We start from the raw sequence: 72,089 nt of genomic DNA, 5'->3' as shown, positions 1-72,089 counted from the left end.
GATTGGCTGCCCTGTATCGTGTCTCATTCAAAAAACAGTTCAGAAAGAAATACTCTTTATAAATTTAGCATCAATGGCCAGAGCTAAACAACTGTAGGCTGAATAGGCTGATATATTAAAATGTGATATCACAAAAACAATTATTTCAATTGTCTCCATATATGGACTGTATGGACTGGGGGGGTTAGCAGGTTAGCAGTTTTTTACAAACTACACCAAACTCATAAAAGTGAGAAAATGTTGGTTTTCCAGGATATGGGCTCTTTAATATGAATTTACAAGCCATAAAATTTACCACAATATATTAACTCTAACTGCATGGGTACTTTTATTCCTAGTTTTACAGTGAATACAGTGAATTGTATGTATGTAGACCTTAGTCACTCAACTTGAACTTAGTCTCTCAACTCAAACATTCTGAACAAACTGTGGATATTTGATATTTTCAATCAATGCCACCTTGTTTGAAGAGGTAAACTTGTATTATAATTTAAATTTGTTCATGAAGTTATTTTTGTATTTGCAGTCTTGTCTTGCCATCTTTTAGATCTTGGCTATTTTTGTTTTTGCCACTGTTATTATAGCACATGGATAAAAATGCTACAAGTGTAAACTCAAACATCTAAATACCGACTGTAAATTGAATATAAAAGTAAAATGTCTGTGATAACTAAACTTCTAAAGTATAACCCCAATTCCAAAAAAGTTGGGACGCTGTGTAAAATGTAAATAAATGTAAATAAAAACAGAATGTGATGATTTGCAAATCTCATAGACCCATATTTTATTCACAATAGAACATAGACCACATATCAGATGTTGAAAGTGAGACATTTTACCATTTCATGAAAAATATTAACTCTTTTAGAAAATTATGGCAGCAACGCATCTCAAAAAGGTTGGGACAGGGTCGTGTCTACCATTGTGTAGCATCCCCTCTTTCTTTTAACAACAGTCTGTAAATGTTTGGGAAGTGAGGAGACCAATTGCTGGAGTTTTGGGAGAGGAATGCTGTCCCATTCTTGTCTGATGTAGGATTCTAGCTGCTCAACAGTCCTGCGTCTTCTTTGATGGATTTTTCATTTCATGATGCGCCAAATGTTTTCTATTGTTGAAATGTCTGGACTGCAGGCAGACCAGTTCAGCACCTGGACTCTTCTTCTGCAAAGCCATGCTGTTGTGATGGATGCAGTATGTGGTTTAGCATCATCTTGTTGAAATATGCAAGGCCTTCCCTGAAAGACTGAATGAATGGAAGCATTTGTTGCCAAAAGCTGTATATCTCATTCAGCATTAATGGTGCCTTGACAGGTGTGCAAGACACCTATGTCATGTGCACTTATGCTCCCCATACCATCATGGATGCTGGCTTTTGAACTGTGTGCTAATAACAAGCTGGGAGGTCTTTACTCTGGAGGATGTAGTTTCCATTATTTCCAAAAAGAATTTCAAATTTTGATTCAACTGACCACAGGGCACTTTTCCACTTCGCCTCGATCCATCTTAAATGAGCTTAGGCCCAGAGAAGTTGGCGGCGTTTCTGGATCCTGTTTATATATGGTTTCCTCTTTGCATGATATAGCTTTCACTTGCATTTATGGATTGCACAGCAAACTGTGTCCATAGACAATGATTTCTGGAAGTGCTCCTGAGCCCATGCAGTGATTTCTAGTACAGAATCATGCCTGTTCTCAATGCAATGCTGCCTGAGGGCCTGATGATCACGAGCATCCAATATTGATTGTTGGCCTTGTTCCTTGTGTACAGGGATTTCTTCAGATTCTCTGAATCTTTTGATGATATTATGTACTGTAGATGGTGGGATATCCAAAGTCTTCGCAGTTTGGTGAACCTCTGCCTATCTTTGCTTCTGAGAGACTCCGCCTCTCTAAAATGCTCTTTTTATACCCAGTCATGGGAGTTAGTCAGAAATTGCTCTTCCAGCTGTTTTTTTATTACTTTTCCAGCCTTTTGCTGCCCCTGTCCCAACTTTTTTGAGATGCATTGCTGTCATCAAGTTCTAAATGAGTTAATATTTTCCATGAAATGATAAAATGTCTTACTTTCAACATCTGATATGTGTTCTATGTTGTATCGTGAATAAAATATGGGTCTATGATATTTGCAAATCATTACATTCTGTTTTTATTTACATTTATTTACATTTTACACAGCGTCCCAACTTTTTTTGGAATTGGGGTTGTATAATATTACATACACAACATTCTAAAGCAGATTATCTTTAGGTACTCCCTAAAACTTACACAGTGGAAGTTAATCATAGTTTTCCATATCTTTAGTCTTTTATAATTTCAGAAAGAAATCAGGAGGAAAAAAAATAGAAACTGAAACGCAGAACCAACAGCAGTGATAGAGCTTCTGAAGACCTGACTGTCCTCTAAACAGAGAACATTGCCCCCTCTTCCACACACACGTACACACACACATACACACACACTGTAAATTATTCACTTACATTCCTCCTCACTTGGTTATGCACCCTCTGTCCACCCCATCCCACACAAAGCTGCTGTAAAGCTTACCAGTGCTGCTCATGTACACAGAGAATTACTGTAACAATTCATTGCAAGTTATCAGCAAAGTTAGCTACGGTGCAAAATCAGTATGTGAATAAACAGTATGCTCCTATTTTTCTAGAGTAACACTAGACATGACAGCTACGTGTAAAATAAGTATGAAACAACAGTAAAATAGAAGTACAATCCAGAAGACATCGATTTATAGACAGTAATGACAGAAGTAGTGACAGACAGACGGTGCTATGAAGTATGAAACTCACTGCATTTGCAGCACCCAGAGAGCAGGGGGGCAACACAGCCCTGACCCATGAGGGTGTAGATTACTACCATGCTACACATCACTGTAATGCTACATAGAACAACATAGAATTCACCTCTTATACACACTACTGTGAAAAAATCTATTTTAGTTTACTTCATTTTCAGTAAAAACAAGACTGAAAGGATGGAAGCGTTAACATGACAGTACAGTGCACAAAAGTAAAGAGCTTGATAATATACTTACTTAAATGTTGAAACTTTCATATCATTTTAAATATGTTTCCTGCTTACTTTCTGACACTAAAAAATAAATAACTTGTACTTAATAGCTGTTTTGATTGGAAATTAAAGAAACAATAGGGCGGTCTCTTGACTTTTGCACAGTGTCACAGACACACCACCAAAGCCAGTCAACACTGCTTCATGGCTAATACCTGATGCATTTCAACTCAATTGTTTTTTTCAATAAATATTTTATATTTTGCGTTAATATTGTAGAAAATGAAACAATGTCCAATGTTTTCCCATTTTACTTTCTGGCATTTGTAGGAATTCTTAAATAGTTTATTTATACCTGAGCTTACTGTAAAACATACAGCAAACTGTTAAGAATGGACATCAATTCCCAGAGTTCAATTCATCAGTAATTTTAGAAAACAAGGTTATTGTAAATATTTACTGTAAAAATTATACTGTTGTTTATAGTATGTCATTGTGAATAGCACAGACAGTGAGAGTCAACAAAAAAAAACATTACGCAATGTTACTTGCATAGCACTGAGGTGTTTCCCTACAACAATGCCATTTACGCTTGAGTATGATTGTCATGTATAGTAAAAATAATCCTTTTTTGGGGGGATAAAGTAGGACACATCTTTAGAAATGGGGCTAGTACAAACAGTGAAGCTTCTATGGTTTGAAATAGCCTTGCCATACGCCAAATTGGCCCAGGGCAGAACAAATGCGAGTGTTGATTGACAGCATGGGCCTCAACCCTTGCCTCATCTGACATGCTGCCATTGAAAGTGCTGATGGATGCCCTTTCACTAACATATTGGAGTCTTTTTGCACTTGATTATTATCCTTGGCCTTACCTGCCGTATAAGTCTACTGAACTTCAGTAAGTGAAGTTAATAAGGGGTCAGAGCGTGACACTAGGGAACGCCATTTTATAGGTTAACGGAACGATGTAATTAATCAAGTGATTGCGCATAATGTTCCCTCTCACATAGCTCTTTAGCATTTGACTCCTCCATTACCATGTGAATGATTAAATACATCATAGACGCTCCATAGCCGTATGAGTTTCCACAGTTTCAGAGCAAGATTTCTTTTGAAACCACTGGTGTACTGTAATCTAGATTATGAACTTTTGCTATAATGGATTTCATCTAAAACATCAGAAAAGTACAGTGTTTATGAGATGGACAAAACATGGCTCAAACATTCTTAAAACCGGAGAGACATTAGGGCCAGGCCATTTATAATTCACAAAAAACCCACATGATTAACAACACCTCCTCTCTTTATTTCTCTTGAACCATGCGACGGTACAGCTCCACCTTGACCACTCTATTAAAACGAAGAGCCAAAGTTATCCATCGAGGCGGAGACAGAAGGCAGGGGGACTGTTTCCACAATGCCATGCCTTCGCTCTCCCCTAATGGATCTCAATACACAGCAAAGCCAGAGAGAGATGTCGCGTCTACATTTTTGACTGATTATGCATTTCTCTCTCTCTCTCTCTCTCTCTCTCTGTCACTTTCTGTCTCTCTCTCTCTCTCTCTCTCTCTCTCTGTCACTTTCTCTATCTCTCTCTCTCTCACTTGCTCTCTCGCTCTCTCTCTCCTTTAAGCTATTCATAGAAGATAGATTCATCATTCCAATTTGTCAAGGCGGCGAAGTTTTCAATTAATTATGTTGCTGGGGAAAAGAGGCAGTGGGTGTATTAGGCTTCTCTGTCAGGCCTCGTCCGAGTCCCCATTTACAGGCCTCAAAATAAAGAGGTATCAGAGAGGTGCTCGGGCGCACCAGTAATTAATTTGATGAATGCCTTGGCGGCGCAAATAGTGGCAACCGCGCGTCTCTTCATCAGGCCTCAGCACGCCAGCGAGTCACCCGCGCCAGCGCTAATTCGAGAGGGGGCCGTCTCATCTGGGTAGTGGATGTCCTCTCGCTCAGGCCTATTCTTCATAGGGCTGCGCGATGGGGGGGCTCCTTATGTTTCCCGTCAGCTTTGTCCTTGGTGCCAAGAGCTCGCTCCACTTGGTGCCCGGTTCTTTGACTTTGTGGCCTGAACTGGGTAATGGGATATCGGTGGGATTTATAGGGAGGGGGGGTGGGGGTTGGGGCAGCTGAGAAGTAGAACTTTAACCCCTTAAAAAATCTGGTCTTTTTATTCATTTATTAATTGTAAGGGGTGGTAAACAATAATAACTAATCTGGTAACTACTAAGTAACTACTGTGTAATGTACTGATTTTTGATAGTGAGGAAGAGAAGTCTGGACCCATCCTTAGAGTTTAAGGGGTATAATTATCTGTAAAATATTCTTGAAGCTTTTTTTCTAATACTGAAAAATGAATCAGCTGTTCTTAATGGCCGTTTTGACTGGTCTCTGACTTTTGCACAGTACTGTACACACACCAACAAAGACAAAAAAATCTGCTTCATGGTTATTAACTTACTCACTTTATTAGTATTATGCCTTATGCACATACACTTTTGTTTTTTTGTCATTAAGTATTTAATATTTCACACTAATGTGGTGAAAGTTGAAACAATTTCTATAGTTTTGCCATTTTAATTTTGTAGAGAATTCTTGTGGAATTTGTGGGAATGTTTGAATATATTTATACAGGACCTTCCTCTAAAATGCAGCAAACTGTTATCAATGTTATCAATTTCTAGAATCCATAGCAAAATATAATAATCTACAGTACCTTAAGAAAACAATGTTATTGTGAATATTGACCATTATGAATATTGAATAATTGCCATTATGAATAGCACAATGTGAGTCACAAAAGCAGCTATGCACAATGATACTAGCAGGAGGTTTTAAGGTGTTTCTCAAAAATGCTATTATATTTGTGTAACTACTATGTAATTACTATGTAATGTTATTACATGTTATTTATGACAGTGAGGAAGAGAAATCTGGATCAGATACATCAAAAGAGCTTTACAGTTTAAGGAGTTAATTAGGCCTGAACTTTGAACAGACATAAATATATAGCCCAAGAGCACTGTGCTCAAGTTTCAAGTTTCAAATCTCAACCCAAGCCTACAAAATTCTGTCTGTCATGAAGAGGGTAAATATGATCCAATATCCATTAACCCCTAATACCACTGGCTTATTATTTGACTATCAATATTAAGGCTTATCATTCCAAAAACTGCTGTAAATTATTCAGGAACTATGAAGCTAATACATGTGTAGTTCTGAAAATCAGAACAGGAAGTCTGAAAAAACCAATGACTACTTTGACTTTTAGGGGTTTAAGATGGGATTCAGGCTATGAAATTCATGAATGTGACACCTGAACCTGACCTAAACCGAACAAATATTTGAATGATGAACAACATAGAACAAACAGAATAGTCAGGTCTCTGAGGTTCGAACAAATATTTCAAGCTCTAGTAGGGAGTGGTGCCCCATCCTACCCACCTGCCTCCTTCTCCCAGCAGACAGATTAAGGAGACAAGCAGTCACCGCCACCTCCAGTCTGGCAGGTAGAACCACGGAGGAGAAGGGCAGGGGTGTGGTGGAGGGGGCCAGCCACTTCAACGTAGCAGTGAGGAAGAATTCACAAATCACCTTTAAAAGACGACCAATGAAGTGACACCGTCCTGCCTGGGTGTGAACGCTGATTGAGTCGGCAGGCTGGAAGGGCAGCGAGCCGCGAGGAGGCAGGAAGGGAGGTAGGAGGGAGGGTCTGATCTAAAATGATGGATCATATTATTGTGATTAGGCAAAAGCAGGCTTGGCAGCTGTTTGCGAAGGCACACCGACAGTGTCGACAGGAGCCAAGGCCTCAGTGAGAAATAATTGGGCCGGTGCCACATAATTCAGGTTCCGATTTTCGCAAGTGGGGGGACCTCATTATAAATCAGGTCATCCTTTGATACAACACCATAAATCAAAGACAGGCATGGCTCAAACAATTAGATAATTACTAGACCCCCATGTCAGCGCTGTTTTACCGCACCGCTTTGGAAGGCTAGGAAAGGAGGGAGGTGGGGAGAGAAAAAAAATGCTCCGTAAACTCCACCATAATTAGTCGAGAGCCAAATGGGGTGAGTAGGGAGGCGAGTGGGTGGTAAGAGTAAGACAGGAGTAATTGGGAGGAAAGCCCTGGTGGGTTGACAGGTACACTGGAGCACTGGAATCTTATGCGGGTCTTTGCAACTGATAACAACATCATGAATGAGAAGCAGGAGGATAAATACAACAGTAGTTAGCCTACTTATTGTCTAACAGTGATTATGTTGAATAAGACAGAAGATATTTTTTCTTAAAGAAGATCATGCAGTAGCCTATTTGAATTCTAACAGTTATTATACTAACAATGACACAAAATAATAGTATATCTGAAGGACAGGGATGGAGCAATAGCCCACTTGTGGTCCAGTAGTGATTAGAGTTATGCTAATAATGCCATTAACAAAGTTTTTGAGGGACCATAATGAAGCTAAGGACTATAGCTGCACATCACTGAACTCTGAATGTGACTTGCTTTGCCTTGTTTTACCCCTTAAACACTAGACCTACTATTCAAGTACCAAAGTCTATTAAAGCTGATTATTCAGTAACATTAAGGATGTAGTAACTATAAGGTATTTTATTTTGTTTCATTTTAAACTCTTCTCTAAGCTGCTATGTGAACTGCAGAGGTATTTTATGACAACACGAAGCTGCTGAAGTCACCTTTTCATCTACCAGCTTCATCTAGCTCTGCAATGACACACTGATGTGTAGTTTTCATGGGGCCTGACCATTGCTAGTTTGCCTTCTGTGGACTTCCACTGACCCCTAGCGTTTTGCAGCCCTCTCTCCCTCCCTCCCTCTCTGTTTCTCACTGCCTGGCCAGCCTATTCCTCTAGAAAGCCAATTATTTCCTCATCCCGTGATTACCCGTAGGCAGGGCTGCCGCCTCGAATCCAGAGGCAGGAGTCCAATTGACCCCAATTGAAAGTGTCATTTTTCAGCACCGCCAAGTTAGCAGAGACGCTCCTTCAGTCCGGGACACAGAGGCCGAGAGAGCAAAAAACTCTGCTGCACTCTTCAGCCAGCTCCACAGGCTGTCCTTCTCTTCTCTCTCACACAATACACACTCATACACTCACGCTGCCCTCCTGCCCAGGGTGGCTTGGTGGCGAGACAGGCAGTGCCATGCTTGTGTCAAGTAAAGAAGCTCCCGACAACGGTCGAAAAATCGAGGTCACGGCGCGGGAGTGAACCAAGTGGAACAGATTGTTGTGGAACCTCCAGGCTTTCGTGGACACGTGTTGATCCCAGCACAGTGTGTCCTGCTTTTTACCCTGCACACACACCACCCCAACCCACCTACAAAGACACACACACTTAAACATGCTATTGTTTTTATATGATGTCAGGACATAGGTACATACAAACTGTACTGTAAAAAGTCAGAGACCACCCTTTGTTTACAGAAATCCCAGCCAAAACTGTCATTAAGTACAAGTTATCTGTTTTTCAGGAGATATTTCTGAGGAGATTAGATGGTGGGATAACAAACATGCAAGACCTGGTATCCAATCAAAACTGTCATCATCAGAACTGTCATCAAACAGCTCTTATAGTTTTCATCTTTGAGAGAGAAGAGAAAATTGGCTCCACACACTGAAAAAGGATGGTTCTTAAGGGGTTCTTTAGTAAAGCAAATGGTTCTATTTAGATCCATGAGTTCTATAAAGAATCATTTCATGTTTAGATGATTCTTTGTATAATGTAATTGCTCTTCAGATTGATGGAGACTGTGCTGTATCTGGTTCTATAGCACTTAACTTAAATGTAACTTTGGTCAGATGAAATGGTTTTGTTCTTTTAGTTTTAATAAATGAAACAGCTTTTGTAAAAAGCACTTTACACAGTCAGGACCATTTTGTTGGTACTTATATTTTGAGGTCATTTTTGTCCTGAAAATGTATGAACACAAACACACACACTTACTCTCCCTCTCCCGCCCATCCCACTTCCCCTCAGTCAACTCCCCTGACACAGGCTTTATAGAATATGAGGCAAATAAGTCCCTCAACCGTGGCAGTGCCCCTTGAATATCCGCGCCTGCCTGCACTCAGCATGGCCCTCCCAGGAGCCCTAAGTGCCCACCCCCAACACTCTGCACCACTCGCTCCATTAGTGTCATCCAGTCTTCCAAAGGGCTCTAAAATCTACACGTTCATTTAATTCTGAACTAAAACACACAAAAACTACACCATCCATATGTGACAGATGACTAATAATTTCTAATTAATTAACAGTTAATTAATTGTGGAGAAAATCAAGCTCCACTCTTGCTTCAGATCTGAAAAAATCCACAGGTGTTTCTGTCCATCCTTCCACTGTAAAAAAAACAGCTCAGAGCTATGAGTCTGAAAGGATGTGTAGCTGTTAAGAAATCATTACTGAGAAAAGGAAACAGACAAAAAGAAGAAACTCAAACAAAGAAGCTGATGGTGTTCTCAGAATAATGGACTGACCACACCAGTGTCCAGACCTCAACATCACTGAGTGTGTTTGTCATTACTTGGATCATGTAAAGCAGAAAAATCAAATAACTGTTAAGACTGAATTTTGGTGGTGTGGGAAAACATCCTTGCAGATTTCATTGAAAAACTGAAAGCAAGACTCCTGAAAAGAATGAAAGCTGTAATAAAGACAGAGTGGACACACAGAATTCTGAAAACGTCTATAGTACATTTCATTTTTAAAGCTTTTGTGTCATTTTCTGCTAAATATAGATTTCCTCACACCGAAAAATGAAGAAATTGCACTGAATAATTGTTTTAACTAGATGTTAAATATTAAATGGTCTCTAACTTCTGCACAAGATATACACAAAATCTCTTTTTCATCAGTTTCCCAGAGAAAGTGACATCATCCACAGCCATCTGTATGTCAAAAATTTCAACTAAGAATTAGTGCAGGTACAAAATGTAAATGTTTCATTAGATTGTTGTCAGCAAACCCCTTTAAATAGATATTAAAGCCGCTTGGGCATAAGCTCCATCTGTCGTGGCCGTGTCCTTACAGCACAGAGGCGATGTTTTAAGGCACGATTGATCTTTTAATAATGCCGTGACCATAGCATGACCCATAGCAGGGGTTGGGTTTGCTTTAAAAAAAAAGGGGGTTGGAGGTTGGATGTCCTATGGCGAGAAGAGCTGATGACGTACAGTCAGGTGACAGCAAGCAGAGAAATGGACAGAAGGGGACAGATACAAGCAACATGTATACAATATGAAGTATACAGAAAAAATAACACCAAACACTTACGACATCTGATATTGCTCCTGACATTCTGTCATTATTGTCATTTTGCATGAGGGATGTGCAGAGCGCTCTGACAGCAGATTGACCCCAGCTGCTGTTCATTTGATCACTATTTGTAGTGACAACGATGGGTCGGAGATTTTTTATTTTTTCAGTTCCCTGTTTGTTTCTTTTCCTCCTCCTCCTCCTTCGTGCTCTTGGTTGGTTAGATGGGAAAGCGCAGGGAGTGGGAAGGGTGGGGGTGACATGGCTGGGGTGAGGTGGGTGGTGGTTTGGGGAGGGGGGTAAATGCAGGAGAAAATGTCACACCAGGAAAGTCAGCGAGGCGTAAAGCCCTGCCCGGGCGAGTGCGAGGTCAGTGGCTCCTCTCTGCCCCCTCTGTGCCCTGGGTAAAATGATCTAAGTGATTCTGGAGCTCCGCCATGGAGCTGCTGGGGCGAGAGAGAGAGAGAGAGAGAGAGAGAAATAGAGGGGGAAAGAAAAGGAGAGAGTGAGAGAGAGGGAAAGAAAAGCATAATACCTAATGAACTCCATCAGTACTAGCATTAGCAATTAGCTGTACTCAACAGCATAGACATACTCAAACCTCTAATCACAATTCAATGGCCAAGCTATTGCCAGCACAGTCAATGTGAATATATAATTCCATAAGTACTTTCTTTCAAATAAAGCTTCCCTGAGCAACACAAGGTCGATCTTACATTTATCTCGCACTACAGTACAGATGAGATTAATTCTGAGAGAAAACCTTTTTTTGTTTTTTTTAAACCAAAGCGCTTTGCTTTCATGGTGTGTCTTCTGCCGTAAAAAGACACAGATGGGTTTCTTCATTTCCAGCGTAATGACTTGAAGTCCCTGATGATGAAGTGAGAGGGAAAGGTTAAAATTACATTGTTCTGGTAAATTACACTCAGAGAAATGGCTGCGAGGCAGAAGATATATCAGAGAATAGTGCCAAATGCAGGCGGCGGTCCTGGGTGGCTTAGCTTTGGCTGCTGGATGCGAGCTGTCTGCGGGTTGATGATTGTGATCAGCCTTAATGAAATGTGCTAATATTGTCCTCGCTTTGCGTGTTTGTCTTCTCTCGTTTTTGGCCGATGTGGGGCTGAAATGCGCCTCTTTTCTTTTCTCCTCTGATTCTTCAAGGCACTGTGTGTAAATAATGGTAAAGACTGGATTGTGCACATTGTGATTTAGCTCTACTGTCTAAAATAAGAGCGTGACACTTATTATGTTGGAGGGAGGGAGACAGAAAGAGGGAGAGATGACACAGAGAGAGAGAGAGAGGGAGAGAGAGAGAGAGAGAGAGAGAGAGAGAGAGAGAGAGAGAGAGAGAGATGGCAAGTTCAGTGGCAGGCTCGTCACAGTGCAGGGTAATAAGGTCAATGCGAAAAACAACCCAGGGGCACATTTCCCAGTAAATGCACAGAGTGCGCACACACACACACACACACACACACACACAGTCCCAGCCTTATGCTGCAGAATCCAAACCCATCGAGTCAATTGCCAGAAAACATGACATGACCTTTCAGATTCACTGAACATCAAGCGTGAGTAGGACTGGCGTGCTTTCCATCTCTCAACCCCCCCCTCCCCTCCCCTCTCTCCCACCCTGCTGCCCCCCAGGGCCCTCAGCTCACCACAAATAATTACTCCCCATCAAGTCTGGGCTGTGCAAGACTACAGCCCCCCCAAAAAACTTGACTTCCAACTTGATCTTTCACTGAACGCACAGTCCACAGTCAAATTACGCCATATAGATCAAAATATTTTCAAATACAGTCATATGCAAACGTCAAATTACATTTGTTGTTGATTATCTAACTGAAAATAAGTTAACACGTCCCCTACAAGAACTTAAATGTGGCATCTTTCTACTAATTTTAGTGCACAATTTCTTATTTGCTGGGTTTAATATATTGGAAATAAATATATAAAATGTCCCATAACATTTGCACAGGCCACATCTTATATTTAAATTGTTCCCCAATATGTTAAATTCCGCAAGTAACTGTGCATGAATATGTGTAGAAGTGTTTTCTCTGTAGAGGACATGTTAACATATGTTTACTTAGAAAATCAACCAATGTAATGACCAGGGGTGCTCAAATATTTGCATACAAATGTAGATCAGAGCTGTGCTGTAAATGGATAAACACATGGCAGTGAAGGAGGGAAGATCTTCAGTCTCTTAAAGCATCTAAGCAAACATATAGAGAGATTTCAGCTCTTCTAAAAGATTGACTGAGACTGCCTGGTATTAAAACATTCACTTGCATGAGATGTACTCTAATAAACAGGCTAGAATTATTATTTTTAGATTATTATTAAAACAAGTAGGACAAAGAGTCGTATTTATCAGTTACCCCATAGCACGTTATTATTCCTCAGACAATCAAATTGTTCGTCATGTTTCATTAATATGGGAAAAAAACATGCTAATCCTGAAGTACAAAAAAAGTTCCTGTAGTGGCTTCTGTGGCCTGTGAACATTCTCTCTCAGCATTGTCAAAAAGCATAATTTCAACAGCCCCCATTTGCCCTGTGTTTAACCCAGCAGCTGATCACTTTCAGGAAGATAGTGGTGCAGTGCTTCAGGGTTAAACCATATTTGGGGTGGGGGGTGGGGGGGGTGTCATTTCCACCCCATGAGCACCTTTCCTCTCTGTGCCTCGTTCCCAAGCACAGCACACTGATGTAATGTGACTACCACCTACTGGTGGAAAAAACAGACCCTAGTCTCATCGTCCCCTGTCCTCCATGCTCTCGTGAGCCGCACCGTTAATTATTCAGGACGCGGCCGTCGTGGTGGGGCCCGGGAGGAAGCTGTAACGAAGCCGAAGAAAAGCGTGTTTGTTTGTTTCCCCCACTCAGGCTAAGTAAAGTGGAAAGCTGCTGGTATGAGATCGCTCGTGTCACACTCTTTATAAAACCACGCTGTGCCTTCTCCTGCCCTCTAATTACAACAGCCAGTCATACACATCTCAGTGGCTATCCCGGTGCCAGCAATACTCAACTGAATGATTTACAGAAGAACCCAAAAAGCTAAAGACTAATTGAGCCTGGTTTTAATGGACGGCCACCAGCTGAATGGTATTTGTCACACAAGTGTGTATGTTACAGGACATAAGACAGGATACTATAGCAAGATATTGCTATTTTTTAGAATTATCACTTTATAATTAAGTTGCATTTATATGCTATCCATACATTAGTTTGATAATTTATTTCTTAATTCTGACATGGTGTGTCTACTGCTATGTCACTGAAATGTGTAGAAAACAGAATTATGTTTCCAGGGACTAATGTCCCCTAGGCCTAGCGTTCCCTCTATGTAATTTGGAAACAGTCCTACATTCCCAGGGACCTATGTTACCACACTGAAATTGTCATGGAAACAAGACTATGTTCCCATGGCTCCATGTATCAGCCCCAAGTCGCCTGAATCATGTTTCTTCAATTTCTTCAGGAGCAGAACCTTCCCAGATATCACTGTGATCTGATGTGACATGCATTTTGTCTATTGGTTAATATTTCAAAACAATATGATGAAAAAATGATATTTGATTTGGTACATTCAAACTGGGCTTTGTACAGTAAACTACTCCATCTGTTATTTACAAACCCAATTCCAAAAAAGTTGTGAGGCTGTGTAAAATGTCAATAAATGTAAATAAAAACAGAGTGCAATGATTTGCAAATCTCATAGACCCATATTTTATTCACAATACAACCTAGAACACATATAAGATGTTGACAGTGAGACATTTTACCGTTTCATGAAAAATATCAACTCATTTAGAACTTGATGACAGCAACGCATCTCAAAAAAGTTGGGACAGGGGCAGCAAAAGGATGGAAAAGTAAGTGGTACTAATAAAAAAACAGCTGGCGGAGCAATTTGCAACTAACTCATAACTGGGTATAAAAAGAGCATTTTAGAGAGGCGGAGTCTCTCAGAAGCAAAGATGGGCAGAGGTTCACCAATCTTCGAAAAACTGTGTGTAAAAATTGTGGAACAATTTCAGAAAAATGTTCCTCAGCATAAAATTGTGAAGACTTTGGATATCCCACCATCTACGGTACATAATTTCATCAAAAGATTCTGAGAATCTGGAGGACACAAGGAACAAGGCAAAAGGTCAATTTTGGATGCTTGTGATGTTCAGGCCGTCAGGCGCGACTGCCTTAAAACAGGCATGATTCTGTTCTAGAAATCACTGCATGGGCTCAGGAACACTTCCAGAAATCATTGTCTGTGAACGCAGTTCGCCGTGCAATCCACAAATGCAAGTTGAAGCTGTATCATGCAAAGAAGAAGCCATATGTCAACATGATCCAGAAATGCCACCGTCTTCTCTGGGCCAAAGCTCATTTAAAATGGACTGAGACAAAATGAAAAACTGTTCTGTGGTCAGATGAATCAAAATTTTGAAATTCTTTTTGGAAACCACGGACGCCATGTCCTGTGGATTCAAGAGAAGAGGGGCCATCCAGCTTGTTATCAGCGCACAGTTTAAAAGCCTGCATCTCTGATGGTATGGGGTTGCATTAATGCCTATGGTGTGGGCAGCTTACATATCTGGAAAGGCACTATCAATGCTGAACAGTATATAGAGGTTTTACAACAACATATGCTGTATCCAGACAACGTCGCTTTCAGGGAAAGCCTTGCATATTTCAGCAAGACAATGCTAAACCACATACTGCATCCATTACAACAGTATGGCTTTGCAGAAAAGAGTCTGAGTGCTGAACTGGTCTGCCTGCAGTCCAGACCTTTCACCAACTGAAAACATTTGGTGCATCATGAAACAAAAATTTCGGCAAAGAAGACGCAGGACTGTTAGGCAGCCAAAATCCAACATCAGACAAGAATGGGACAATATTCCTCTCCCAAAACTCCAGCAACTGGTCTCTCACTTCCCAGACGTTTACAGACTGTTGTTAAAAGAAGAAGGGATGCTACACAATGGTATACACGGCCCTGTCCCAACTTTTTTGAGATGCGTTGCTGCCATCAAGTTCTAAATGAGTTAATATTTTTTATGAAATAGTAAAATGTCTCACTTTCAACATCTGATATGTGTTCTATGTTGTACTGTGAACAAAATATAGGTCTATGAGATTCATTCACACAAATCGTTGTCACAAATCAATGACAAATCATTGCATTCTGTTTTTATTTACATTTATTTACATTTTAAACAGGGTACCAATTTTTTTTGGAATTGGGGTTGTACATCTGCTAATGTACCTTTGTTATTTTACTATGCTAACTGGCTAGTTAGCGAAGAACTGCAAAACTAGCAAAAAATAAACAAGTGCAATGTACCACACTGAAGTATGATGTATCCTTTAAAGAGCTGAATAAATATATATGATCCTGGGAGCATATGACCCTAGGATGTAGGTACGCTCTTGATTATAATTACAGACCGTTCTTAGCATAGTAATATCTCTATCAAACTCTAAGATGATTTCTACTGGTACACATACACAAACATTTACAGTTGCTCAGAATGTGTAGAGTCAAGCAAAATGTATGTTTTCTCTTGAGAATGTAAAAACACAAACAAAAAACTCATGTTTTGTAGCTGCTAGCATACTTGCTAATGGCATGATAATTTTAGCCTCTGATCTAGCTGACGTCAACAAAGTCATAATTCATACACATGTCTACAGTTAATCAGAATCAAGTGCAGAGATGAATATTTTATCTTGAAAGTGTAAAAATAAAAGTAAAAACAACTCTTCTAGATGCTAACATATATGCTAATCAGCTATTTGTAAGCCTTATATTGGTAGCACTGGGAGGGTATGAGGGTGACATTTAATGATGTATAGCGCCATTGACATATACACATAGACCCCATATTGACCACTGGATCATGCATCAACATTACCGCCATACTGGTCCAGGCAGCTTATCAACTTGTCATAACACTGAACTGAAAAAAGATGCCTGAGTCATTTACAGCTCAGGGCTGTACAAACCGTTGCACGATCCAAACCAGATATCTGGGAATAACCTTTCACAGGTCAGACTGAACAGCCATTTTTGGTTGTTTTTGGTCGCTATAACATTATGCTGAGAGCTAACTAGTTGGCCACCAGAGTCAGACTATTAATAGGTAACGTTAGCGATTAATGCTATCTAGCTATGAAAGTTGGGACTTAAGAAATCATATAAACATAACTGCCCATAATCAAGACTTCATCTATATTGGCATTTTTCTCCAAACCATTTTTTATGACAAGCTACTCGTGTTGGCTCAGCAACTGACATATTATGAATCTGGCTGGCTAACTTTTCTCACAATTTGTATTTCCCAAAAGGAAAGATGTACACATACACAAAAAATGATGCTGAAGTTGACTTCATATTTGCAAGCTTCTTATTTACATTTTTTGTTCCATCTTAAATGGCATTCTGGTGCCGGTGCACCAATAAGGTAACTGCTGCATCATTTAAGGTGGAATGGAAAAGTCCAAAAAGAAGCTAACTTCAGCCTCATTCCACAAGTATTAACCAAGGAAAATAAACCAAATCCATGCTTGACAAACATGAATTTTTATAATTCCTTATGACAATGAATTATTTTTCACCACTTTAGTAATTCAATTCATGTGAGTGTATCGCTGATACACACTCCTCTGCTCAGTGTCCAACAGCAATTATAACTATCAAGATTCAAAGTAACTGCAGACAAAACTTTTTTTTGTACTCCATGTAGATCATAAACCCTTGAATACAAAAACAACTCATTGAAGTCGTTGAGAAATGCAAACGCTGTAGTGCTTTTTATCCAGAAAAACTGCAGCTCCCTCATTTACTTGCATTTGTTTACAGGCCAGTCTTGCCTGTACCAATATGGCAGATGCATTGACGTATCATAGCAATGGGCCGAAGCAGCCGAAGCAGCCAATGTGGCGTCTATGCATATATATGTCTATGGATAGCAACATCTGCTACTTGCGCTTGCATGCTTCAACAATGGACATCAGTCAGTGACTCAGTAAGTCATTGACTCTCAATAGCTGGACCTCCACTTTCATTGTGAAAGCTAATGGTTCTGTGCTACTAATCTGTATCTGTATCGAACCAATATCAACAGAGGAAAAATAAAGAATGAATTTGACCTAATCTTGTAACAAATCTAGCCAGAAATGTCATGTTGTTACCTGTGTATTTCTTTCTGTGCAGTGTTGGGGTGATTACTCAAAAACAGTAATCTATTACAAATCAATAATTACTTCTGTCAAATTGTAATGGGATTACTCTACTTTTTACTTTCTTAGGAAAAAGGTAGTCTCATTACTCATTATTTTAAGTGGAAAATACAAAAGAAAGCCCAGCGGTCAGTTTTAGAAAGAAAATAAGTCAAATAAGAGTAAACATCATTAAAAAGGCCTGTCGCTATCCCTGCCTTTGAGTGAGACACAACCAGTATGCTTAATTAAAATTATGAACAGCTGATGCAGTTCACAAATATCTGCCTTGAAATAAAAAACTTTTACAGAGCTGCTTCTAATGTAAATTAGATTTACAGGATTTGTACTGTAATGTGTTATACAACTTTAATATACACACACACACACACACATCTTCTAAACCGCTTATCCTTCTGGGTCACGGGGACAACTTTAATACAGGTAAACGTAATGACATTACTGGAATGTGTTACTTTGTACAGCATTACTCCAAACATTGTTCCTGTGGGGAGTACTTGGGAGTACAGTGTTTGAGTAATTTAAGCATCATAGCTTGTTTTAGTAGTTTAGTAGCTTTTAAAGAAAAAAAATACTCAATCAGTATTGGTCAATACCCAAAATTTCGATATCAGTATTGGTATGAGAAAAAAGCAGTGTTGTGTCATGTGTAAAAATGTATGAAGTAATGGTCACTTGATCATGTTATTGTCCTGTTGAGTCTAGTTCCAACCAGGGATGATGCCTGACTTGGGCTTCCAGAGCAAAAGGCCCAAATATTTTTAAACCTGCCCCAAACCACCACACATGTCACATCAGCTTATGAGCAAATCCATCGTATAATCCAAGGTTTCATTCAGAGGCGCATTCTCCCGCTCCACAAACTCTGACGCTAGAGAGAGAGAGAGAGAGCGAGAGAGAGAGAGAGAGCACAGGAAAGCAAGAGCATGTGTGCATGAGAGAGAAGGCTAGGGTAAGAGAGAGCAAGAAAGAAAAACAAAACAAAACAAAAAAATTATGAGTGTGAGGTAAACCTGTATTCTCTCCAAGTTTGATGTCACTGAATAACAGTGACGTTAAACAAATAAAAGTTAACGTGCCAGCTGGGCAGTCTCTCTCATTAGTCTGTGTGTCTCGCTAACCTAACTGGGCAGTGCATTTCTTGTTCTGTCTGTATCTTACTTACTTGCCAGCCACTTCTGAAGCTGTGTTCTGTGAGTTTGTGTCTGATGAAAGTGAGATCAAAATATAACTACTTATTACGTTTGATGAATGCCAGGGGACAACGGTATTTACAAACTGCAGTTTGGAAAAGAAAACCGCTTTGCACATAAACGTGTTCACAAGCGCGTGCACGAAATTCAACTTGAGCTTTGCAGCAGCAGCCTCTGTGAGACCAGTCCAGACAATATGGGCATGATGGCACACTCCTCATACTAGCACATCATTTAAAAACATGACAATGATTATGTTGTCTCTCAGTCAATGCTTAGTTACAACTCTGGTCTAATGCAAAATGGAAAACAAGGGACTAACATGGACTAGTGATTAAACATTAAATGAAAAACGTTGATTAGCTTTACATACTGGGCATTCTGGGCAATATAGATCCACATCTCTCGGTCAATAATAACCATGAAATGTTCAGCCAAGCGATAGTATAAATAACATTTTTTATTTTTAAATATATAAAAGGAAATCTGTGGAAGACAGTTTGAAAAGGCCTGATGCAGCTGATAATATAGTACTATAGGTCTGCTTATTCTTAGACTGTCAGATGGAGCAAACTGTTCCAAAGGAGGGAGGATTGTAGTGGGAACACTAGCGTGTCAGGTGTGATAGTGTGGCAATTGCAAATGGTTTACATGTCTCATGGGTCAGGTAGGAGGGGTCCTTTGTGGAATTTGGCTTAGGGCCCCAGGGAGGTCCGGACCAGCCCTGGAGAGAAGACATATAGAAGAGATGATTGATGTGGGAAAGAGTAAATGTGAAGAGGTCTTTATAATGGCATTACTGGGGAAACATCCCTATTACATATTTCAGTGTTTTTTAATTTTTTCCACCTTTGTTTATAATTATTTTTTACAAGTCATGTCAAAGATCAATGTAGAATTCCAGCAAAATTTGTTCATGTCTACATCCTCACATTCAATTAAAAAGGTTTTAAAAAATCTTGAGGAGGATTCTCCAGAAAGGTTCCTACAGTGAACTGAGCTGAGCCCCGGATCATTAGTTTTAGGTGAAAGGTGAGGGTAGCAGCATGTTAAGCCCTATTCCACCTGGATTAGTTTTACCTGGGGAGGTGCTGTAATCTGAGCGATTACTGACGAAATCTGTGATTTTAATCCAGTATGAATCTGCAATGTGTGCTAAATAATAATTTTGGTGTGAATTACATTGTCTAATTCGCTCCCTGAGTAATAGCACTCCTGTTCGAATCGATATCACTGTAATGTTATAACAAAATCGGGTAACAGAAAATGGAGCTTATTTTTTCCTTTTGACATGAAGATAAGACTAACAGCTAAAGTGGCGCTTGATTTGACCCAATTCCTTAATCCTCAAGTTCATGATAAGACTACTGAAATTCACAACTTTTTGGTGAGGGCTGAATTACAAGGAAAAAGAAAAAATGAAATATAGTACCTCTCGCAAGGCGATGCATTTTCTGTCTTGTTGGGCAGCATTTAGTAAGTTGAATGAACTTATTTTACTAGCCTAATGTTAGTCTATATGCCATTTAGGTGCACAATGTGTTGTTGTTGTTCGGGAGTGTAGTATCTGTCGCATAACGCTGACATAAATGTCTGGGGAATTTACACAGATCCTTTATCCCATACAAATCCGCCAGTCAAATCACGCACACATTACATTACTGGACCTCCTCTGATAAAACTGATCCATCTCGAATCGGGCTTTAGATGCAGGTTGGAACTAAACTCTGCGGGAAAGTAGATCTCCAAGAGGAGGGTTGGTGACCACAGCTTTAAAGCAATGACCCTGAGTTATCAGTCTAATGAGGGAGGTGAGTCCAGTCAAGCGGCTGGTTTCCAAAGGCTGTTGCAGCGTTGCCTGAAAGCATGGATCATTGGCTCTTGACTCCATAACTCGCTGTATGAGAGTCTACCTCTGTCTGAGCCCGGCTGACGACGAGACACATTCGCTGGAAGGAACAAGCCCACATGGTGCAGTGATTCGGTGAGTTAACAAGCGCCTTGGCCATGGCCTGCTCGGAGGAAGGTTCTGGAAGCATGGATCAGTGAGCACTCCACTCTGCGGTTGGAGGGTCTTGGGTCTCGAGGAGGATGCCAAACACAAATGTGGCCAGGGGCTGGAGTCCTGACCTGCAGACTTGTCTGTCTGAGCCTGCCGCTGTTCCCACTCCCACACCGGCCTGACAGCAATCCTCCAGCCATGTTCAGCAGGCTTGACCACACATTAGCCCCCTTTTATATGTCGCAGCACAGAAGCAGGTGAATTCAACAGGAAGCTGTATTGTAAAGTTGCGTAGAAATATGCTCTGAATCATGGGTTCCCAAACTTTCTGTCACAGGGGCTGAGGGCTTGCTAGTATATTAACTTTTACACATTGTTAATATATATTTATACATATTGTTAGTATATGTGGAAACATTTGGAGCACTTGTGCTTTCATAATGGAGACAACTGTTGTCATAATATTTTCATTAGCGTTTTGTCTTTAAATTCCCTAAAAAGATATTATTCAGTCCAGTGTTCTCTCAATGCCCTCCTGTCATTAGGTTCAGAGTTGGTAGCTACTTATATGTTGTTACATCTCTGCTGTATTCAGTGATGACTTTACTTTCTGCACCTTCTTAATATAGTTCCCTGTGCTCTCAGAAAAACAACTGTGAAGAATATAAAACATATAACACCTTCATATTATGTGTTTTAGCCTGTAATTTTCTCCTCTGGTCATTTTTGCATGTTGATTTTGTATGCTAATGACCACTTCTCTCATTGGCTATCACAGTAGAGAGGTAGGAGGTGTGGTCATTGTGCAGTAATGGACAGCTCAACAATGGCTGCAGCAGAACACAGTATACAGACCAGATATGTTTGACTTCTCAAGCTTGTTCATACTGAGATCCAGACACGGTCACAAAACCATGAGCAGGTGCCAGCCAAGCATATCATTGCATTTTGTAAGTAGCCTTTCTTTATGGATTTGCCGCCATTAAGATAATACAAATTTTCACTAGCATCCTACTGGGAATTTCAATGTTATAGTATCACCAAGCTAAATTATATTTTCATTTTGTGGCTGCTTTCTAGATTACACACTCACATTTGAAGCTTGAAACAGACATTGAAGAAACTTATTCCATACTTTGGATGGTATACTGCTTGGACATTGGCTCCTTCAGTAAAGATTTAAACTCAAAGCATGCCTCTAAATGTTATTGGAGCCTGGTAGCTTAACTACATACCACTTACAACTTATTCTATTGAGGACAGAATATGGTCTAATTATCCCACAGAAAACCTGTTATCACCAAAAAAGAATCTGTTGAATCAGACAGACTCACCCAGAAATATAGTGTTTTCCATATATGACATTACATTGTTGTTTTATGCTGTCCTGTCCATCAGGGATGTCTGCTTGTGAAACTGCAGCAGCAATGGTAAAAGTATGAAGGCTGCTTGACTGGATGTGGTTATTTGAGTGGGTGGGAAGTTTGCTCAATGTGACAGAGCTTTGAGCAGCAAATTCTAAGAGCTTGTAGAATTACATGCTTTCTGTAAAAGGGAAATATGCCACATTGGCTGAAACATCACATTTCACAAATTCTTGTATGGTAGATACAATAATGAGTAACGTATATGATATGACAAGGAAAATACAGTTTTGTTTACCAAGACTCCTTTAAGTTCTGTACCTTTTTCGGTTTGATTTTGTAATATTACACCATTTTGTTAAATTATTTGAAAAAAAATCTGTTTGGTCTTTTATGCGATGAGAGAGTTAGGGCAACCTCCTGGTGGGCCAAATCTAATTTTGTCCATGGGCCTCAGTTCGGGCAGCCCTACTCTAATCCAAGGACACAGGAACAATATTTTTAAAGGCAATCAGATCTGATTTTGTCTTCTTGGTTTGAACTGCATATTCCAAGGCTTAATCCAAGCGAGGAACCAAAAATCCAGTCAGCTAACTTCTGAAAAAATAGTGCTAGGTGCAGCCTTTTGTCAGGTGTCCTCATTATATCTCTAAGCATATAGATGCAGTGCCTACAGAGCCCCTGAGGGTTCAATCAGGTTAGCCTAAGCAATTAGACAGGGCAGGTTTTAAAAAAACATAAGACTGTTCTTGAGGGGAACTGACTGCCTGTTATAGTGGAAACAGGAGTCAGGGGTCAAATCCTCCTGTAATCTGACACAGTAAAGCTAAACTCTGATCCCTTTAGGATGGAGATGCACTTCATAAATGCGGATTATTCTCCAACCTCACTGACCATGTCAAGCACGTTTAACCCTTTATTCATCCTGGACGACTTATCCGAGACATTCATGCCACCCCAACTGCATTGTCTGTACGCCTACCTCTTCCCAAATCAGACTGCGACATTATGTTTCAGCTCTGGCAGCAAACACCCATTGTCACACAGCAGGGAGGACTCAACAAGTTTCTTTTCATTTAACAGAAGAAAAGACTGGGCCTGGGGAGGGGGGTGAACGTCAAAGCATGGCAATCCTATTTCATGGAAGAAAATCCCCCATACCACCTCCACCCCCCATCTTCCTGTAAAGTTGATTTGAAGTCATGGTTAAGTTCTCTCCCTTTGAGCCTGGCCAGAGCAATTTGCCACCTGGAGAGGAGGGTAGAGTTGGGTGTCCGCTTTTAATTGAAGGGTCACTTGGTACGGGGACGCCACATCCTTTGGGTGCTCTGGCTGTCTTTGTGCTGGGCTCCAGCCACAGGAAATCCCGCACCTCATTAAGGGAGAAGAAAGATTAATTGACCAGTTCACTAACTTCCAGCCCCAGGACTTGATCAACTTTGTAAAGGAACTCGCCAATTAGACCTTAGCTCAGCATGATCCGTTTCTTAGAAGAGGAGTAATCCTTTTTATTATCATTAGTCCGGGCAATTGTCTGAAGGGATAAAGGTTTATTCCCCTTCCATATCTTCAGAGACAATAGGAGTGTTGGTTTTAAGCCAAGTTTTTTTCATGACAGGACATGGTATCATCTAAAATGAGGAATGTGTTCAAAGGAGGGCCCTAGCATGCACATGCATAGGCAGACACCTGTGAAAACAAATTGATCCAGTGAATTCAAAGCGGAATGCCCGTTTCCGCCAACACTCTGAAGTCAGGGTCACTGTTATCAAGAGGCGCCGCTACTACACAGCCTTTCGCTCTGACCTGAAAACTCTCTACAACGTCCACCTTTTCATTTCGACAAACAGGAGGGCATGATGTGCAAGCAACATCATGCTGGAGAGTTGTTACCTCAGCCCAGGAGGCCTGAAATATGAATTTAATACAGTCTGTAGGGGAGCTGGGTCGTGTCTGCTCCACAGAGGATTATACATCAGACCAGACCAGGTCAGCGACACAGTAAGCCCATTACAAATTTAACAACCCAGGGTCTGTAGAAAAACCCCATGTGGCGATCTCCGCCATTTCTCAACAAAAGGCCAGGCCAATTTCTTCTAGTAAACTGCTAGATTGATGTGACACTTTTGGCTCCAATTAACCTTAAAAGTGAACATTCTCCTCTACCACCACCCCCCTCACGCTCTTGCTTTTCCAATTTTATTCTGAAATTTGTTTTATTTATTTATTTCTCAAGGTGGCAGGCATTCACAGAAACAACAAAGGGAATTATGAAGAAATCCATTTCCCCACCACACTATATCTCTGGCTTTACTAACTTTCACACAGGCCTTAGTAAGGCACGTCCGGCTGCAAGAGGTGAACCCAACAACATCAGATACATAGAGTACTACGGCTTACATAATGAGGCCTTTTTAGCTTAGTAACTCTCCAAACGCACAACACACAGATAAACAGCAAAGGATCGTTCTTTTATGTTCGTTGTTCCAGGCAATGAGCTGTATTATTTAGTAGTGGTGCCACTGCACTAAGCTATCCACATCTGATCTGCGCAGGCCTGCTGTTTGCTGCGGTTAAGAGGTTTATGTCACTCGGCTCCATGTGATGCCTTTTTAACCGCGGGCGAAGGAGATGTCACTGGCGGAGAGGTGTTGGGAATATGGTGCCAACACCTGTCGGTTCTCTGTGAGGTTATGTCCCCGATAACAACTCTGATGCAAAAGCGCACACACAAACATATGGGAGTGTGTGCACGCACTCTCCCACACACACACTCACTCACAGGCACACACAGACACACACTCATGCACACACGTTTGTGCTTTTAGGGGAATAGAAAGCTGCATATGTCAGCTTCACTCACTTCAAGAGTCCATTCTCAGCCTATTATAGATCTACTTCAACGTGGGGTGCGGGAACTTGCCTCTCCGTGTTACCCAGGGCTGGTTAGTCCTCATGGGTGAACTGATACGATTGGTTGACATTTCTCTGGCTCCAATTAACCTTCGATTTGACTCTCAGTATACTCTGTCGTCTTCTATTGTCTCTCAGAAAAAAAATAGGAATAGTAGAGGGGTGCATATATTCAGAAAGCATCTGTTAAATATGGGGGGATTTTGCCTGCGTCATCTCAGATTTTTCCAACGGGGAAAAGAAACAGATCTTCTCGTATCACATTGGACTAAAACAATGGCTTTTTTAATTATATGTTTTTGGAACAGTGTGGGGATAGTTGACTCTGTAAAATTGGGATTACTTTGCTTATTACTTTCTGGAAAAACAGTAAGCTGTAGTCAGTTATTCACAGCCAATTATTTGCCAGCTATCCTAACCATGTGGCATATGTAATATCAAACAACATTTCCCAACTCAGTCATCTGGTCCGCATAGTTGTGTGAGCTGTGATTTAGGTTAAGTTCTGGAGTTCTGGTAAGTTCTAATAGTTGTAGTCTACTAGGTAATTAGAACAGCAGAGAAAATATACATAAATGTACAGAATGCTCAAAAGCCCAAAAGCTTTTGAGTTTGGGGCTGTAACGTTATATTTAAAGCCAGCAACAATTAGTGATTTTACAGTTTGCCTGTGGAAAAAGCATGTTCTCCCAAAGACGCCTCTGGAATCAGGAACTAAGGCACCCCATGCTGTTCCTACTTCCTAAATTCATTCAAAATAGAAACATTTTAAACACTTTTTCACAGTTAAAATGACAATTTGCTCGACTTATTGAGAGCAAAAACTTGAATCAGTGCTAAAAAATTTGAATTTGAACACTTGCAACTTTTGTAGCAACAGTGCTACATGCTCAAAAATCACATACAGCTCTGAAAACCGACACAAATCTGCACTATTTGGAAAGTACAAAAGAAATCCCAATAGTTCTTTGCAGTTTATTTAGAAGAAATAGCAGATTGTAAATGTTATGAAAAAGGTATGTTACTCTCACTGCCTGTCTTTGCTCTGAACAAGACATAGCCAGTTAGGTTTAATTAAAACTATGAACTACGAACTGCTGTTTGAAAACCTAGAAGCTAGCCATTAGAAACAGTCATCTGGGGGAAAAATACAATTAAAATACAAAGCTTCTAGAACTGTTTGTGAATGAAAATTCAGTCTGGCCTGTTCAGGTGTGGTTGGTCTTCCTCAGCACAGAGATCTTTATCCAGCATTTTTTCATATTAGCATAATTGGATGGGTCAAAAGATTGCATGTGAAGTTCACAGTGGAGGAAAGTTATTTTCCACGCTCACTCTGCACTACTCATATTCACGATCGAAGATGTGCAGTCAGCTGTCGCAGGAAGCATACACACATAAATTACATATGATGACAGATGCGAATAATATGTACAAGAAACTTGTTTTACGTGCATTGCACATAATTAATATTGTTGTCTTAGAGACATTTAAGTAATGTAAGTAATGTAATTCTTATTAAATCAGGAAGTGTAATGTGATAAGAATTTAAACTGTAATGTGTTAAATTAAGAGGTAAAAAGCCATCAAATGACTTTATATCAGGTCACCCCCAACACTTTTATAGAAGTATAATGATTGCAAATTTAAGAGTGAACATGCAGGCTAAGCAATTCACAAATACTGAATAAAAATGCTTTGTGACAGCATACTCTACAACTGACTTCACCACTTCTAATTACCTCACCTCATCTTATGATTGTGGGTTTTATCATCGATTTATCAAATTCAAATAATCACAAAATGCTTTACCTTTCCATTTGGCTCCCTGCCTCTTAATCAAGGTCTAAAGTGAGAATTAAAACGTGCATTATTGCGGATTATAGGGATTGCGATCATCTACTCTGCGGTAGCCGAGCGCCTCCCCCATCAAACTGCTTCCCTCCACTTCCCCACGGTTCAATCAGAGGGCATCTGCAGCAAGCGTCTTCATGCAAGAATTTTCCTCATTTGAAGCAGATCTGACAATCCCGGGCTGTGGGCACTTTCTACAGTTTTCTCTCCATCTCCCTCCCTCCCTCTCTCCACCCTCCCATGTCTCTGAACTGCCATCTCTAACCTGACCAGCCTTTCATCCTCCGCAGAACAGGTGCGAGAGGTGTTCAAAGACTCCTGCCGCACAGCGCTTTCATTTGGGGCCGCACTAAAAGTGGCGTGACAGATGGCCTGGGCAGCAGTTCATTTCGGGGAGGGGCAGAGGAGTCGGAAATTAGGCTAAATAGTTTGCTAGGCTTCTGACAGATAAACACAGGTGATGGGATCACAAGTGTGCAGTTTGATTAATTGATTCATTTGTATAATTAATTAGTGTTTTGGGGACATAAAAAAGGCAGCTTTAAAAAAAAATAACAGAGATACAGAGCTTTGACAAAATGTAAGAAATTCAAAAGCAGGTGGCAAACAACATAGCAAAATGAAATTCACAGAAAATATGTAGGGCTATACTTTATGTGCAAAGCATGCTTATCTGGTTTGGTATATGTGAAGAAAGAAAACATATACAGTACTGTGCAAAAGTCAGAGACTACTCTTCATTTGCTTAATTTCCAGCCAGAAGAGCCATAAGCAAGTCATCAAGTTATTCATTGTTTTCAGTGTCATTTTTGAATAGGATATCATAGGATGTTCAGTGTTTAGTGCGTCCACTTTCGGCTTTTATTACAGCTTCCATTCTTTTCAGGGGACTTCCTTTCAGTTTTTCTAAGAAATCTGCAAGGATCTTTTTCAACACCTCCGAAGTTCAGTCTTAGACGTTGGTTGCATTTCATGCTTCTGATGATCCAAGTAATCCCAAAGACAAATTTAGACTAATCACTCCATCAAACCTTCCACTCAACAGAAGTTTTGGTGTTCTAGAGCAAATCTTCTTATTTTGTGTACATTTCATTTTCTTGATCATTTAACAAAACACTTTCTTCAGGTCTGAATCAAGAGTGGTGCTTGATTTTCTCCTCTCTCTCAAAGATGAAAGCTTTAAGTACTGTTTATGTGATGGTGACAGTTTTTGGGGTCTACCAGGTCTTCAACAGCTTTTAATCATTTTTTTAACTCCAGTTTTGGAAACGTTTGTTTTTTTGACTTTGACTTTGTTCATCCTTATATAAGTGGATATTTAATCTCCTCAGAAATATCCTAATATCCTAAAAAACAATAACTTGCTGTTTTAACTGGAAATGAATTAAATGAAAGGGTGGTCTCTGACTTTTGCACTATACTGTATGTTAACAAATATTTTGTCTTATTTTTATATTTAAATCTTCTTTGGCAGAACAGCTGAAGTTAAATTCTCTTCACTACAAGCAGCGAGTTTCCAGCAAGGGCCAAAGATGTTAGCTGTTGTGATAGGCTGTCGTCTCGTGTTGTCATATGCCAGTGACCGAATGAGTACCCTGGCCGAGAGCTTGATTAATATTTCAGAGCTTGTGCTTTTCCCCAGCCTGGCCCATAATTTAGAGTCAGGAGTGCCGAGGTCATGTAATGGTTAAACTAAAGCATGAGTCCTGAACAGTGAAGAGCCTAAACGCGATAGGCATGCATTATTAAAATCCCCAGGTCACTTGCAAACTCACATCCTATCAAACGCAGAAAAAGGAGCTGATGATGCCTCTGACTCCGGTTTGAACTCACGCCGAGAATACAAACCATTACAGGTTCAAACAGTTCCTGCCTTAACGTTTGATAGCTCTCTCTCCTTTTTTTCACTTTAAATTGTACATTACATGCTGCCTTTAAACTGCCATGGCTCCAGCTGAACTCCAAGTGAATTAGTGCATCTGGATTCAAGGAAGGAGAAGTCACCATGTATTATTCTTTCTGTTTCATAATTAATTACCCCAACAAACATGGAGAGTTGAAAGTGAGAACATTACCTCTGCACTTAAGGCCTTGAGTGTGTTATTCATAAACTTGAACCTGAGCTTCAAACTTTCACTTTAGCTTTTTAATTAGATGCCTACTGAACTGGTAGTACAATAAAGGTAATGTGCAGGTACACTTTTCATTCTTCAAGGTATGAAACAATGTAAGTCCACTCTCAAAGGTATAACAGTGGGTTTAAGGTCCAGTTGTTTACCTTAAATAAGTTTGTCCAGGTGAAATGTGCATATTTGCACCTTTCATAATCTAATGTTTTAAAACAAAACAATACAATAAATGTCTGGAGACAAGACGGGGTGTGTGGAGTCAGTACAACAAATATAATACTACAAATATAATTTCAATGGATCATAGTACAATTATGTTCCCTGACTAAAGGTACTGAGATGGATTTTTGAGGGTACCACCTCAGTGACAAGAGGGGAACTGCCTCAGTGACAGTTCACTACCTTTTCTTCTGAGAGTGTTACTTCACCAGCTCACAATTATGAATCCAGAGAAATCTGCAAATATGAAACCATTTCTCTCAGTTATGCAACCTAAACAATATATATATATATATAAATATGTATATATATATATATATATATATATATATATATATATGTATATATAGATCACCAAACAAATTTAAATATTAGACAAAGATAACACAAGTAAACACAAAATGAAGTTTATAAACAAAGATCTTTATTATTAAGGGAAAAAGAAATCCAAACCTACAGGGCCCTGTGTGAAAAAGTGATTGCTCTCTAAACCTAATAACTGGTTGGGCCACCCTTAGCAGCAACAACTGCAATCAAGCGTTTGCGATAACTGGTAATTAGTCTTTTACAGTGCTGGGGAGGAATTTTGCCCCCCCACATCTTTGCAGAATTGTTCTAATTCAGCCACATTGGAGGGTTGCCTTTTTAAGGTTATGCCACAGCATCTCAATCGGATTCAGGTCAGGACTTTGACCAGGCCACTCCAAAGTCTTAATTTTGTTTTTCTTAAGCCATTCAGAGGTGGACTTGCTGGTGTGTTTTGGATCATTGTCCTGCTGCAGAACCCAAGTGTGCTTCAGCTTAAGGGTCACGAACAGATGGCAGGACATTCTTCTTCAGGATTGTTTGGTAGACAGCAGAATTCATGGTTCCAATTACCACAGCAAGTCTTCCAGGTCCTAAAGCAGCAAAACAGCCCCAGACCATCACACTACCACCACCATATTTTACTGGTATGATGTTCCTTTTCTGAAATGCTGTATTACTTCTACGCCAGATGTAATGGGACATACACCTTCCAAAAAGTTCAACTTTTGTCTCATCAGTCCACAGAGTATTCTCCCAAAAGTCTTGGGGATCATCAAGATGTTTTCTGGCAAAACTGAGACGAGCCTTTATGTTCTTTTTGCTCAGAAGGGGTTTTTGTCTTGGAACTCTGCATGCAGGCCATTTTTGCCCAGTCTCTTTCTTATGGTGGAGTCATGAACACTGACCTTAACTGAGGCAAGTGAGGCCTGCAGTTCTTTGGATGTTGTTGTGGGGTCTTTTGTGACGTCTTGAATGAGTCGTCGCTGCGCTCTTGGGGTAATTTTGGTTGGCTGGCCACTCCTGGGAAGGTTCACCACTGTTCCATGTTTTCGCCATTTGTGGATAATGGCTCTCATTGTGGTTCGCTGGAGTCCCAAAGCTTTAGAAATGGCTTTGTTTTTCAGACTGATAGATCTCAATTACTTTGTTTCTCATTTGTTCCTGAATTTCTTTGGATCACAGCATGATGTCTCGCTTTTGAGGATCTTTTGGTCTACTTCACTTTGTCAGGCAAGTCCCTTCACCAAGTGATTTCTTGATTGAGAACAGTTGTGGCAGTAATCAGGCCTGGGTGTGGCTAGGGAAATTGAACTCAGCTTTCCAAAGATGTGATAAACCATGGTTAATTTATGTTTTAATGGGGGGGCAATCACTTTTTCACACAGGGCCCTGTAGGTTTGGATTTCTTTTTCCCTTAATAATAAAGACCTTCATTTATAAACTGCATTTTGTGTTTACTTGTGTTATCTTTGTCTTAAATTTGTTTGGTGATCTGAAACATTTAAGTGTGACAAACATGCAAAAGAATAAGAAATCAGGAAGGGGGCAAACACTTTTTCACACCACTGTGTATATATATATATATATATATATATATATATATATATAGTATTTGAATTTAATTATTTTCTGGACTTGTCAGCATTTATATGATTGTCTGAAAAGTTTTTTCTTTTTTTTGTCTTCAACTCAAACCCTTTATCTTTCGTGGATCTGCACTGGCCTTGCCAATAAACTGCTGGACGAATAAAGTAGTTTTGGGAGACGCTCAACAAACATCATGCACAAATCACTTAAATAATTAAAAGAAAAAAAAAACACAACATTTGCATCATTAGATGCAGATAAAGCATCTGATGAAATACACTGGACTTTGAAGAATCATTCATTCATTGGATAAAGATACTGTATAACTCACTCATGGCTGCAGTGACTACCAATGGACCATATCACAGACCTTCATATTACAGAGGATGATGAGACAAGGGTGCCAGTGCTCACCATCCTTGTTTGCCATCTTCTTGAAAACATGCTGCAGCAATTTGTCAAAAACATATTATTACAGGTATGAAAACTAATAGTATAATATATAACCCCATTTCCAAAAAAGTTGGGATGCTGTACAAAATGTAAATAAAAACAAAATGCAATGATGTGCAAATCATTTAAACCCTATATTTAATTGAAAATAGTGCAAAGACAACATATTAAATGTTAAAAATGAGAAATTTTGTTGTTTTTTTTAAAATATTTGCCCATTTTGAATTTGATGCCAAAACATGTTCCCACAAAAGTTGGGATGGGGGCAAAAAAGACTGGTAAAACTGTGCTAAAAAACCACTTGGTGGTTGATTGGCAACAGATCAGTAACATGATTGGGTATAAAAAGAGCATCCCAGAGAGGCTGTCTTTCAGAAGTAAAGATGAGGAGGGGTTCACCACTCTGTGAAAGACTGCACGAGCAAATAGTGCACCAATTCAAGAATAATGTTTCTAAACATAAAATAGCAAAGAACTTTTGCTTTTCATCATCTACAGTACATAACTCAGATTCAGAGCATCTGGAGAAATCTCTGTATGCAAGGCACAAGGTCAAAAACCAGTATTTTCTGGCCATGATCTTTGGGCCCTCAGGCGGCACTACATTAAACACAGACACAATTCTCTAGTGGAAATCACTGCATGGGCTCAGAAACACTTCTGAAAACCACTGTAGTTGAAAACAGTTCATCACTGCCTCCACAAATGAAAAGTTGAAACTCTAAAATGTAATCAAGAAACCACATATAAACAGGATCCAGAAATGCTGCCACCTTTTCTGGGCCTGTGCTCATTAAAAATGGACTGAGGGGAAGCGGAAAAGTGTCTTGTGGTCTGATAAATCAACATTTGAAATTCTTTTTGGAAATCATACACACTGTGTCCTCTGGGCTAAAGCCTCACTCAGCTTGTTATCAGTGCACAGTTTAAAAGCCAGTATTCATGATGGTATGGGGGGCATTAGTGAACATGACATGGCTGACGTGCACATATGTGAAGGCACCATTAATGCTGAACGATATATACATGTTTTGGCAAAATATGCTGCCATCCAGATGTCATCTTTTTCATGGAAGGCCTTGCCTATTTCGGCAAGACAATGACAAACCACATTCTGCATGTGTTACAACAGCATTGCTGCATATTAAAAGAGTCCAGGTGCCAAAATGGCCTGCCTGCAGTCCAGACCTGTCACCCACTGAAAACATTTGCTGCATTATAAAATGAAAATATGACAAAAGAGACCTCAAACTGTTGAGCAGCTGAAATCCTATATCAAACAAGAATGGGAAAACATTTCACTTTCAAAACTACAGCAGTGTCTCCTCAGTTCCTAAATGCTGTTGTTAAAAGAATATGTGATGAAACACAGTGGTAAACATGCCCCGGTCCAAACTTTTTTGGAACATGTTGTTGGCATCAAATTCGAAATGGGCATATATTTTTTCAAAAAACAAAAAAATTTCTCAGTTTCAACATTTGATACGTTGTCTTTGTAGTATTTTCCTTTAAAAATATGGTTTACATGATTTGCATATCATTGCATCCTATTTTATTTACATTCTGCACAGCGTCCCAACTTATTTGGAAATGGGGTTGTGTTACCTGAAGTCATAAGCCTGATAAACACATGGTTTGTGCGATCATAGTATTCTATAAATTGGTCAAAATCAACAATGTCATCTCTTACTGGAAACCACTGGAATACTGCAACCCAAAACACCCCACCTCTGCTGGTAATATTAAGTACCAAGGCATTAACATTTCTTCCAAGCTGTAAGACCTTTCCCAGCTCATTTTCATATGTCTTTGTTCATGAAAACAATAGATTACGATTTTCAGTATGAAACTTTTTCAATAAGATGAACTTCCCCTTTTCCTTAACTGGCAGAACTGCAACAATCAACGTGACACTTCTTACCAGAGCTGTCTACTTCTTTACAATGATCCTGACTGAACCATCAACTGGTTCAATTCCCTGGACTCAATAATAACTAAATTCTACTGGACAAAAAAAACAAAAACAAAACAAAAAAAAAACGAGGATCAAAATAGCCATTGTACAATAAATAAAAATAAATAAATAGAAAGATTATAGAGGGTTACATACACCAAATTTCCAAGTGTTTTATTTGGCAAGCCAATTCCAATATATCAGTAAAGGCATCTACCCAAGGTATCAAAACAAGTCTTGTGCAACAATCAGAATGCAGTGAGAACTCAATATCAGACCTAGCATTTCTTAGCACAGCTATAAAATTTGGAGAAGAATTAAATCATAGGACTTTTACTTTTACTAGAGCTAATTCTTAATAAAATACTTTTACTTTGCTACTTTAATTTTCAATAACATTAGACAGTAAAGCTAAATTATGAGTGTATCAGCTCATAACGCAATTAAAAGAAAGCCTGGTTAAACTGAAAAGATTACATTCTAAATGCCAATCAGAACAGAGCAGAACAGAGCAGCTCCCAGCTGAAAACACTGCTGATGAGTTCAGAGATAGAAAGACAGAGAACTTTACCAGCACACACTAGGAACATACTTTATCCTTCATTCATTTTCAAACAAACTAAAGAAAACAGCATTATTCGCCTGAAACCTGCAGACATCTCCGCTTTTCACAACTCAACTGAACGGCTGTATAAGGCTGTAATATGGAAAATTTAATATTACAGACACACCATAAACTCTGGATACAGAGACACTGTAATACAGACACACCATAAACTCTGAACAATAATTCCGTCACGCTCGTACTCAGTGCTCTTAAGCAGGGATTTTTAGTAGTCTTTGCATCCCTGCCAACCAACAGAAAAACGTATTCTTCTGGAAATGGGGTTGTGGTGTGGCTAATGGATATTTGCCTGGGTTTAAAGAGAAAAAAGAGAGAAGTCTGGTCTGAGTGAGATGTTCCACAGTAATTTGGATTACTCTCTATTTGGTTTGAAAATTAGATGTTTTTCCTACATCACCACAAAAGCCATCAAGACTAGAAGTGAGATGCCGCTACACAAAGTTAATAACAAACAGACCAAAATTTCAGAGTGACTGTACTATAACAGTTAAGAGAGCCACAAACTGTATGTTTGTCACCTTGATTTTATAGATTAAACAATGGTTTTGAGAAATATCTATTTTGTCTAATTTGTAAAACTCCTTTTCCCCTCCTATTCACAGTCCACTTTCACCAAGCCTTCTTATGTCCCAAGAACTCTTTTAAAGCCACATTATGAAATCTCTCTGGTGGTGCATATTACGTTAATACGTAAAGACGTATGATGTAGTCTGAAAAACTCCTGCAGAACCTGACACTTCTGATTTTTAAATGACTATTTCTGGCTTCACATGGTGACTCACAGCAACACATGCACACAGTTTAACACATTCTTTTTCTCCTGAGTCAATAACACTGCTACTTTCAGTTTTAACCAAAAAAAAAATCTTACATAGTACAGCTTTAATTACTCTGACCAAACTAGTATGCAGGTGAAGAAGAAGAAGGAGGAGGACGATAGGAAGAGATTGGGAGCTTGTGCAGTCTCTGGAATGGGACAGAGCTAAGCCACTCAAGGAAACAATTATGGAAAATGATAAGTATTCCTTTGATTGTTCATTCTCACCATCACCCATCAGTCTGACTGACAGGTATTTCTAGCTGCTGTCTAACTGCTGAGCTACAATCAGCTCCAAGCCAACACAATCACTGTTCAGCATGCATTACAGTAGCCTGCATATCATGTCCTTGTCTGAGGTTTTACCATCAGCTGGAAAGATCACCACAAAGGTAATTGGCAGACTGAAGTATTGTTATTGTTAAACATTGTTATTGTTGTGAGAATTAATGTATATTCGAAGTAGTAATATCTCAAGGTTATTTTAAAGATGTGTAGGCAAGTAGGACTGTGGTATTCCACTTTTGCATTGTCTCTGTCAGTTTTCAAAGCTTTAAGGTCAGCTTGAGATCAAAATTCAGTTTTTTGTTCTTGTTCTATTTAGCGTGATTTATCATATCATACCATTTAAAAGACAAAGTTTTCTTTTTCTTGTCATCTTCCATCAACATGTAATGAGACTCACCGCCTCTAAAAATGTTTTCTGATTCTTGGTTACAACATCGTGCACCAGTGGGGGGATTTTAACCAATAATGTTGCGTTTCATCTCCAACTCCCTCTCTGATCGTCCCTGAAATCGTGTTTGACTCAAAAATAGCTCAAGGTATTGAAGGAAATACATTATGACTTCCCATTCATGTTCATTTTATATCCATATTAATTGACTTGACCAATTAACCCATAACTGATCTAAGCAAACAACACACTTGTTTAAGGAATCAGCTCTGCACACAAAACAATAGATCAAGAAATAAATTACATAATTCTTTTATACAGTAAGTGTAGCAACTGAATCCCTTTAACTGCAAGTGTTTTCCTTCACACCACTGCAGTACATTCTCTTTCTTTTTTGTTCTGACTTACAGACTTTATCTCTGTAAGCACATTTGCTGTTAACCTATACATGCACTATTACTGTGGTATGAATAATGATAATGTGACTGTTTTAGCCACACTGCAATATAAGTACTCTAACTCTGGTTTACTTGTCAGTCTAACAGCCAGTTAAAGGTGTTGTATAGCTCTAGTTCTTCCTATTTGCACCACATTATTCATGCACTATGGTATTTGTGTTACTAATGTCCCTACAAATTTTAAATCGAGAGCTCCCAAACTTTTCATACCACATGTAGAGGTAGGGTTTGCCCTGCAACTAAGCTTGCCACCTCAGCCTTGAAAATTTCCTGGACACTCGATCAGTGGCTTGATTTTTTTTTTACTATATTCAGTGGATGGGCAGCTGTGTTCATGATGCAGTCTAAAGTAAACAGAGATCAGAACCAAATCTTTTCAGGTATCGTGCTGCCTATTACCTAAACATGTCAACAACAGTGGACCCTTCCCAAACAACCATCCTTATGGGTAATCTGAACAAATCAAACATTTCTTTGTACACAAATATTTTTTACACAAAACATTTTGTGTCTAGCAATTCCATTATTTTTTTTCCTGAACAGGAATCCAAAAACCTGGACAATCCTGGATGGGTGGCAATATTGGGAAAGTGGCCAGGTCTTTGTGCTGCCTATCTCTGAATATTGTGGTGAAGATGTGGAGATAACCAGCATTCGTTTCAGTGTTGCTCATTTTTTGTAATTTGCTTTTATTTTTCATCCACAGTTTTGTTTCACATGCATTTTAACGCATTAGTCCTACCTACCACAAATGTATATTATGTTTTGCAATAACAATCATGGTGTTTTGTGCTTCAGTTAACTAGTTCATCCTGTAATGTCATAATTCATAGATATGTGGTTGCTGCCATCTTTGTGGACTGAATGACTGGAATAAGTGCAGTAACTGCTGTAATGTGATATTCAGTTCACTCTCTTAACTATGTCACTGTATGCATGAACGTCCAAGAATTTGCCATCAAAAGCTCACTTGCTACACAGAAAGTCTTGTTTGCATATATCTTTTCATACTGTACTGCATAATGTAGGAAAACTGTGGGCCCTCAGACAGCTGTGAGTACATTAGGGCACATACAAGCTACAGGTGTGCAGGAAGTATTGTGTTGGTATAATACAACATGAGTGCTGTAAAATAAACCTTAAAATAACGAGAATCTTCAGTTATCTAAGCACAATTGCACAAGATGCATAGCGGTTTGGCATTTACACGTCTTCAGTGCATCTTTAATGCACACTTGTGATCAGGCTTTGTGTCTGGAGGAAGGGTGCCATCCACTTTTACAACATCTCTCGCTGTGATTGTTGTCAGACACTTTTATCAGACAAACAGTCCCACACGTCTTTGTTTACATGTTAGAGCTGTTACACGACTGCCTAAATTGCTACACAAACAGGAGAGGAGACAAATAAAGAAGCTACATAGATACTTTTATGATGACACCATTGGTTAGGTGATTCTTTGCTGCTGCGGGACGCTTTATCATTCACACTACACAATGTTATGTGGCCATTTGCGTCCCTGACCACTTACAAAGGTGGTTTGAATGATGATGGCAGAATGTGGACAATGGGTCCCCATTCATAACACCCTTCGGTTACGATCTGATCACCCATAGTGTATGATAATGCTAGGTGTGAACAGGGCCTTGATCTCCATTCTTAGGCTGGTGAGGCTTACACGGTGAAACTTTCATGCAACTTAGTTACTTAGTTGCATGAAACCTACATGAAACTAAACTGCACTTGAGTTGCATAATGTGAAGTGTCCTTATTTGAAACTCAGCCGCAACAGCTCCAAACATCTCAACTTTGTAAAACAAGTTTCATGAAAACGCTGATAGCATGTAATGTGATCATGTCGAACTTCATAATTTAAACCATTTTCACGGTTCAATGGACAAGAAAATAAAACAGAAGATGGTTCATTGGACAGTTGAAAAGGAGATCTTGCTGACTGACACAAGGTTGGTAGTTTTCATTTTGACAGCCATAGTAAGTTTTCTGAAGCTAACGTTTTTGTAACCAGCTGCATTCACTAGTCAGTAATGCTTAAACAACTGTTTGTGCCAACTTTTATTGTTCTTTTTTAGCCTGCTCTTAACATGATTTATGTAGCTACATTCAATTTTTATCTGTTGATGTCCACTAGTTTTATGAAGAGCTCAGATTCATGTGGGATCCAAAGGACAAAATTTCTTACAGAAGATTAAACAGAGACGTGGTCTGCAATGAACTTTATGTGCAGGACAAGATGAGTGAGACATCAAGTAGGCTATAACCGTAATGGCTACTTACACATTAATAGTAAAAAGCTTAACATACACAGAACAGATAATAAGAATCAGATAGATAGATAGATACAAATAAGATAAAAATGCTGCAAATAATAAATTACACCTTGCGGGTGACTTTAAAGCGAAAACAATCCGGTGTATCAAAAAATTTGAACTGCTAATTTGGCTGTCTAGTGAAGTAACAATGTGTTGCATGCAACTTTGTTTTTAAAATGCTTCATGTAATTGTCAAGTTGCAAGGAAAGTGATGCAGGCAAATCACAACATGCAACTAGCTGCACAGAAGTTTCACCATGTAAGGTCATCCTTAAATCTTCAACTCTGTTAAGGTTTCAAAGTGACAGAGAGACTATATTTTATATCATCAGCTCTCTCTCAGAAACACTTTGCTTGCATAGCTCATGAAGGACATCAGGTTTATACAGAAACTTTGTGTACTATTCAAGAATGTACATATACCAGCACAGGGCAAGTCACAGATCACAGAAATGAAAGATCCCTTTATAAATCAGGTCACAGGTGCAAAAATGACATTTCTCTGTAGAACCGTCTACGTTATTGTTGCAATAATTAAGACGTTTTAGAACAAGTGGAGATGTGATGAACCTTCCTACACAAGAACACATTTTGCCTCTGAGCAGTGAGGAGGATGGTTCAGAAGACATACAATTCTCCAAGGACTGAGATGTTGGCTGATTCTTGGGGTCACCAGGTCTCCAAAACTGTGATGCCGTTTCTTTGCCTACAAACTATTCAGGAGGCTTTCCAGAAGAAAGCCTTTATTCTCATCAAGCCACAGTTACCCAGAAGAACAAAGTTGTCTAAACATCGGTGGAATTTTGAATGGGATGAGGTGAAGAAGGGACTGAAGGTGCTCTCTTGAAAGCTTTTGAACAAGGAGATGTATTTCATACATACTACTAACTGAAGTACAGATTAATCCTTTTTAATTAGAATCCATGCATAACATGATGGTTAGATGGGTCACTGAAAAAACCCATACTTGACATTTAATATTTAAGAATTCATTCACTTAATGGGTGAGAAACCAAGGCAAGTGATTACTGTAGAATCAGAAGGTACATGAAACACTCTTATTCGATGTCACAAACTGTCATTCATCTTCTAATCTGCCCACCAGAAGGACATCAGATTCTTTAGATTTGAATATGTTCAAAGTCAAACTGAGCAGATCCCATTGAGTGCATGGGAAAAGATGAGTAACCTGGGACCAGACTTAATTTATATGGTCAGTCACAGCACAGAAACACAAAACAAGACCTGCTAACACACTTCATCCTTGGCTTCTCTCCCTATTGCACTCCCTCAACTTTGTGGGCCTGAACAACTTGAAACAGAGTCTATGTTTTTCTTGTGCATTTCATATGTGTTTTATAATTCTTATTCATATAGTTAGTAATTTTCCAACTGAATTTACCTTGATGAGTTGCGTTACCATGCTGTGCTTTTTAGTTAGGCTGTAATACCTGCTGCAGTCACTGCTTGCAGTCTATTAACACTATATATCGTTTTCAGTGACCCCAAACAGAACTAACCGTCTATATGTTTCTTTGTTGGGCTGAACAGCTGCCCATCCTGTGCGATCTGATTCCGATGCTTCATCAGCCATTATCGGGTGCTCTCACTCGCTCGCCCACCCTCTGGACCAGTCTGACCACCATGTAGCTTCCTGCTGTCCAATGCTGTATAGGAAGCCTCACCTGCATGCCACTCACCCTCCTGATGATACCAGTGCTTGCACAGACTGAAACTATTTAATCATAGACATTGCTTCACCTGCCTCACAATACACTTGAGCTCTTCTCATAGTCATACTAACAGATCATCATTGCAGGCTTCTAACAGGAAGAGTTCATTCTCACTTTTACTGTAAAAATAATCTAATTGATACAACACAACACTATTTTTAAGAGTTTTAAGAATAAATTAATACAGGCTAAAGTTGAAGTGGGTCTTAAAGTCACAAAGGTGCTCATGGGTTAAAAGTGGGATTTAGGAGGTGGTGTGTTTCAAATCTTTCATGTGTTTAACAAGGTGGGAACAATATTGTTCAGAGTAGCCTATTTGTTAATATACTGAGGTTCTAGCAGTGATACCATTAAAATGTGTAATCAATGCCTTTATATTCATTTTTCTTGGCCTAACTACATTCAGGTAGTCCAACCATGAGCACACTGGATTTAAAATGACTAGGCAGGACTGTCACTGCTATACCCAAGGGGTAACATTTTCACACAAAAAATCCAGGACATTATCGGAATACTTTATTATGTGTCATTCATATATGTACGTGTTCATACATGAAAATCCCAGTAAACAGGAGGTGACGTTCTCAGCATGAATACATATTCATCAAAAGATTCCGGAGAATTCTCTGTGCACATTCCCAAAAACAGAATGCCTGTGACCTTTGATCGCTAGACGTCACTGCTTAAAAAAACAGCAAGCTTCTGTGAGGGATATCACCACATGGGCTTGGGAATACTTCAACAAACAACAGCATGGCTGCATAATCAGAGATTGCTGAGGGTGCTAGACTGGCCTCTACTCTGGCTGTACTGACTGTGCAGCAGAAGACTTGTATGAAGAAAGAATGGCAAAAAAATGCTTTCCAAACTAGATCAACTGGTGTTTTCAGTCCCAAATGGTTATGAAGTGTTGTAAAAAGGAAAAGTGATGTAAAACAGAGGTAAACATGCTCCTGTTTAACTTTTTTGCAATGTGTTGCAGGCATCAAATTTAAAAGGAGTGTATATTCACAAAAAAACAATAAGGTTCACAAGATAAAACATCCCTGTGATGGACTGGCGACCTGTCCAGGGTGTATCCTGCCTTCCGCCCAATGACAGCTGGGATAGGCTCCAGCACCCCACCGCGACCCAGAAGGATAAGCAGTTTAGATGATGTATGTATGTATGTATGTAAGATAAAACATTAAATATTGTGTTTTTGTATTGTTTTTAATATAATGCAGGTCAAACAGAATTTACTAATCACTGCTCTGTTTTTAACATTTCACAAGCACTTTTTTTTGGAACTGTAGTTTGTACATCTTTATTAAGTGAACTATGTATCCATACCAGCCCTTTTAGACAGTCACCCATTTCAAGTGATTATAAGTAATTGGACATTTTAACAGAATCTTAAATACAATTGTGATGTTTAGTTTTTCGGGAAAATCCTTGGTGATTGCATGAAGCCTATACCAAACAACATGGTTCTCCACCATAACTAAATCACCCAGTGTGCTCACATCTAGGATGCTTACAGTGGTCTTTTAATTAAGCTGTCAAATGTAAGAGGGTCTTCAACGTTCATCTTTTAAAAGTCTTGAAAATTATGGCTTTTATTGAGCAGATTGAGGTAAGGAACATATTTCCTCTTACTCAGCTACACTCTCCCTCATATAACCAAGCAGTTCTTAATATGAGGTTAGATTTTAGCACTGTCAATCCCAAATATTCCAAGTAGAGGTTGTAAAAAGTCCACTCTACACCACAAGATTTCATTCCCCTCAGTTTCACAGTCAATCCAACTCAGGACGGCTGAAACCGGGACTTTAAATGTGGATGTTTACTAAGATGAGCAAAATTATTTTTGCCATTTTGCAACTAAACTGAAACACTGTCACTCCATTTCTACTTGCATGATCTTCTATCTCTACCTTATATTACACTGCCTTTAGAAAATCTGTTTTTCCTTAATCCTTATGTGGCTCCAATATTAGTGCCACAGCAATGCTTAAATCCCATGGAGAGTGAATATTTCAAAAAGAGCATTTAATTCAGGCCATGAACTTTGCAATCTGAAGAAACACTTTGGCAACGGGCTGTAAAAGCCAAAGAGGTCCCTACAGAAAAGTGGGCGAAGGAGGCGGGGGCATGTAGCATATTAAAAGTGTGCTCTTAGAGCTCTCGCCGCCCAGTGCACCCAGCACAGTACAGCACACCACATTAACTCGGGAACTTAATGTTCATGATATCATTTTTGTATGCAGTGCGGGTCATTTCATATTTTAATAACAGACAGGCTGGGGGATCATGGAAAACGGCAGCTCTACTCTTTCAGTTGTCGTCAATGTTTAATTCACTCCTGCCCTGGGTTACCAAAGCACCACACTCATTATTATTTTATTTTGAGGCTTTTTACTAGACTTACAAAGCTAGCAAAATGGTGTGAAATGTGAAGAGTCTTAAATCTTGGAATATGGAATATGGAATTTAAATGAGGAGAAGTCTCTCCACAGGAAGGATCTAAGAACTGAACTATGTCCCTTGAGTTCTTCCCTATATGCTCGCTACCAGGGCTGGCTGTTAGGGGTCCCAAGCAGGATTTTCCTGGAAACTTTTTGGGGACTTTTGTGAAGCTGAAAGTTGAACTTGCTTTGCTAGACAAACCCCAGATCCACTACTTCTATAAGCCAAAATAAAAGGCATAACAATAACACCACAATAAAACAAAACATACCTTTATTTTTAAGCTTTTTCTCCTCATCCTCCCATTTTCTTTTCCATTTTTTGGATCCAGATGCATGCATTTTTAAAAATATGATTAACCAGTTGCTCTTTTTCCTCACTCGAGCATCTTAGACAACACTATAGCAATACTGGTATAGCAATAATCCAAAAGTTGTTACGAGCCCTCTGGTAGTCGAGGGGTCCTAAGCAGCTGCTTTGTCGCTTATGAGTTACACTGTTAAAAAAACTAAAAAATATACTGGCAAAAAATGGCCGTCATTTCATTTTCTGTGAAATTAACAGACAACAGAAGATCACTTATTTAACAAAAAAATCACTCATTTAACAGGAAATTCTGATAAATTACAGTACATATTCTATGTATATACAGAACTATTCCTTCACTTCATATTCAGAACAAAATTGTAATTTTACAGTTTAATCTGTCAAAAGCCACATACACATACATTTCCTTCCTTTTATATCCTGTAATGGGACCCAACCAATATATCAGCAGATCCGGTTTATGAGGAGCCTGGCCACTTCCTATTCCCCCCGTTATATCAAAAACAGGACTACTAATCAGCAGAGGGCGCCCCCCGAGTGAGTCCTCAATGAATGGGAGTGAATGGAGCTCAACGGCTAAAACGGAAAGTTAAAATAGTTTCTAATCACTCGCCCAGAACGTTTCTTTAATTTTAGAAAGTAGAAGGATGTATTTCACTAAAAAAGCAAAGAAATCCTACCTACATATTTCCTTTTTCTACAGCAAATGGGTTTTGGGCAGCAGAAGGCGGGCATTACTGCTAGGCTGTGATGATTGATTGGCGAGCGCAGCAGCTCATTGGCTGTTCGCGCTCACTGACGTCATGAACATACATGAGGTGCGGTTTTAAACTCCTATAACTCGAGTTTAAAAGCTCTTAAAATATAACAGCAGTGTTAAAATGTTTTATGCTGTTCTGTGTTCAGGAAATGATCGCATTCTTTTACATTAAAAATGTTCAAGCATTTATAAACTATGATTTTGCTCAAATGCTCCATATCAACCCATTCATTTTGGACTCACTCTGGTTTTCTCAAACGCCTTCTAGCGTTTGAGAAAACCGGAAGACATTGCAGAGTGGGAATTCTCCTCTTTACAAGTTCTCTGATATCAGTTGGCTGATATTAGCCACTACTGACAACCCACAGATTTAGCAAAATTAACAAAATTTGTTTGATGATCTGCCAATACTCTTGCCTTGTCTAAGACTTTTTTGGGCTGTGGCATAGGCAGAACTCAAACACGTGATATCCTGTCAACAGAGCAAAACCAGCAAGACAAGCTATATTGGCAAATTTGAACATGAAACACCATCATAAATGCACACAGTCCTATACTTTAGCATGGAGATAACATACTGTAACACAAAAAAAACATTTACTTTGAAGAGAACTGATGGACAAATGAATCTTCACATTACAAATGAAAGATAAAACAGGTTCATTACAATTACATGTTTCTTTATTTTCTCATTACAGCATTTGCCCCTACATCTCTAGCATGTTTTATAAAATGTTCAACGTTTATCAGTGAGGCTAACTAGCCACTGTTAATTAACATTAGCTAACATTGCTAGCTGGCATTCATACACGAGAACTTCTTTTATGCCTAGTTTATGGGCAAAGCATTAACATTTCTGGGAAATGGTAGCGCAAGCTGACTGATTAAGGTAGTTAACATTTCTGTAAAAAGCCACAGGAAAAGATATGGCTAATCTTATGCTAGCTTGTTTGCTAACTTAACAGCTACTTGAATTATTCTAACTTCAGGTAATGTTTAATGCTGTAGCCACATGTCTAAGTTAATAGTACACGTAACATTTTCATATAGTTACAATCTTATAAGACTTCCTCTGCTTTGTACTCATCAGTTAGTTCATTTTGAATTTATCACCATGGTTAAAAAGTAGCTAAGTACTCTCTCTCAGGATGAAGGAACAGTTTTCCCCACTAATCTTATTTGACTAGTGCACTCACTGCTGCGGCTGTAAACAGAGGAGTAACAGGTAAACTACACAGCATTCAACGGAAAAATTCTGTTTAAATCATACAGAAGAATAACCTGTTAACTGTTTGTTACTGTTAATGGGCAATTTAAATGAATGGTTATAATTAGTCTGAAAACAGAAAATAAACTGTATCTATGAGGTAATTTGCCTCTATGTAAGGTAAGAATGGTTTTAACTGCCAAAATCTCAACCTGCCTTTTCAAATTTGGGCAAAATCAGAATTAACAACAATTGACTGTAACCTGAAGGTTTTGCAAGAGCATTCATATTGCTAGACTCTGCACCCCCGCTGTGTTGGACATTGTAAGGGTCTTATAGGGAGGGGAAAAAAGCCATACATAAAAAAAAAAGTAGAGCATCACAAGAAAGGCAAAAAAAAGGGCAAGAAGGGGAGTTAAAAACATGTCAGACCCTACAAGCCTGCATCCTCTGAATCAGACAGAATGTCAACTCACATTTCAATTCCACAGCGAGAAACAAATAACAGTGTACATGCAAACAAAATAAATAAATAAACAAATAAATAAAAAATCTGGGGTAAAAGCAAAACAACAAAATGCTGCACTCGTGTTCTGCAATAATACATATGCACCAAAAAAAGGAATCAAGGCTGGCAAATTCCTGGAACAGAGGCAGAAGTGCACTTTCCCTTCTCTGGGCACAAGATGCAAGCCGCAGCTGACGCTAGAGCCGCTGTGCTCTGCTGAGAAACGTCCTCAGCTTGTCGAGCAGTCAGGGCGAGGTTATACAGAGCCGCTAAACCCAAAGAGCCTGCACGACGGGTCAACGTCAATCAGCCTAATATCAGCTGACGCACTGGTGAGGGTGGTGACAGGGCAAGGTTATGTGTCACCCTGTGCTCCGGGCTGCCACAGAGTCCACTACTGCCACTACTGTGCCCCCCTGGGCCCTGGAAACTGCCCAAATGGGACTTTAGGGAGGCTGAGGGGTCTCTAACAGACTTAGCTAACCCCTCGTGGCAGCTTCTCTGGACTCAGTGGATTGCTTACCCACAGCCTTGTGGCTGGACTCCATGGCACGAGGCTCGCGCTGCCTGCAAGTCTGCCCCACCACGTCTATTAGAGGCCAAACTCAGAGAAGATGAAAAGTGCTGAGAGGGCAAAGCTGGATCCTCTTCCACTGCTAACATCCTAGCCTGCAGCCCCTCCACATAGTTACCATGTCAACACCAACAACCTTGAGTCTTAAAGTACATTAGCCATTCAAATCTATATAAAAGGATATCTTTAAATAAAATGATGTCTTGTAACTGTAAATTACATTACAGATCATGGTGCTTTTTGCTGGTATATGGTTATGCAAAAAGAGTACACCTGCGTAGGGGCAGGTGATATGCCAAATATACAGCATCACAATATTGAAGATATGCGTGATGTATATATGTAGTTTTTCCAAGGTTTGATAAGTTGTAACAGACAGAATACACCATGCTTAAAATACTATCAAAAACTTTGAGTACAATCATTATTATTCAACATTTCACATGTATGTATGTATATAGATATGTATGTATATATACATATATACACACGCTTTTTCACACAACTGTGTGTGTAAGTACTCCCCATGAAATGTTTCTGTAGATCAAATTTGTGAAGTCTTTTTCTAATGCTCGATGTATGCACTCATATCAACAGTGGTAAGACCCAAGAGTCATGCAGAGTAGTTTGATGTAAAATGGTGCATTGTAGAGAAACTTACCAACTCTGATTCTTTACAGTGTTGGTATAAGGAGCCAAGGGTTGCAATGTGTACAATGAAAATACAGACATTTTATTTATTATCCAAAAAGGTTTTATATGTAATTTTGCTGATGGTGAAATTGTGTTAACTCTGAAAAATAAGTTTTTTTGGGGGGATTATTTTGCCTCACAACACCCTGCATGTATGTCTCCACCATGGTTGAATTAAAAAAAAAGAAAAAAAAAAAACAAGCAACAACATTGTAACCCAAAAGCTCGTCTATCATAAAACAATGTCTCAATCATCAGGCAGCACATTCATAATCACATAATCATATAATAACTTTCTGTGAGGGAGCTTTTAGAGGCACTAAACTTTTCAGATGTCTGGTTCCCATCACCGCCTGTGTAATCAATTCTGACTCAGTTGCTCTAGAAAGTAGAATTTCCCATCGACTTCATTTACCTCTTAACAATTGCCTTATGGAGAAATGTTTAAAAAACAGTGGAATTCTCTTTCATGTAACAGTCAGCTGGAATGATACTGGCAGCAGGCTAGTTTTCTCTGCTGTGTTTGTCATCATGTAGTCCCTTTTGGCCATGCAGTTTCTCAGGATTCAGACCCAAAAGACAACACATTCATTGGTTTGGAAGAATTTATCACTAAGGTCGAGCCCTTGTCCAAGATCAAGTTCATATGTGACAATGTTTAGTGCGTTGTATAGGCTTTAATCTTCCTGCGGATATCCGGAGATGAATCGTCCACCAAGGCCTCCTTGGAGTTATGAATCACGTTCACCTGGGGAGCTGACGTTTAATCAATAAACTCCTGACCTGGTGCCGTGACCCAGAGCCGCCAGGATTAATTTTGTTTTCCCACACTGACTCCCGCAGACCTCCCGCAGACATAATGACTGGCCTCAAGCTGATCAGCAAATCACCTGTGCTGGCTGCCATGTGGACAGATACATGGCCCGTAAACAAAAATAGCACCATGTTAACCTGCCGTTTTTTTCTCTGTGGATGCAACAGGTTTCTTCTATTCGATTCTTCTTGATAATACATTTTCTGAGAAGTCTGAAGCTTATTGAAGCAATCTGGTACCCTTTAGGTTTTTGTTTGAAGATTACTGGGCCATGTCTATATGAACTGTATTACATGTGACACTTAGAACGCAAAGGAAACAGATATCTGGTATATGATGTAATATTTATTATTGGGTGTGTTTATTTCCCCCATACATAACCCATAACACATGTGCCACTGGAATGTATGAAGCTAAACTTTCATTCAGGTTTCCTTTGGAAAGGTTTAGAAGTATAGTAAAAGGTCTACACTGCCATCTAGAGTTGTGAGGAGATAAAATCAAATTTAGACTTTCACATGTCTATTTCCAGAACAAAATATGAGTTGTAAAAAAAATATATGAGGACACATTCTCCTAGGTTTCTTATTTGTAGCATAAATCTGATATGTTTTTAGTTTTTTTATGTGGCACTGTGTCAAATAATAATACAAAAAATCTTTCCATGACCTTTTTACAATGTATTTGAAGATTTGAATGTGAATTCAGATAGACTTGCAGGCTTGCCATACTTCTCATAAGGGCAGTATTTAAAGGCATGCAATTCGGTCACTATTTGGGCAAAACATGCACATTGTACTTTTCTGTGCTATTCCACCCCCGCATTTCCCTCTTCACTTGGACAAGCTGCTCAGTGGCCCTGAAATGCAGCACGTTATGCCGCTTCACTGCTCCATGCTCAAAGTTGCACCCTGCATCTGAATATGATGTAAATGATACAATGTACTGCTAGATGCAGGAGTTCACATTTAGCATTATTTTGCCTTAAGGCAGCTTTTAAAATGTGTAAGGTTGAAGCAAGGCGAACACTTGGCAAAGAGACAACCATTCATCCATCACAGTTATGAGATAAAACTCAGACATAAACAGGCAGATATAAATATGTCTCTAGGAAGCTTCGATTCCATACAGAACAAACCTTAGACCTTGAAGAGTACCAATCTTTTGACCACACTATTTATTATTTTTTCTTTGCATAGGCCTGTTTTGCAGCTCTGTCACAGATGGTCAACTGAAGGTCAGTGTTACTTTCCAGTTGGGAGGACATGAGTTCTAAGTGTGGAGGGGAAAGAAAAAAAAAACAGTAAAATATGCATGACATCAATTAGCTCAGCCTCCGCCAGAGTCAGCCCACCGTTAACATGTATGCACTGTAGAGAGAGTGTTAAATATACATGCTAAGATACAGTGGTGCCAAAAAGTCATGGCAGAACTGGTGACAACATGCTTTATTTGTAAAGAACCGGAGGTCAATAAACTCCATGGATGGGAGCAACGCAGATAATGATGGATCTTTCGGGGCGTGAAATCAGAGACTAGCGCTGACCCAGATGACAGCTTGTACGCTCATCAGATCATGCCATCTGTGTAATCTGCCACTGAGAATGCACATATGCCCAGTTCCTGGAAGGATTGCGTTGCAGAGTTTAACTCTGGTGACTCAATGGCATATTCAGTCTGTAATGCATTTCACTGCTGAGGTTTCTGAGCATTAGTTGCACAGTCACTATTTCACTTTTTCCCCTACTGAATCCCAGGATTGAGAGTGTTCATGGGTTTTGCTATACAAAATATGATGTTTGCTATAAAACATTGGTAAAAGCACTCTGTAGTTTAAAAGGGCTCTGATACGTAAGCTCTTAAAATACTGGATTTGAATGACTAGGTATAAATCAGCAAACCCACAGTGATATCTAACAGAACTCCAGAATTGCATGACTCCAAGAACTAATGTCAACAAAATAATCTCCAATGACATTTTGATGTATTAGACAACGCAACTACAAGCATGCATACAACAAAAGCTCCGAAATTCTGTAGCAACTACAAAATAACATGCTGGATGATTTGGATGAGATTAATTCCTTTTATACCAGAAACAAGCTCTAATCCAGTGCTGTTAACCTTCTTTCTCTCCTGTGGCCCACTTAATTACGCCTTGCTGCATCCACACAAACAGTCTTGGGCACACAGACACACAGATGAACTCTTGTTTCTGTGCTGTAGGGTCCACTGCAATCAGTCTAAAGGTGCTCCAGCTAGTGGTCCATTCACTGCCTTTTCCTCTTTTCATGGCTTATGATGGTGACAGTAAAGCACCGCTAGCAACATGTCATGTCAAATATCAGACAATAATATACAGATTTAGTCAGTCTTTTGAAATGTTATGACTGAGGCTATGGCCATTTAGCAGCCTTGTAGAAACTCTAAAGGCCTTGGTACACTGACCCCACATTCCCCAACAAACACCAACTTTCTGATGTTGGTCAGTGGCTTTATATTGGTCCAGCATCAGGGCTGAGACAATAAGCACCTTTAATGAGTCAACTATTTTTTTAGAACTTGTTTTCAGAATAGACTTTTTTCTCTTCCTGGCACTTCTTACTTCAGGCACTCTAAAATTAGCTCCACACTGTGAGCTTATGGAGTTCCCTGGGATAGCTAAAACCCATCCTTGCTTTATAATAGACTTGTGTCTGGTAAGGACAGTCTTCTGAGACTCATTACTGGTTGGAATAGTCTCATTTAGGTATTAGTGTGAATTGGGACGAAGTCCGGAATAATATATATATACATCCTCCAAAAACATATGCCATCATTTTATCCACTACAAGATCATACGCATGTTGTATATATCTCACTACTGACAAAAACTGCTGTTCAACAACTTCTATAAAAGCAATTCTGTAGCAATACCACAAGCCTGATATTCTGTTGAAGAAAATATAGCTACAGTACTTCTTATACATGTGTTGTTTGTTGATTCTGTCACACTGAAGTGCAATGTTCTATATATTTATTATATTACCACCAAGTCTTTTACAGTTCAATATTCAGATTTCCATTTGCACTACAGGGGGCGACAAAGTTCAGTCACAACAAGTGAACATCTCGATAAAATTAAGACAATAAACAAACACTTCCACACCTCAGATGGCATTTTCTAGAGTGGTAACTAGCACCCCAGTGTGATGTGACTCACTCACGCCATGACCATGATGTAACATACTTAAGTAATAGAATGGAAAATTTGTACTTTACTCAAGTATTACTGAAACTAATTATTTGTATTTATAATCAATTACATCTCTAAAAGAAAAAAAAATCCTGTAACTCATTAATGTGTGCATGGACAGATATTGCCCAATAGTCACTGTTCGGCACATACTGTTGAAAAGGCTTAAGACAAGGCAGATTCACCAGTCTGGGTTATACAGAGTGTGATCAGCTTTTCTAAAAGTGAACCAAAAGCATGCCCTCAAATATTGATACATTTTGACTATTACACAAGTATATTTCTGGCTCCAGAATTTCTCACTTCTAACTGAGTAAGTTTTAACAAAGTACCCATTCTTTTCACTTAAGTACAGTTTTTTCTAGGGATGCACCAATATGGGAAATTTGAGCCGATGCCAATATCCCACACTTCTCACAAACATATCTGCAGATGCGAGTACAATAACATTAATAAAATGTAGAAACTGAGACTAATTCTGTCTGGATTAGCATTATGTGAGCAACAGAACATTTAATTCTGTACGGATACAAATACAGTACAATGAATAAAATGCTTTCTGGAGTACAATAAACACATCGACAAATATCGGTTTGAAATATCAGTCTAAACATCTGTTCAATGGTGATCATTTTTAAGCAAATATCTGCTGATACTGAAATGATTCCAATATTATTGAACATCCCTAATTGTTCCATCACTTGCCATGCCTCACAAAGCAACTCTTAGGAAACCAGTAGGACCATAACATGGCTTGTGCTTTGAGCTGAAAAAGACTGAATTTCATCATGTTAATATTACTAATTAGATAATTAATTAATACTTGGGAACATATTAGCTTGCTCTGAAGTTCTAGTTATGGAGAGGCCTATAGGTATACTAAGAAACAATAGATAAAATGAAAAATAGTCTTAAATCATAAACGGTAGACTAATCTTCACATTTTTATGGAAAGTGGTGAAAAGAGGGATAAAATGCCTGTTTTTTCCTTCTCATCTGTTTGACTTTGTCAAAATAATGACATTTTGAGTTAAAATGAACTTTCCACATACTGTCAGAATGAGATACTAACCCCTAAACAAAAGTCATTGTTTCAACATAAGTCAACATAAGTCAATTAAAGAAATGACTTAAGTGAAACATCTGACATATTGCTGCCAGAAAAAATGGCCTTCCATAGTTTTTCTCACTCAATAAGCAAATATCTGCTGATACCAGTATGAGTCCAGCATTATTGTGCATCCCTACTTTTTCCACCACTGGCCACAGCTCACATTATCCATAATTAATGATAAATGATGACAGTGGACCCAACTTTATGCAGAATAAGAACCCATAAAAACAAACTCACACACAGGCAGGACACACCAACCCAACGTCTGGGTTTGCTGGTGTTTGTTGGAGACATGTGGGGTCTGTATGCTCTGGACTTAAAACATCCTCAGGTCAAACAAGTTCCTGAGGTTAAGATGGTAACATATTCACCTCCTCAGAGAAGAAGAGCAAGACTGCTAGGCTGAGTCCGAGCGTACTGCGCTCCACATGTTTATTTTGGTCAGACGCTCTGACCTAAACCTGACTCAGTGCTGTACCTCTGGCCCCATCACAGCAAGCAGAGTGTACGTGTCTGCCCAAACAAAGCACGCAAGACAGAGGCCAAGCGTAGAGGGGTCTGACAAGTGTCCCAGGGCTCCGTCCATCAGCGTCCAGCGCAGGATCAGTCGAGGCAGGCTCGCTCCCTTCTCCGTACGCCAAGAGGCCTGCTCACTCACCTGTGCTTTAACGCGAGTGACTGAGACAACCTGATCGCTCTCTAGAAGCGTGGCCTCCAAGTTGACTCATCTGTCACTGTAATGAACCCCACGCTTTGGACGTTGGGAGCACTCGCAACGGCTTCCACAAAGTCCTCATGAGGGTGCCCACTTAGAACCTTCTGAAATGATCACAAAGATCCACAGAAGCAAAACTGTCAAAGCAGAAGAAAGAGGAGCTTTGACCGGGAGTAACCTTTCACGGATGAGTGATTCATATCATCACTGGAAATCAGTTATTTCAATTTCTTGAAGATAAATGGCTCCACCTAGAGGTTACGCTCCAAATTACAATGTACTTTAACCACTTCCTCACCTGAAATGTCAGACAGGTCTAGATGCCTGAGACATTGCTTTACAAAACTTTTGAGGTAAAACATTTGGTCTAAAATGTATTTTTTAAAAGTCATTCAAGGTGGAAAAGTATGCAGGGCACTGTAAGGCAAAGCAGAGCCCTAATAAAACTTATTTTTAGAGATTTACCACTAATTATTATCATCAACTTTCCATATGAAACTCACATTTTGGCTCACTGGTTTTGGACAGTAAATAAAATGGCTATATTTGCATAGACATTGTGACTCCTGGTTCTCATTACCACTATCATAAAGATGTCTGGGTTGTTAAGTTTCTCTACAATTAACTATTTCACATCAAATCACGCTGCATGACTTTGTTCACATGTTTAGAATTATGTGGAAATTTTTCCCCTTTAAGCAAATAAAGAGCCTGAACCTTCTGGTTGTAGCACAGACCCTGGGAAACAGTTTTTCCTACTGGCATCTCTAACTTCTGTGTTCAGCAAGGATACATGAACCAGGCAGCAGTAGTTGGATGGTTGCAGCTGGCAGCCTGCATCTGTATTTGCAGCTTTGGAAGAACAGAAAGACTGTAAGACGGGTTCCTGACTCGAGGGTCCTCTATTAGCCTGCAGTATTGTTCCAGCTTTCAGTACACTCAGTGATGTAGGACCATTATGTGACTCGTATGTGTTGTATGCTTAGAATGAATGAATGAATGAATGAATGAATGAAGGAATGAATGAATCAGTAATTTAAACTTGGAAATACATCAGCTTGCTCTCACGCACTAGTTATGGATGGGTCTATAAGTCTAATAGAAAGCAGTGACAATCATAAAAGTAATATTAAATCACAAAAGGTAATCACATTTTTATGGAAAGTGGAAAAAGGAAGGGGAAATATACACACACACACACACACACACACACACACACACACACACACATATATATATATATATATATATATATATATATATATATATATATATATATATAATATACTGTAGATGTTGACATACTGCTGCCAGAAACAAAATAAGAAAATCTAACTGATTCTCTCTCAGTCTCAGACCCAATTTCAAAGATGACTGGATGAATGAATCATTGGACAATCAATTAATTTAAACGGAAAGTAAAGATTCGATTTGGTAAACTAAACTGAATTTCTCATCTCCTGGTCAAAATCTTTTCCAGACTAATTTTCATTACTCGTCTGATTTAATAAGCCGGGCTGCTCTGAAGCGGAGCTGTAGAAAGCGGTGATCCTGACCTGCCTAACCGCCACCTCACCTTTAAAGGACTGCTGTGTGCCTTGACACGTCGGTAGGAGGCGTGTGTGCTTTCAACCAAACTTCACAGTAGGGTGTCATCGTCAGTTAAGTCTTTAGCGTTGTGCTAATACCGACAATTAAAATCGGAATGTGTGGTTTCAAAGTACGAAGTTGTCGCTTACAAACAATCTGAAGCATCTGTCCGCTAATATAACTATTAGTTCGAGACGTCTGAACTTTGAGCAACGCTCGAATGAATACATGATTTGTAGATCTGCGTTGCTGGGCTAAGCCAATCAGAACCCGATAGGGGCGTGAACGTTAGGAAACACGCGCTCTTAAGCTGCTATGGGATTGGCTATGGCTCCTGTCACTCAGAGCACTGCCCGAGTGATAACAATCATGTTCGCCTGTAACCAGAACTTTCTACGATGCGACTTGGAGTTATTTTTGTCAGATTATGTAGCTGCTTTTTAACTCGAAAGGTGAGTAGCGTTCAGATATTGCGGTTATTCGGTTTCTGTAAGAAAGGAAACTAGTTAACCCGTTTATGTCAGTTTCATTCTTAGATCTAACGCGGACTGTAGAGACTGTAACAGTTGTGAGTTCCTTAAAATCAAATAGTTGTTATTGATTTACTGCCACTCAACGTGTCTAACCTTGGAGCAACTTTTTAAACTACAGCTGTGTGTAACAGTGTTGTATCCTGGCTTAGCGGGACCACTGCCTGTACAACAGCAACAGAAACAGAAACTGTATGTTCACAGAAAGTCTAATACGCGTCAATGTAATGCTGTAGGTGCCACTTGCTGCATCTGCATCTGTCAGGATTTACCGAACTCCGGCCTCCTGGCTGCGTTTACACAACACACAGTTCTCTGTTACCCTCATGATCTTCAGTCAGTGAGGACTTCAGGCGTGAAAAAATAAACAGAGGCGTTTAACGTTTTATATTTAACAGAAGAGACTTCCAGAGAAGCTGTCAGGTCTTATCAGTTTGCTTTTACCTTTGGTCTGTTAATCAATAAGAGAAGAACGTGGCCACAAAGTACTTCTATTGGGAGAACACAGACTTTCTTATGCATTCTCCTACATCTTGACGCCTAATACTACTACTAATAATAATAATAATCATAATAGTAATAATACAAATAATAATGATTATTTTATTGTTAGTACTATCATTATTATTATTATTATTATTATATAATAATAATAATAATAATAATAATCAAGCAGAGGTCCATATACGTGTGTGCATGCATATATATATATATATATATATATATATATATATATATATATATATATAAATCTGTATGATTCATCTTAAAGGGCAGTTCCACCGATTTTTGAAAATTTCTGCACAATTCAATCACTGAGATGTAAGTACACTCCGAGTGGTTTGATGTGAAATGGTTAATTGTAGAGAAGCTCACTTACTCTAATTCTTTATTGTGGGGGTTATAGGAACCAGAGGTTGCAATGTTGACAACACAAAGAGACGTGTTATTTACTATGAATGCATTTTTTAAAATATGTAAAAATGCACCCTTCCTGATGCACTTAATTCTGCACATGGACAGGTTATACACCATTTGAAAATATGGGCATTCTTTTTTTTCTTTTCCATCTGTAAAATGATTAATATGAGAGGTGTCTAATCCTCCTGCTGAAGGCGCAAGCACTTTCTCCCTTCGTCACTCATGTTTGTTTTGGTGTCGTATAGCAGTCGTTACATGTGTAGCACTGAAGACCACAAAGTTTAGTTCTAGCCCTAGTCGTAAAAAGTGTTTTCTTTGCAGACTATTTTGCTTTTTGTCCTGCATGTACCTCTCCACCATGAATGTGTTTTTAAAATAATATTTTAAGCAAAAAGTTTCGTAAAATCAAACTTTTAGGTCTCAGGCGTCAGGCAAAGTTTGGGTACCTCATTCTGTGAGGTAGCTATTAGAGGCTCGGACGTCTGGTTCCTATCACCACTGCTGCGAGCAGTTCCCTCAGTAAATTTCTCTAGAACAGAGGAATTCAAATTAAACCGTTCTGAATCACTTTGTTTACATCTTAATTGTTTAATTATGCACAAATTTTGAAACATTGATGGAATTCCAATTTAAGTGACTTGTTTAAGAAAGGCAGACCTCTGCATCTGAAGTGCTGGGTCTTTGAATGCTTCACTCTTTGCTTTGCATAATAGGATTCTGTGTTTGTTTCACATTTGTAAAGTGGCCTTCTTATTAAAGTTGTGGAAATGAAAACTCAAGGAAACCATCATCATCTGCTCTTGTTGTTTGCAGCAACAAGGAAAAAGTTTTGGCAGGTCACCTTGGTGTCCAGTCCTGCTCTTTTAGTGTTTATTCACAGCTCCAGCCTACCTGATTCAGCTAATTAACAGCCTGAAGAAACAGCTGAGTATTAGACCCAGGTGTATCAGATTAGGGCTGGAAAGAGGAACACAGGAATTTGTGAATACAGTGCAGCTGAGTTGAATTCACAAAAAGCTAGAAGAAAGTGGGTCAAGTGGGCATTACTCAGTTTTGGGATCAAACAATGAAATGTGCTCATTAGCTGTACTGAACAGTGCGAGAATGAGAACTTCTGCCTGTAGCCCTCTAGGGCTTTACCACTGCTGTAAGAAGTAATGCTCAGTTGGACTCCGAGTTCTAAACCTAGCGTGAGACATCACAGCTTAATTTGGTAAAGCCGAGGAATATACAACCTACAAATCGTAGCTTTTCACCTTACACTTGTGTTGAAGTGTGATTTGAATTAGTAAACACCTTTGTTAGATAGTGTTATAGAGTCTTTTTTGTACTGTAGTCTGCTATCAGCATTCACAGGCTGTTTCAGAAGACTTGGCCATTTTACATGCACTCTAGCTCAGCCTGACAGTGTGAAATGCACCCTTCATTATGCACTTAATTCTGCACATGTACAAGTTTCACACCATTTGAAAATATGAGCATTCCTTTTTTTACTCTTCCATCTTTGTAACAATTAACATGACTGACATCTAATCTTCCCCCTGAAGGTGCGAGCCTTTTCTCCTTTTGTCACTCATGTTTGTTTTGGTGTTGTATAGCGGTCATCACATTTGTAGCACTGAAGACAGTGCCACAAAAAGTCTGTGTCAGACTCGACACGTAGAGCAATCTAAGAGTTTACAAGTCCAAATCCATGTCAAATAAATATTAATATCAGCCTGGCATGCTGTCCTTTGTCAGACCATGTCCACTGACCTCTGCTGATATCATTAGTTAAAAAATGCTTTAAAGATAAGTTGTACTTAAAATGTCATGTCCAAGCAACCGGTCTTAGTATGTAAATAATATGTACTTGAGTTCGATATCCCAGAGAAGCAATTTAAGAAAATGTGAATGAATTTGAATGTGTACTTTTATCTATACATTAAAAGAGAACAAAGTAACAGGCAAAATAATACGTTAGATATCATCACTATCCCAAAAATAAGTGCAACTTATGTAGCTAATTTTTGTCACATTATTTATTAGATTTTCTTATTTGAGAGGTGAGTAGAATGTAGTTTTTCAGTTTCTTTAAAAAGAAAAAAATCCAGCTTTAAACTTCAGTTTTAGAAATACAGTTGTATGCAAAAGTTTGGGCACCCCAGTTAAATTACTTGTTCTGTTCATTTTAATTTTAAAACACATCCTCTACAGAGAACACAAATCTGCACATTTCAATGCACAATTACTGTTTATTTGCTCAATTTGACATTGGGGGGAGAAATAAAACATAAAATATGGCATCAGAAAAAGTTACGGCACATTTTGTGTTTTTACTTTTTTTCCAGTATGCTGAACTCAGCAGATAAATAGAGAATGTGCTATTAAATTTGCTGAAAAAGGCCATATATAAGTTTGTTCTCTGTAGAGGATGTATTTCTTATTTTCACTTTGAAAATCAACAAAACGTGTATTTTGATCAGAGAGAACCGTAGGTTTAACACACACTGTAGAGGCTGTATGAGTTCCTTAAAAACAAACAGCTTGTCACAAATCACAGCTACTCAACGTGTCTACCTTTAGAACAACTTAGACTGCAGCCCTGCCATACAGCACCTGTCAATATTTACTTAAAGATTTACCTAAAGTTACTTAAAAGTGTGAGCCCTTTCACCTTTTGTCACTTGTTGTTTTAGCGTTGTTAAGCTGTCATCACACGTGTAGCACTGCAGAAAGTGCCACAAGAAGTCCTTGTTGGCGTTGGTGGAGTGATGCACGCATTTACATTTATCTCAAACAGTCTTATCAATATCAGCCTGGACCTCTACTTAAATAATGGTAAAGCAGTTAACTTTACAAAAGTCAAAGTTGAAAAATAAAATAGAAGCATGGTTTTGTTAAGACAGCAGTGATATACATCATTTTTGTAAGTTGCCAATGTAGTGTACAGTAAGTGTTAAAATCTTCTCAGCTGCAGGACACATGGTAATGTGTGCATACAGCCAATAACATCATGGCTAGGTGGGTAACCAAACAGGAGGTACACACACAAGGGAAACAAATGAGAAAAAACACATCCAATATGCAAATATCTGACGCAGTGGCCAAGTTTTGCTTGACAAGGCTGCACGGATAAAGCCCACAAGTCAGTGTATTTCATCGAAACAACACAGCTGGCAAAGTTAGATAGAAAGGATTAAAGCCAACAACAATCAGTTTTCACTTTTAAAAGCTTAGTTAGCAAAATATATAACGATTGGTGTGCATGTAAACGTCTTACTTGACAGTTACAAGGAAAGGTACAGAGGGCTATCATTAAACTGCATGGATTGCTTGTGAAGAAGCTGTTCACCACTGTAAGAATCTATGAAACTAAAACAGATCATAAATTATTTTAGTGTGCAGCCAGATAACTTAAAAAGAAATCAATTTGAGCCATTCTTAATTTTTGGGGGAAAAAAAAACTGTTCAACTGTATTCATTAACTGTCATTATGGCCCATTGGGTCAGGGTGCCCAGCTCTGTTCCTCATCTTTGCACCCTCCAAGGTTTAGTTCTAGCCCTAGCACTAATATAACATGATCTATGTAAAGAGGTTGGGAACATGTGAACATTACAAGTAGATGTGTTAAGGTTGGGGCTCGTGGGCTAATAGCCTTGAGCAGCCTTGCTCTAGGGCAGTGGTTTTCCTGCCCGTTTGATCTGGTTCCTGGTCTTGGTATGTACTAGAAAGGTTGGGAAAAATACTTTTGAAAAAGTAGTGATAGCTGAATACACTCTCTAAGTCTATTCAGTGCTGTATTTAGTTCCAATACGTAAAAAAGTAACATATTCAAAATACATTTAGAATACATTTACAATACAATATTTGGAAACACACATGGGGAAAATCTTTTTTTTTCACACTGTTCCTTGCTGTGATTGGTTGGCGTTTTTTTTTGTGAAATGCTAAACGGGTCTTCAGGGCCATCAAGATGGTTCTGCTCTATCGCTATACATTGTGAGTTAGGTTGGAGCAAAAAATATGGACAATATAAGCGGGGGCCCTAAGGACCAGTCAAGAGCTGGTTCATATTCAGCAATTTTAACCATTTCTTTAAAAGCTGAGATTTTGTCTTATGTCTAACTGTAGAGATGCGGCGCGGGGACCCTCTCCCCCAAGCCTTTCAGGCTCCGGTGGACGTACACGCCAGCGAGGATGGGCAGGTGTACATGTTCAGAAGCAAACAGGAAGACCTGGGTGCTTCTTCAGAGGATGAGGAGCTCAATGTCATGGAACTCCGCCCACGGAACCGGGACACTTCCTCCCAGGAGCAAAGCAGCGTGGGAGACCTGTTACTGCTCGAGAGAAAAATCTCACATAAGGACAATCTCAATAAACTGGCCCTACAGTACGGATGCAAGGTATTTTCAATGTCACTTTCTTTTTTTATTACTTTCATTTGCGTGTAATATGTTATATAGAAAAGATGTTAAAAAAACAACTAACAAAAGTATTACCCTATAGGTCTGGCCAATAGAGCGAGGTTATCGAATATTGTCAATGAATGATGTAACCCGATGATGCTTCAAAGACAATAACCGTGTTGGGAAAGAGAACTGACAGAACTAAAGAAGACTAATTTACTGCTTGCTAAATAATATTAAATAATATGTGCAAGTAATGTTTTATTCACTTTTGTAGCCATTACAGTGGGTTATGGTGGGGCCTTAAAATTTGTTAGGCAATGGTAAATTCACTTTTCCGGAGACATTTATAGCTGACTCTGCTATAGCGACAGAAAAGACCTTATTTTTTAAATATGTAAATACGTGGACATTGGCTTTGGAATCATTTAAAGCACATGTTGCAGTCTGAAGTTTCTCCAAGGGGCGCTATTTGTATGAAAGCTGACATGAACCTGCACCAGAAGGAGCTCTTCAATGTTCATGTTTGGAGTAACAAAGAACCAGTAGGACCACATTTAAAGATACTTTCAAAAACAATGAATATAGTGATCTGCATAAAATAATTTAGATTTTTTTTAACTACAAATACCATGCTCAATATTTTTGGGTATTGTCTGGGTCTACTACCTTGGCAATAATGCAATACCCCGTTTGATTTATCCCCTTTTGATGTCAGCACTCATTAGCACTTAAACCTTTTTGTCTGGGTAAAAGACTTTCAATATGTGCTTTTAACAATAGTTTGGAAAAGAATACTGTCAAACACTTTAATGGGTAAAAATAATATTTCACGTAAAAAAAAAACCTGTGCAGGCATTTCTTCTTGCTTAATGAACAGTCAGTTAAGTTACAGGAAAAATCCAGCATCACTCAGGAAAAGGCAGGGCATCCTAAAACTTGCATTATAATGTATTTTTCTTTGTCGCTGTTCAGGTGGCTGACATTAAACGAGTGAACAACCTTCTCAAAGATCAGGATCTGTATGCGCTGAAATCCATCAGAATCCCTGTGAAGAAGCATGGTCTGCTAACAGAGACTAACCCTGAACTGAAGGATCCTCAGAAAAGGCCTTCAAGTCCATCGCCACCACCTCCTGACCAGCTGCAGGACATTTCTGGGGAAGGCCCTTCTGTCAGGCCTCAGGTGCAGGAGTATACGGACTTCCTCAAAGAAGTGGACAATGACATTGAGCGCCTGATCCAAAACACAGAGGCACAGGAGGAGGTGTTTGGAGGCAGCTCTGATGAAGCCAGACACTGGGGCTCAAGAGGCAAGCGTTTGAATGGCTATGGTGCGGACTGGGGCATCCAATGGTGGAACGCTGTGATAGCTATGTTGCTCATTGGTATTGTCTTACCAATTTTCTATGTGGTGTACTTTAAAACTCAAGATAGCGGGGAGTCTGCAGTGGATGGTGGAGTGGCAAATAACACTCTAGCTACCTCAAATAATTCAGGATCAAGCTTCAGTACAGCTAACCCTAACGGTTTGAGTAGGAACCACTTCAACAAACCGTAGACAGAAATGAAATAGACAGTGCAAATACTGCATAGGATGTGTGGCTTTTTAATCCTGTGGTGACACAATCATCAGTACTTTACAGATTTGAGAGTTTAATATCGGTACAAAAGGGCTGTTGAACTATACTAACAGCCAAAATAAACTGAATGAATTCAGTCCTCTTCAGGAGAGCTTCAAGAAACCTTTAGTAATTAACTAACCCAGGACACATAATTACTTATTGGTAATATTATATCATTTACATAAAATACATAGACTTAGTGTGAAAAGACCATCCAAAAATGCTAATATTAAAAAAGTAGGCCTGAAGTGGCAAATTAGCATTATGCAAGTGTAGCCATGCTAACCTTTTGTTTTTTTTTAGTAACAGCTAGTTACTGGAAAGGGAGAAAAACAGAGAGTATTACACTTTCATGTAAATGAAAAGTTCTCCACAGCAAAATGTATTCTTATCTCGTTTTACCATTATGGAAATGCCAAAGAGTAATTTAATGAAAAGACTGACATGAACACTGTCATAGAGAGTAAAGGTATGTTCACATTATTACGGCAAATTTGGTGTGCGGTGCTCTCAACAGCAGCAAAATTTACTACTCCAGCACTCTTGAGGGTGCTTATGAGAAACGTCACTTTGCTATTCCAATGCTACTTGCAGTCAGATATTGTTTTTAACTGAGTATTGTACAGTTCAGGTAATACCGCAATGCATCAGTTGTTTGGTATTCTCCATTTTTTAGTGGGAAGAAATACCCTGTTGTGATTGGCTGCACCCTTCAAGGTCAGCTCACAATGGACTCAAAGTTCAACAAAAATGACTATTAGAAGTGATTATGTGAACATACCATAATTCAGTAGCCAATGCTTAGAATCACTGACAAGTCACCATTGGTGTGATATTATTCATGTGTAGCAGTACATATTTGATTTAGAGCCATTTTTCTCAAAATTTGAAGTGTTTGATGTTTTTTTAATCCCTGATTAGAAAAGCTTTAATGCTGTGTACTACAGCCCTTCATTGGTTTGTTGCTGGTCGCACCGGAAGTCATAGAACTAGAACTGGACAGATTAAGTAGGTCAGTTTGTTTAATTTTCTTTTACTTGTTTTAATTCTAGCCTTTATCTTGTTTGAATGAATGAGATGAATTATGAATAACACTAGTACATTTTAGGTATTTTTCACTGTACTGTGTGACAATGTTATACCAATGGTGCCAAAGAACAGAATTACATGTACTTTTTGTACATGGTTAAGTGCAATAATCTTCATTTAAATGAAAGTATAACAGTATTTCTACGGCTATAAACAGATGACATTAATTCTACGCAGCCTGCAGAGGAAAAGTTGTGCTTTTATTTTATTATTTTTCAAGCAGTGTTCCTAAAGCCCTGTTTTCAGCAAGATCTACAGTAAGTGACTTGAAGCTCCTGCCAATCATGCACAAATAATAAATCCTTCAATCACAAAGACTGCCCGACTGACTAGTGCTTCAATAGTAACAGCGACTAAAGAAATATCTGCATTTAGATCTATGGAAAAGACATCAGTAAGTAATGTTGGAAATAATGGTCGAATGTACACATTCAATGGAGAGCAACTGTTGACGTGACTGAATGTTAATACATGATCTGGTTAGACTGTCAGTAAGAACAGTCTATTTACAACTACATTGAGAGGGATATTCTAGTAAGGTTGCAGTGCATAAACCCCTTATTACAAAAAATGAATGACCATTTGAGAGTTCAGTGATGTAAAGCCCATCTGCACTGGTCTACAAAGATGTGGAGACAGTGATATGATCAGATCTTTCACCATATTCTCCACAGGTGGGAGAGTGCGTGTGTGGCATTCACCAAGAGAAAGATACAGGCATGAATGCTAGACCCCTACAGTAAGGGAGTCTGGGGGCTTGGTTTTGAAGTGGCGGATTTTTTGCTGCTATGTTTTGGTCTTCTTATCCTTTTAAAGAGACGAGTCACTGCAAATATCAAGATGACCACCACCATCACAACACCAATTGAGTGAAATCCTGTATTTTTCATGCAACCTAAAAGCATGTGACAGTATACCTATTATTCATTCATTTATCTAGAACAAATTTCCCTGAGTGATTTCCATTTTATTTTTCTGCAGTTTGAATGTTGTTTTATTGTACTATGCAGGGTTAAGGCTGGAACCGACTGCCGCATTGAATTGGGCACTATACACATTTTCAGGCAGATCTACGAGCTTGAAACGTTTGCCTAATCACATGTCAGAGTGCTGCAGAGGGTAAACAAATGCTACATGCTCTTTTACAAAAGCACTACATGCTCTTTTATTAAGCAAAGTAGAGTAACTAATTTTTAGTTACTAATTTATCTGTTTCCAAAAAGGATGTTTGCAGAACTTGCTTAGAAGCAGTGATTATTTCCAGTAAGGCTGCTGTTCTGCAGCACAAATGCTGTATGTGTGAACGCACAGCATGTGCAAGCTGTAGCAGTCATGCTGCCATATCACTGATGCAGAGGTAGCACATGTGAAACAGCAACTGCCCTGCGTTTCCTGTGAATGTTGAATTTCCAGTTTCAGATATGATCAATATGTGTCTGCAGTCTCAATATGCAGCATATTGTTTTCTAGCCATTTTCAAATCCAAAAACAAATAAAAAAAGAACGTTAGTTTTAGATTCATCTATGAGTCTCACAATACAGTGAAACATTAGCCAAAGACATTAAAGTGCCTCTAAAAGGGTGGACATTAAAAATTATGTTTGAAAGCCTTTGCATTAGTGTTACATAAACTGAAAAACAAAGCTTTTAGGCAAATAACTCCAAATTAACACTTCAGCTGTTCAACAATCTGGGGTCTCCATTGTCATATATTGCACTTCATAATGTACCACATGAGGTCTGGACTGCAGGCAAGCCAGTCTTGCACCTGAACTCTCTAATTACAAAGCCTCACTGTTGTTACACGTGCAAACTATGGCTTGGCATCATCATGCTGAAACAAGCAGCAACATCCCAGAAAATGACTTTATCTAGATGGCAGCATATGTTGCTTCAAAATGCATATGTACCCCTCAGCATTAATGGTACCTTCACAGATGTGCAAGTTACCTAGTAACACACCCCCCTACCATGACAGATGCTGGCTTTTGAAATTTGCATGCATAAAAATCAGGATGGTATTTTTCCTCTTTGGCCTGGAGAACGTGACATTCATTATTTCTGAAGTGTGGACTTATCAGACCACAGCATCCTTTTTCACTTTCTGTCAGTCCATCTCAAATGAGCTTTAGCCCAGAGAAGTTGGTGGCATTTCTGGATGTTGTTAATATACTCCACTTTGTGTAGTAAAGTCTTCACTTGCATTTGTTGGTGCAGCAACATTCACTGACAAGGGTTTTCCAAAATATTCTCGAGCTCATGTGGTTATATTCATTGCAGAAGCATGTCGACTCATTCTCGCTCATAAAGGTCTTGGCCTTTCCTGGATACTCCTTTAGTACTGAAGTACAATTGCCTCGCCTATTTTGTAACAATCCACAATGTTCCTAGTTTTAAGCTGCCCCTGTCACAACTTCTTTGGAATGTGTTGTAGGTATCAACTTCAGAATGTGTGTATATTTTTAAAAAATAATGAAGTTCAAAAGGTAAAAGATGAAATATTTTGTCTTTGTACTGTTTTCATTTAAATAAAGGTCAAAGTGAGTTTACAAACCACTGCTTTCTGTTTTTATTTATATTTCCATCATTATTTCAGAATCATTCTGCCCATCTGTAGCTCTGATTTGAGTATTAATCCTCTAAACTTGCCCCAGTGCAGCGTTAGTGAGCTAGAATCGCTGGTGGGTTAGCCTTGTTGCTAAGCTAACATTAGCCTCTGATGCTAACAAAGATATGAATCAAAAGTAACTAAAGCTAAAAGCTTCACACACAGAAACAGGTTTACCAGCTCTTATTTGAGTCTTTATTGAAAAAACCTGCAACAATGATGCTTCAGTGAGCTGGAATGAACCTGTGCTGTGCTGAATCTGCAGCATGAAAAGCTACAGCAGTAATTTATTTGTTTATTAGATAAATGTGGAAAAATTGACAGTATATATAAAATAAAAGATAAAATAAATACTAACATAATTTATTTATTTAAGATAACCGCTTACTGCACAGTCCAAATATTTTAGTTAGCACAGGCATATTCTGTAGTATCCTGCCATTAACTTGGAGACAGCTAATGCTGGAGTCATTTCATTTCAGCCTTTTAATTCTGTTTACACAGGGTCAGGTACACACATAAAACCATGAAGCAGTGACATTTCAATGCAATGTTTAATGTAGAAATCTGTTGATTTGCTTTTGATATTTTTTAAATCATGATAATACTGTAATATATGATTTTGGATTTTGATGTCAGCTCTAGTTTAAATGCAGACATTTCATGCTTATAACAGGCATACAAATAACATTATTTGTTTATTTTTAATTAACTCGTTCTGTCAAGATTTGAAGTTACCCTTTTAGCTAGTTAGCTTTCTGCACACTTGCACCAGTTATAAAAAGAATATGAAGTGTAAACCAGTTAAAGAGAGTCTGTTAGCAGCAATTGGTTCAACTGGCAGTTTGTAATCTGGCTGTTTATTATGGGTTTATTATCAGCAGGAACAACTGGGCTTATCAAGCAGTAATGAAGCCACATTCTTAGGTTCTTCAAAGCACTGCACTTTCTTGAGATTTATACATGTAACATTGCTGTAACGATAACTTACAAAGTAGGCACACTTTCTTTGACTCTGCTAAAACATTTTTGAACAACACAGATATTTCAGCCATAATCTTGAAAATCAGTGCTCACATGAAAAAAAAGGTGGATTTTTTTTTTTTTTTACAAGAAACGTCATTACAAATTCGAGTGTGACCAAGCCAAGTATGACAGTGCCAGGAAAAACAGAGAGCATGAGGAATTAACACTGAGGTCCAAACAACTCAAAGAGGGAATCCATCTTCCTCTGGTCAACATACTGGTCAAAGTTATGATGATTATGAATAAAGACACAAGGTGAGCCTAAAAGTTTTAGATCGACCAATGAAAAACATTGACTGGTGTTGGAAGTTTATCAAAGGTTATCTGAAAAAGACAGAATTAAATCTAGTGGACTAGCATTTAAGGTAAAAATACTCTCAAGTCAACCATGATAACATGGTATGATGATGATGATATCATGTTAACAGGAACATGAATAGGTATAGAACTCCGTACAGTGTGAGGCAAGTGTGCGAGTTTTCAGCCTCAGTAAAGACAGACAGTTCTGTAACAGGATAGGAAATGGCATTGGACTGTTCATTTAAGTCTCTATGGCATCCAGATGATGCTTCCCATCACAAATGAAGAGCCAGTAAAGGAGCCCAAAACAACATCAAGAGTAATAATGTCAGAAACATAAATACACCAAAATGTTCAGATATCCAAATAACATTCACATTTCATTGTTTATATAAAAAAGTGTACTTTTCTGCATTCTAAATAAAGATCATTGCAATATGCTTTCTATTGAAAATAACGTTCTTTACTGCATTTCATCCATTCTGAACATAGCTCTGGATTTCAAGGTCAACTTGAGTCTTTTTCCTCCATTAAGGTCCAATTTATTCTACCATCAGACAGCATTTAGGTGACCTGGGTATTTGGGCAAAATGTTACAATTTACTCACTAAGATAGACTATTAGCCGCGCCGAATGGCCACATTACCCTTCAGCCCTCTAGAACATTTGGGATTCTCGAGAACGGGGGTGCCCAATCCTGGATCTGCAGATCTAACAACCTGCTCTGGAATTTCTGAATGTTCTAAAATGAAAAACATATATTTTTCTAACTCTCAGTTTTTGAACACAACATTTCTTTCCTTCATAATAAAAGCTCAGAAAATTACATTTTTTTTCACTAATTGTACTGTAAATTGCCTTAAAAATGAATTCATTCAAAAATAATAAAAAAAAAAATTACAGATACTTCTCTTGCACCTCATAAAATTTGTTTTGTCCACAGTTAGACATTACTACCTCCATCCTGTCTGTCCTGACATGCTCCTGACTGCACCCAGAATATTAGTTGCAGAAAATTCAGTGAATGTTTTCTAAAATTTCTGTCTGTGTGCCCCTGCCTGTTCTCCAGGACAGATTTTATATGGACCACTGTCTGTTATTTTGACTATCATAAAAAAGAATTCTTTCTGACACATTTGTATAGTCATATAGACTTAAAATGAATAAGCAGCCAGAGTGTAAAGCATCCCAGGAGGTGACAGCGAAGAGGAATTTCAGTAGCCAGTATGATTAAACAGACACTTTTAACCCCTTAAACCACATGTTCTGCCTCATTAACACTCATCTGATTCCCCTCATCAGCTAATGATCACAGCGGTATGCAGATCACTTAAAAAAAAAAACAAAAGCAGAGCCGGTTTAAGGGGAGTCTGGCCACTTACTGTTTCTGCCGTTATATCAGAAACATGACTGCAAAACTCCAGAAAGTGACTGCGAGCGAGTCCTCAGTGAATGGGGCTGAATGGAGTTATATGGCTAAAAACAAAAAAATTAACTGAAAACATTTTTTACAATTCTGCAGGACCTTTCTTTAAGTTTGGAAAGTAGGGCAGTATAAAAAAAATAAGAAATCATACCTGCATCTTTCTTTATTTCTACAGAAAAGAGGATCTGGGCAGTAGAACACTAGCATTGCTGCTACTGAGTGCTGAATGTTTGTCAAGCCAATCAGCTCATTGGCTAAGTGAAGCAGTTTGCTCGCAATGACGTCATGAATGCCTATAACTGGAGTTCAAAAAAGCCTGGGTGATATTTAAAAATAATTAGCACAATATGTTTTAGTTAAATCACAATTGTTGATAATACCAGGACACTAAATCTATACAGAAAATACTGCACACGCAGCAGACACAGTGGGTAGTTTACTCTAGTAGTGCTTTTAAAGGCCCCATTATTGTTCAGTGTTTTAAGAGTAAAAGTGAATTAAACATTATGTGTACATTTTATTTAAAATTAATAAAATTAAAAAATGACCTTTTTCTGAGTATACCAGCCACAGACAAGGATCAGAGGAGCTTTGTCTCCAGGTTAGAATTAACTTAGCTGCTCTATGTTAACATCCACTCATTTTAACTGTTTCTTTTGCTGCAGCAAGCCACTTTAAGGCAAGCTGAAGTTCCAAAGCATGTCAACATTTATTTTAGATTTTATTCATATAAAGTAAATTAAGGGAATTTGTGCAGTAAAACTACCATTACAGTGCATAGCAGAGAGAAATAATCAGTTTCTTAACAAACCTCTCTCTCTCAAACTGATTATTGGTGCAAGCCCGCACACCTCTTAAACGTGAACCCCAGTTTCCCAACATAGACTGGTGCTTGAAAGTTTGTGAACCCTTTAGAATTTTCTATATTTCTGCATAAATTTGACCTAAATCTTCATCCTAAAAGTAGATAAAGAGAACCAAATTAAACAAATGAGACATTATTTATGGATTATTTATTTATTAAGGAAGATGATCCAATATTACGTATCTGTGAGTGGCAAAAGTATGTGAACCTTTGCTTTCAGTATCTGGTGTGACCCCCTTGTGCAGCAATAACTGCAACTAAATGTTTCCTGTAACTGTTGTTTAGCCCTGCACATTGGCTTGGCGGAATTTTAGCCAATTCCTCCGTAAAAAACAGCTTCAACTGTGTTATGTTGGTGGCATTTCTCCCATGAACTGCTTCCTTTAGGATTAAGATCAGGATTTTGACTTGGCCGTTCCAAAACATTAACTTTATTCTTGTTTAACCGTTCTTTGGTAGAACATCTTGTGTGCTTGGGGTCATTGTTTAGCTGCATGACCAAGTTCTTTTGAGTTTAAGCTCATGGACAGATTTTCTGACATTTTCCTTTATGTACCATCTTGCCCAGATGCAGCAAAACAGGCCCAAACCATGATACTGCCACCACCATGTTTTAAAGATGGGACAAGGTTTTCATGCTGGTTTGAACACAATCTGACTGTGGATTGGTGGAGTCCTTTTTCCAGCCTGATGAGCATCAACAACTTTTCTTCTGAGGTCCTCAGAAATGTCTTTTATTCGTGACATGATACACTTCCATAAACATGTGAAGATCAGACTGTGATAGATCCCTGGTCTTCAAATAAAACAGGGTGGTAACTCAGGATTGACATCCCATTGACTGAAAACACCTGACTCTAATTTCACCTTCAAATTATCTGCTAATCTTAAAGGTTCATGTACTTTGCCACTCACAGATATGTAATATTGGATCATTTTCCTCAATAAATAAATGACCGAGTCTAATACTTTTGTCTTATTTGTTTAATGTGGTTTTCTTTATCTACTTTTAGGACTTGCGTGAAAATCTGATGAAGTTTTAGGTCAAATGTATGCAGAAATATAGAAAATTCTAAAGAGTTCTCAACACTGTATGTTTCAAGCTGTTTAATGGTAAATTAGTCCACTTTAAATCTCATCTGTTCTTTTATCAAACCGATGATTATTGCCTTTTACACACGGCCATTGGGTTATTTGTCCATCAACAATATCCAATTACATCACCCTATCATCCATGCCTAGGTCAAAAGTGCTCAAAAATAATAGTGTTGAAATGTTCTATGCTGTTTATTGTTTAGAAAATTACTGCATTTCTTTATATAAAAAATGATTATGCATTTCCCAACTATGAAAGCTCCATAGGTACCTATTCATTTTTTGAACGTGCCCTGGAGCGCCCACTAATGTCTGACAAACCCAGAACACGTTACTGACCCACAAGTAAATGCAGTTTAAGGCCCAAATCCATTTCTTCTTTGTACCCCTACCCCTTATTTTCGAGTGTCACCCTAACCCCTTGGAACTGAGTTACAAGGGGTAGTGGTTGAAATCTTGCCCTACAAAATGGGATGGGAAAGGTTCAGCGACCTCACTGCTGGGCTTTAGTTACATTTAGGGCATCATATGCCTTCAAAGAGGGGGTATAAGACAATTATGTATTATCGCCCACCCCTAATTCTTTGGTGAAATAAAGCTGAAGTCAGCTATTCACCAGGTTCTTGTTTGAATTTCCCCATTCCAACTTAAATGGTGCAGCAGTTACATTCTGGCACTTCAGGCGTCAGAACTGCTGGACTATTTAAGGTGGAACGGGAAAGTTAGCTAGATAGCTACCAAAACATTAGCATGCTATTAGCGATTTTTTATGCTTGTTATGAAGAAAACGACCATAATACATTGAAACGACATTAAACTAAGATAATACAACAGTTATCATGATTTTAACGGAGAAAATACTCACATTTGTGGGTTTCTTTGGTTGCTCGTGCAGCCATCTTGCCGGTTTTTCTTTTTTTCTCATAACACTCTGTTTGGAGTAAGTCTCTGAAAAACTTCCATTTGGAGGGCCATGTAGCCCTAACACTTCACCCTACCCCTCTATCTCAACAAAAATCGGGACACCCTAACCCTAGACGTGAACGCGCAAAACAGAGGGCTAAGGGCTAAGTGGTAGGGGCAAGGGGTGAAATGGGATTGGGCCTAAGTGCCTGTATGTGGACCCCCACTTCATCTCCTCGCTATCATACACTGTTAAAAATCTGGTGGTCATAACAATGTTATAGTAGAACAAGTTTTCTTAAAGAAATTATCAGTTGGGATTTTGATGAATCGTCCATTAAAAGGTTCTTTAAGGAACCAAAAGTGGTTCTTCTTCGCAACTATTCATTGCCTGTTCCCCAGGAGAGGCATGATCTTGTGGTGGTTGCCACTTACTACGGTTCGCAGAAGGGTACTAGTAGTAGTAGTGACCTTGCCTGCTATCCCTCACTGTGTGTGCCTTTTCTGGTGGTGTAAACAAAGAGCACTTCTCGTTCTGTGTTTCTTTCTTCACCAAGATGCTACAAAATCCACCCAGTCTGTTATTTTAACTGAGCCATTTTAGTGTGATTTGCTGTTTCTAGCAAATGTTCTCTTTTCCAAGAACATCTCTGATTCACAGATGAAATTTCTGTTGAAGTATTTGCAATCATCACAGATGGAAAGGAGCAGTGCAATGCTACAACATGGTGGTTGCAAATTTATCTTTGTTTTAAAGGTTAATTTTACCACTAGTAACTTTTTTTTAAAGCTTAAAGTGGACATTACTTGGCCTTCACAGAATATGACTGAATAAGCCTTGCATGCAAATGCTAATTACACACATTTTTAGCACCATCTCAAATCCTCACTTCACTCATCCTCAGTTCACTGTTAACACCTGTCAAACAACTGCAAACATTTACATCAAAGACATTTAGTAAAAGAATTAGGATGTTTCTCAAAGAAACTCCATGATGTACATAGAGACAACAATGACAGAAAACAGACATGGAATTTGGACAAGAGAAAACTACAAATCTGAAAAGCCATCTGTTCTCCACTCAGAATGTTAATTTACATAAATGTTACAGCCAAAAGCAGGTGTTTCACAGCAGGTGTGGTTCCTGACTTTAATA

At 38.9% G+C, this 72,089-nt stretch overlaps 1 protein-coding gene across 1 annotated transcript; it reads left to right on the top strand.

Moving 5' to 3' along the window:
• The first annotated feature begins 54,498 nt into the window (after positions 1-54,498).
• lysmd4 (LysM, putative peptidoglycan-binding, domain containing 4) lies at positions 54,499-63,026 on the top strand. The gene is made up of 3 exons (XM_036561747.1): positions 54,499-54,608; positions 59,722-59,993; positions 60,972-63,026. Exons 2-3 carry the CDS (start codon positions 59,724-59,726, stop codon positions 61,554-61,556), a joined length of 855 nt encoding a protein of 284 aa, XP_036417640.1. The 5' UTR covers positions 54,499-54,608; positions 59,722-59,723; the 3' UTR covers positions 61,557-63,026.
• The last annotated feature ends 9,063 nt before the right edge of the window (positions 63,027-72,089 follow it).

The sequence above is a fragment of the Colossoma macropomum genome, unplaced genomic scaffold (assembly GCF_904425465.1).
Source record: "Colossoma macropomum unplaced genomic scaffold, Colossoma_macropomum, whole genome shotgun sequence".
NCBI lineage: Eukaryota > Metazoa > Chordata > Actinopteri > Characiformes > Serrasalmidae > Colossoma > Colossoma macropomum.
This window is presented reverse-complemented; position numbering and strand designations above follow the sequence as displayed.

Excerpts from the sequence above, each read along its gene's own strand:
- lysmd4 (XM_036561747.1), top strand. The coding sequence starts at position 59,724 with ATGCGGCGCGGGGACCCTCTCCCCCAAGCCTTTCAGGCTCCGGTGGAC. Across the intron at positions 59,994-60,971 it reads CCCTACAGTACGGATGCAAG|GTGGCTGACATTAAACGAGT; the intron begins GTATTTTCAATG and ends GTCGCTGTTCAG.